The sequence below is a fragment of the Malaclemys terrapin genome, chromosome 16 (assembly GCF_027887155.1).
Source record: "Malaclemys terrapin pileata isolate rMalTer1 chromosome 16, rMalTer1.hap1, whole genome shotgun sequence".
NCBI lineage: Eukaryota > Metazoa > Chordata > Testudines > Emydidae > Malaclemys > Malaclemys terrapin.
The window spans coordinates 4,220,396-4,289,499 of NC_071520.1; the positions used below are offsets into that span (position 1 = coordinate 4,220,396).

The 69,104-nt window shown below is 58.6% G+C and overlaps 2 protein-coding genes across 2 annotated transcripts; both read left to right on the plus strand.

Moving 5' to 3' along the window:
- The first annotated feature begins 10,472 nt into the window (after positions 1-10,472).
- On the plus strand, positions 10,473-39,158 carry LOC128824799 (2'-5'-oligoadenylate synthase 3-like). The gene is made up of 12 exons (XM_054006711.1): positions 10,473-11,669; positions 15,715-15,997; positions 16,758-16,924; positions 17,264-17,514; positions 20,221-20,368; positions 21,142-21,279; positions 30,729-30,938; positions 32,534-32,822; positions 35,093-35,268; positions 35,532-35,782; positions 36,358-36,505; positions 37,545-39,158. Exons 1-12 carry the CDS (start codon positions 11,484-11,486, stop codon positions 37,713-37,715), a joined length of 2,418 nt encoding a protein of 805 aa, XP_053862686.1. The 5' UTR covers positions 10,473-11,483; the 3' UTR covers positions 37,716-39,158.
- Positions 39,159-58,131: 18,973 nt separating this feature from the next.
- ISG15 (ISG15 ubiquitin like modifier) lies at positions 58,132-60,425 on the plus strand. Its single transcript, XM_054006859.1, has 2 exons — positions 58,132-58,291; positions 59,052-60,425. The coding sequence occupies exons 1-2, from the start codon at positions 58,289-58,291 to the stop codon at positions 59,520-59,522; spliced, it is 474 nt and encodes a 157-aa protein (XP_053862834.1). The 5' UTR covers positions 58,132-58,288; the 3' UTR covers positions 59,523-60,425.
- The last annotated feature ends 8,679 nt before the right edge of the window (positions 60,426-69,104 follow it).

The window sequence follows — 69,104 nt, forward strand, 5'->3', positions numbered from 1 at the left end:
TGGGAAAAGGGTTCCCTAGTGTGTAGGGTTACCATATCTCATAAATAAAAAAAGAGGACCCTCCACGGGCCCTGGCCCAGCCCATTTTCCCACCCCTAGCCCCGCCCCAACTCCGCCCCTTCCCTGCCCTAACTCCGCCCCCTCCTCCCTCCCACTCCCAGCCAGGGGGAAAGGGCTGCCCCAGCGCTACCGGCTTCAGGATTTGCCGGGCAGCCCCCAGACCCTGTGCCCCCGGCCGGCGCTTCCCCAGCGCAGCAGGAGCCCGGGAGGGGAAGTGCCCAGCCTGGGGCGCAGGGTCTGGAGGCTGCCCGGCAAACCGTGAAGCTGGTAGCGCTCGGGCTTCGGGCTTCGGGCAGCCCCTATGCCTCCGGACCCTGCGCCCCCGGCCGGGCACTTCCCCTCCCGGTCTTCGGTGGCGCGGGGTCCGGAGGTATGGGGGCTGCCCAAAGCCCGTAGCGCTCGGCTCTTAAACAGAGCCGAAGAGTCGGGGAGGAGCAGAGCCGCCGCGGCCGGAGGCTCTGCTTCCCCCGACTCTTCGGCTCTGTTTAAGAGCCGAGCTGCCCCAGCGCTACCGGCTTCGGGTAGCCCCCATGCCTCCAGACCCTGCGCCGCCAGAGCCCGGGAGGGGAAGTGCCTGGCCGGCATTTTCCCGGACATGTTCGGCTTTTTGGCAATTCCCCCTGTACGGGGGTTTGATTGCCGAAAAGCCGGACATGTCCGGGAAAAAACGGACGTATGGTAACCCTATGCATGGCAGAGGCCTGTAACCAGAGCTCCCCACCAGCGTCCATGGAGCTGCACAAGCTCCGGGTCACTCGGGGATTCTGCACCAAGGGGCTGACTGTGAGCTGCACCCCAGCAAAGCCCTGGCTGGGCTGGGGAGGGGGTGTGCCCACCACCCCTGTGATAAGTGAGGGAGGGTCCCCAAAGCCCTGGTGAGCAGATCTTCCCTTCTCTCGCTCCGCTCTCGAGGAGCCGCCTGCCCAAAGCATTGCTCCAAAGCACTGGTTCTCAACCGATTTCCTATTGTGGGCAGCACACGCGGCTTTCTGGGGGTTCTATGGGCTGCAGCCACACAAGATACGCGCTCCCTGTATGGCCCTGAGGATGACACATGGGCTGCAGCCGGGTGCTGATTGGGCTGCAAGCCGCTGGTGGGCTGAGAATCACTGCTCTAAAAAGCCACAGCGTGCTCGCTCCACGTGGGGCTGAGTTAGCTGCCCCTACAGCACCCTGCCAGAAGAGGGCAGTCATGACCCGATTGCACCCTCCTGCCCCTTCTTCAACCACACAAACGTTGGGGTGGATTTGGAGTTGAACTGAGAGGCTAGGCAAGCTTCGCCCACAGCAATGCCATGCCCCTCGTGGCTGGCCTGCAGCACCCCTGCCACACCAGCCTGATCCCCAGCCCTGCCATGCAGCACGCCCTGCTCTGCCAGCCCCCCCAACGCACCACACACCTGCTCTGCAGCACCCCGTGCTCCACCAGCCCGATCGCCTCTGGCCTGCGCTACACGGCCCCTGCTCTGCCAGCCCAGGACCCCCACCCTAGTGCTGGCTCTCAGCTCCCACAGGATTTGAAGTGGCTGGTATGTGAAGCCCAGCACCTGACCTAGCCCATGGCATCCCTCAGTGGCACTAGCATGTTTGCATCAATCTCCTGTCTGCAGACAGACTCCCCCTCCCCCGTTACAGATTTCCCCCCCCCCCCACGTGCCCCAGGCCGGGCTGAGCCCCGGTGGGGTCCCTGTCCCTTTAAGAGCGGGGCTGGGCTGAGCCGAGCTGAGCCCGCGGGGGGTGGCTCTGCTCCCGGCTGCAGCCTGATGCCGGAGCCTGGGCTGAGAGCCAGGCTCGTGTCCTGCACCAGCTCCGGGAGGGGCTTTTCTGCGGCTCCCCCAGTCCCCCCCGGGCCGAGCCGCCACACGGTAGGGGCGGGTTGCATGCGGGCAGGACCCGGTGGGGCCGAGGGCTGAACAGCAGGGGCTGCTGGAGGGAAGCTGGGGAAGGGGTGGCACGGCCTCAACCCCCTGGGCTGCCTGCCCTGCGGAGGAGGCAGAGGGGCACAAGCCGCAGCAGGACCCCAGCCCCCGGGGGAGGGGATCTGGGGCCAGCCCAGGGAGGCAGGAGCAGTCCCAGGGGTGCTGGGCGTGTGCAGGGCAGAGCCCCGGGAGAGCCCCAGCCCCGCGGCGGGCAGCGCTGCAGAGGAGGAGCCCGCGCTCCCCGGAGGGCGAGGGGAGCCCCAGGCAGGGGGAGCCGGGCCGCCCGCACCCACCGCTCGGGGCTGCTCCCAGTACCGCTTTCAGCCGGCGCGGCTGCCTATCAGCGGCTTTTGGGTCTTTAAAGAGCCGTCCGGGGGGAATCCCGGACATTTTTAGCTTTTGTCAAATTCCCCCCGACGGCTATTTAAAGACCCAAAAGCCGGACATGTCCGGGGAAACCCGGACGGATGGTAACCCTACTAGTGTGTGCAGGTAACCGATTTGGTGGCAAACGCCTGGGCAGCCTAAGGGCTTTAGGACTGAACTGATAGAGTTTAACACCGTAAATAATAGCAGAGTGCCGGTGCCTTCTGTCGGAAAGGGTCGCTGTCTATCTGGCAGAATGACCACCCCAGAGTGTCACGGAGTGGGGGGACGTCAGGGCCCTGCACCCCTCTTCCTGCGAGTCACCGTGACTCTCAGCCAGCCAGTAAAACAGAAGGTTTATTAGATGACAGGAACACAGTCCCAAGCAGAGCGTGTAGGTACAGCCAGAACCCCTCAATCAAGTCCTTCTGGGGGGTTTAGGGAGCTTAGACCCCAGCTTGGGGTTCCCTGCATTGCACCACCCAGCCCCAACTGAAAACAAAAACTCCTCCAGCAGCTCTCTCCCCCCTCCCCCCTGCTCCTCCTCCCCTTTGTTCTCTCCCAACCCCCCTCCTGGCTCAGGTTACAGCTCAGGTAGTTTTTTTTCAAGGGAAGTGCCCCATCCCCAATGTAACTCCCCTGCAACATTCCCAGGTCAAATCTGCCCCGCTCCCTGCTCCCTCACATAGAGCAACAAGAGAGAAAGGGAATGAAGAAAAGGGACCAGGAGGGGTGGGGGCTAGTTCAGGAGACCCGCCCTTGCTAAATGGTTAGTGGCACAAAGCCTGTGCCCATGGGAAGGGGCGGTTCAGCGAGGAAAGCAGGATCGGGCCCAGACAAGCAGGCAGGCAACAGATAAAGGTTGGGTGCCCTGAGGGGCAGAGTGGCAGGGGTAAGGAAAGGACAGTCACATCCCTGGGACAATGGTGATATCTGAGCTGATGAAGGCGTCATTCTGGGAGATAAACAAGTGATTTAAGGAAAGAGAGTGAAAACTCTGCACAGGCAGGAGGGAATTAAGCAGTTTAACGTTGTGAAAATGTTAAAAAGGAAAAGTGTTCTAGGAAGGGAATTCTTGGTTTCTTTGCAGCCATTCTGAGGGGGAAAATGGGCCCTTTTCCAAAGAAATGTCTGTAAATAAGCCAGGCAAAGAGACAATTTGATTTAAATCATTTGACTATGAATAATTTAGTCAAATTCACTAAAAGAACATAAGGGGTTTCTATTGGAACGTAACCGCCCCCAAATGTAATCTATGTACAGCTGTGTAAAAATTAACGCAGTGTAAGGGATGTTAAGAAAGAGAGTGTGTGTGTGTGTGTGTGTGTGTGTGTGTGTGTGTGTGTGTGCACAGGGCCGGCTCCAGGCACCAGCCTAGCAAGCAGGTGCCTGGGGCGGCCAATGAAGAGGGGGGCGGCATGTCCGGCCGTTCGGCGGTGGGGCCGTCACTCCCTCTCGGAGCTTAGGACTTGCCGCCGATCGCAGCTTTGTGTGTGTGTGTGTGTGTGTGTGTGTGTGTGCGCGCGCGCTTGGGGCAGCAAAAACGCTAGAGCCGGCCCTGTGTGCGTATAAATATATTGTGTAAATAGGTGAAGTGTTTACTTACTGATTGATTCGGCTAATGTTATAGAAGCTAAACTAGGGAAGGAACGTGCATTTTCCCCAGGACATGTGCAGTCTATATTGTAGAAGGGGTAAAAGAAATGCAAACAAAACATGCTACTTAATTAAAATCCTATTAGGGCTCCAAAGGGAGCCACAGCGGGTGGTTTTTTGCTGTGTGTTTTGGAAGCAGGAGTTGAAAGTGGAAAGAAATCCAAACTCTGGTGGAAGTTAATTGTGTCCTTTTTAAGACAAAAACTCTGAGCTGCTGATGGCTTTGGATCCAAAAGCAAGTCAGAAAGCATCTATGTTGATGCAAATTACCTAGCTGATAAAGGAAGGAGAGAACTGCCCGTAAGGGGCAGCACAAAGGAGCTGCAGATAAGGAACATACCTGGTCAGCAAACAAACTACCTGAAACCAAAAGGCTCAAATTATGACCCTCCAGAGGAAGGTGGAAAAAAGGTCAACCCTAAGAATACGAGGGACAGGTTAATCCTAAATAAAAAAAGTGCGTGTGTGCGTGTGTGCGTGTGTGTGTGCGCGCGCCCAGTGCTAAAATCTGAAGACAGGTACAAAAGGGGTTTGCTTATATGCATGACACCCCACCTTTTAATTCACCCAACCCCCAAGGATAGAATTCACGGTATAACGAGGTACCTTTACTAGATTTGATGCTGATGTTATTGTTAATATTAAACACTGGGATACATTTAAGGTCAATAAGTACCCCTGTAACAATGTATAGTGTGTATGATTTTTGGAAAAAACCTTTAAGGTCATCTGGTAATGATGCTTCTCAGCTACTACGTGTAAATAAACGTCAAGCTTAGCACAGCAAAAAACCATTACAAACCTGGTCTGCTGTATGAGAAGGAAAACGGAGGCACATCACCTCATGAATGTAATAACTGCACAGTGCGATAATTCACCCTAAACCCTTAAAAGGTGGAAGCCATTGAAACCTGGCCTGCCTATAGAACAAAAACACAGGAGAGGATGGGGGTAATTCCTCTGTTTTGCCTGCAATCAGCAAGGGTATTTGTCCGCCGACCGGACTTTTAATGGCCTGGTCAGCGGTGCTGACCAGAGCTGCCAGGGTCCCTTTTTCGATAAGGTTGACAACTTTCTAATGGCAGAAAATCAAACACCCCTACCCCGCCCCTTCTCCGACACCCCGCTTCCATTCGCTCCATGCCCCCTCCCTCCGTTACTCACGCTCCCCCACCCTCACTCACTTTCACTGGGCTGGGGCAGGAGGAGGGTGAGGGCTCCAGCTGGGGGTGCAGGCTCTGGGGTGGGGCTGGGAATGAAGGGTTTGGGGTGTGGGAGAGGGCTCCAGGCTGGGGAATAGGGTTGGGGTGCAGGGGGGTATAGGTTCTGGTCTGGGGGTGCGGGCTTGGGGCATGGACTTGGGTGGGGCCAGGGATGAGGGTATTGGGGTGTATGAGGGCACTGGGACAGGGTATTGGGGTGTTGGTGGGGTGCGGGCTCCGGGACGGAGTTTGGGTATGGGAGGGGACTCTGGGCTGGGACAGGGGGTTGGGGTGTGTGGGGTTGTACTCCAGCTGGGGGTGTGGGCTCTGGGGTGGGTCCGGGGATGAGGGGATTGGGGTGTATGAGGGAACTGGGGCAGGGTGTTGGTGGGGTGCGGGCTCCAGGAGGGAGTTTGGGTACATGAGGGGCTGGAGCAGGGGGTTGTGGTGTGTGTGGGGGGGGATGAGGACTCCGGCTGGGGCTGCAGGCTCTGGGGTGGGGCAGGGGATTGGGAGGCAGGAGCGGGTTTGGGGGTCCTGGCGGTGCTTACCACGGCTCCCAGGAAGTGGCCACCAGGTCCCTGCAGCCCCTAAACACATGGGCGGCCAGGGAGTCCCCACGCGCTGCCCTCTCATGCACAGGCACTGCCCCCACAGCTCCCATTGGTTGCAGTTCCCAGCCAATGGGAGCTGCTGAGCCAGCCCTCAGTGTGGGGGCAGCGCATGGAGCCTCCCTGGCTGCCCAGGCATCTAGGGGCTGCAGGGACCTGGCAGCCGTTTAATGGCCCGTCAGCGGTGCCGCCTGGAGCCAGGGTCCCTTTTTGACTGGGCGTTCCGGTTGAAAACTGGACACCTGGCAACCGTAATCAGCCTGGGCACTCTGAGCTCTGCTACTGGCTTCGGGTGACCTTGTGCCCCCAGCCTGGGTGCTGATGCCCGCCTGGCAGGGCTGGCTTGAGGCTTCGCCTGCAATGGCAGCTGTTCGTCGCTGGTAACGTTTGAGAGGACAGCGAGAGGTGCCACAGGAAGGCCTGTGAGGGTAAAGCACATTGGGAGCCTCAGGTGGACATGGGCAGTGTAATGATTTGGGCAGAGGCAGCAGGTGTTGCAGGCAGTGGGGCTTGAACCTGTGACCTTGGAATCGAAATGCACAAGGCGCTACTGCCCAGCTGTTAGGCAAGGTGACTGCAGCTGCCTCAGCCTCAGGATGTGGACGTCCACTGGTCAGCTGCCTCCCTGCCATTAACTTAGCTCTCGCCCCCAGCCCCACGGGGGTTAGGAATCGGTGACCTGGTTTGAGAACTGCGGAAACTGAGGCACAGAGCAGTGGGGCTCGCACAGCAAGGCAGCGTCAGGGCGAGGGGCGGGAGCCGGGGCTCGCACAGCGAGGCGGCGTCGGGGCGGGAGCCGGGGCTCGCGCAGCGAGGCGGCGTCAGGGCGGGAGCCGGGGCTCGCGCAGCGAGGCGGCGTCGGGGCGGGAGCCGGGGCTCGCGCAGCGAGGCGGCGTCAGGGCGAGGGGCGGGAGCTGGGGCTCCCCCAGCCTGCGCCCGGCCTGCTGCATCTTGTGTCCTACAGCGCTGCCCAGCTGGGAGGTGGCAGCACAACTTGCAGCTTGTTCCTACTGAACCTGGGGTCGGGTTGCAGGGCCAGTGGGGGCTCAGATGGGGCTGTGCATGAACTGGGAGCTAGTCCCTGGCCACTGGGGCAGCAGCACCTGGCACAAGCCACGTTCGAAGGGCAGCCAGCGACTCGCTCTGCGGAGGCTGCTCTCCCTGCATCAAGAAAACAGAGCCAGCCGGGGAGCAACAGCAAAACAACTGCTGCCCGTTCCCTGGAGATGACGGCCCGGCGAGGAGCTGCCAGGGAGACTATTAGCCCCAGCGCGGCAGCTCAACCCCCGGGCGCTTGCAGATTGATCAGCCTGGGAGTCAGGGCATCAGCAGCCACAGGCTCCCTGGAGTTCAGCTCCCCAAGGCACTATGGGAGGGAGACCCCCCCTCCACCTGGGGCCCAGGTGCATCTTTTCCAGCTAATGCCGTCTGAGTGACTGGGGCTGGGGGTTCGCCCAGAGGAAGCTCTTCAGGCAGGCCCGAGAATGTAGGGCTCAAAGAGGGTCATTTAAACAGAAGCTGAGATGGTGCCAAGGCCTGGGTGAGCTGCATTTCCCCAAGAGGGTCCCTGTAATCTCAATGCCCCAGCACCAAGCCTTGTTCGAGAGGGGCTGGGGCTGCACGGCAGTGCCCCGCACTCTCCACAACACGGGGCTGGCAGCCCAAGCCTGGCACCCCTGGGAAGCAGGAAATACACGTGACAAACCAGGATGTAAAGGTTAGAAAGCCAGCACGTGCCTCCCCCGCCCCCATCCTTCACTCTGCCTCCTTTGAGCAAAACCTAAACCTCTGCAAAAGAGGAAAGGCAGGGCCAAGGGACTGGCTCCCCCAGCGCCCTGCCCCCCAAACATACAGGGGTATCTCTGGGGCTGGGGATCTCTCTGGGGCTGGGATGCAGGGACAATCAGTGTAGGGTTACCATATCTCATAAATAAAAAAAGAGGACCCTCCACGGGCCCTGGCCCAGCCCATTTTCCCACCCCTAGCCCCGCCCCAACTCCGCCCCTTCCCTGCCCTAACTCCGCCCCCTCCTCCCTCCCACTCCCAGCCAGGGGGAAAGGGCTGCCCCAGCGCTACCGGCTTCAGGATTTGCCGGGCAGCCCCCAGACCCTGTGCCCCCGGCCGGCGCTTCCCCAGCACAGCTGGAGCCCGGGAGGGGAAGCGCCCAGCCTGGGGCGCAGGGTCTGGAGGCTGCCCGGCAAACCGTGAAGCTGGTAGCGCTCGGGCTTCGGGCTTCGGGCAGCCCCTATGCCTCCGGACCCTGCGCCCCCGGCCGGGCACTTCCCCTCCCGGTCTTCGGTGGCGCGGGGTCCGGAGGTATGGGGGCTGCCCAAAGCCCGTAGCGCTCGGCTCTTAAACAGAGCTGAAGAGTCGGGGAGGAGCAGAGCCGCCGCGGCCGGAGGCTCTGCTTCCCCCGACTCTTCGGCTCTGTTTAAGAGCCGAGCTGCCCCAGCGCTACCGGCTTCGGGTAGCCCCCATGCCTCCAGACCCTGCGCCGCCAGAGCCCGGGAGGGGAAGTGCCCGGCCGGCATTTTCCCGGACATGTTCGGCTTTTTGGCAATTCCCCCTGTACGGGGGTTTGATTGCCGAAAAGCCGGACATGTCCGGGAAAAAACGGACGTATGGTAACCCTATGCATGGCAGAGGCCTGTAACCAGAGCTCCCCACCAGCGTCCATGGAGCTGCACAAGCTCCGGGTCACTCGGGGATTCTGCACCAAGGGGCTGACTGTGAGCTGCACCCCAGCAAAGCCCTGGCTGGGCTGGGGAGGGGGTGTGCCCACCACCCCTGTGATAAGTGAGGGAGGGTCCCCAAAGCCCTGGTGAGCAGATCTTCCCTTCTCTCGCTCCGCTCTCGAGGAGCCGCCTGCCCAAAGCATTGCTCCAAAGCACTGGTTCTCAACCGATTTCCTATTGTGGGCAGCACACGCGGCTTTCTGGGGGTTCTATGGGCTGCAGCCACACAAGATACGCGCTCCCTGTATGGCCCTGAGGATGACACATGGGCTGCAGCCGGGTGCTGATTGGGCTGCAAGCCGCTGGCGGGCTGAGAATCACTGCTCTAAAAAGCCACAGCGTGCTCGCTCCACGTGGGGCTGAGTTAGCTGCCCCTACAGCACCCTGCCAGAAGAGGGCAGTCATGACCCGATTGCACCCTCCTGCCCCTTCTTCAACCACACAAACGTTGGGGTGGATTTGGAGTTGAACTGAGAGGCTAGGCAAGCTTCGCCCACAGCAATGCCATGCCCCTCGTGGCTGGCCTGCAGCACCCCTGCCACACCAGCCTGATCCCCAGCCCTGCCATGCAGCACGCCCTGCTCTGCCAGCCCCCCCAACGCACCACACACCTGCTCTGCAGCACCCCGTGCTCCACCAGCCCGATCGCCTCTGGCCTGCGCTACACGGCCCCTGCTCTGCCAGCCCAGGACCCCCACCCTAGTGCTGGCTCTCAGCTCCCACAGGATTTGAAGTGGCTGGTATGTGAAGCCCAGCACCTGACCTAGCCCATGGCATCCCTCAGTGGCACTAGCATGTTTGCATCAATCTCCTGTCTGCAGACAGACTCCCCCTCCCCCGTTACAGATTTCCCCCCCCCCCCCACGTGCCCCAGGCCGGGCTGAGCCCCGGTGGGGTCCCTGTCCCTTTAAGAGCGGGGCTGGGCTGAGCCGAGCTGAGCCCGCGGGGGGGTGGCTCTGCTCCCGGCTGCAGCCTGATGCCGGAGCCTGGGCTGAGAGCCAGGCTCGTGTCCTGCACCAGCTGCGGGAGGGGCTTTTCTGCGGCTCCCCCAGTCCCCCCCGGGCCGAGCCGCCACACGGTAGGGGCGGGTTGCATGCGGGCAGGACCCGGTGGGGCCGAGGGCTGAACAGGCCCGGCAGGGCGGTGCGGGGGCTGCTGGAGGGAAGCTGGGGAAGGGGTGGCACGGCCTCAACCCCCTGGGCTGCCTGCCCTGCGGAGGAGGCAGAGGGGCACAAGCCGCAGCAGGACCCCAGCCCCCGGGGGAGGGGATCTGGGGCCAGCCCAGGGAGGCAGGAGCAGTCCCAGGGGTGCTGGGCGTGTGCAGGGCAGAGCCCCGGGAGAGCCCCAGCCCCGCGGCGGGCAGCGCTGCAGAGGAGGAGCCCGCGCTCCCCGGAGGGCGAGGGGAGCCCCAGGCAGGGGGAGCCGGGCCGCCCGCACCCACCGCTCGGGGCTGCTCCCAGTACCGCTTTCAGCCGGCGCGGCTGCCCTATCAGCGGCTTTTGGGTCTTTAAATAGCCGTCCGGGGGGAATCCCGGACATTTTTAGCTTTTGTCAAATTCCCCCCGGACGGCTCTTTAAAGACCCAAAAGCCGGACATGTCCGGGGAAACCCGGACGGATGGTAACCCTAGATAATCAGTGGGGCCGGGGGTCTCTCAGGCTAGGGTGCAGTGACAGTCAGTGGGGCCAGGGGTCTCTCTGGGGCTGGGGTGCAGTGACAGTCAGTGGGGCCAGGGGTCTCTCTGGGGCTGGGGTGCAGTGACAGTCAGTGGGGCCAGGGGTCTCTCTGGGGCTGGGGTGCAGTGACAGTCAGTGGGGCCAGGGGTCTCTCTGGGGCTGGGGTGCAGTGACAGTCAGTGGGGCCAGGGGTCTCTCTGGGGCTGGGGTGCAGTGACAGTCAGTGGGGCCAGGGGTCTCTCTGGGGGTGGGGTGCAGTGACAGTCAGTAGGGCCAGGGGTCTCTCTGGGGCTGGGGTGCAGTGACAGTCAGTGGGGCAGGAGGTCTCTCAGGCTAGGGTGCAGTGACAGTGGGGCCAGGGGTCTCTCTGGGGCTGGGGTGCAGTGACAGTCAGTGGGGCCAGGGGTCTCTCTGGGGCTGGCGGCGGTACGGAGTCAGCACCTGGGCCCAGCTGTTTCCCCGGGGCAGTGACACCTCCCCCTGGCTGCTTGGTGGGAACGTCGCTTTGAGCAGCCAGAACAGGAGGGTGTTTTCTTGCCCAGCTGAACATGCTGCGGGGCCCCAGCCACCGTGGCTCTGCCATGCTCCTCCCCGGGCTGCTCCTGCCCCCCACCGCCTCCCGCGCCCACTGCCCAGGACGCCAGCAGCTGCCTGCAGCTCACCGAACCGAGCCCCTGGAGATGACGCGAGTCCAGGCTCTTCGAACGCTCTGAGGCGGCAAAGGCCTCGGACTCCTGCCCTGGCCCTCGGGGTCGCACCCTGGCTCCACTGCTGTCAAACCCAGGCGCCCGTGGATGGAGATGGACCTGCTGGAGTTTTAGCTGAGTGAGGACAGGATCAGGCCCACCAAGGACGATCCAGACGGTGCCCTGTGTGATCAGGGCCCAGGCGCTGGGGGAAAGGGTCATTTACAGGGCTTGGCTTGGAGAGGTTCACTAAGCGATGGGGCTTCTCCCCCAGGCACGCTGAAGTCCACATTGCCTTGCGTCATCTGCCTCCGGAGAGCAGCTCTCAGCAGCCAGTCTGCACTGAGCCGCAGCGGGAAACGAAACCGACCGGGGAGCCAGGAATCACAAGCAGGGCGTGCCAGGGCAAAGAGCCAGCTGGAGCTGCCGTGCAGCGACGGGGCCCTGCAAACGCCTGCAGCCGGGGCCACGCTCACACTGCCCTCCCCACTGCTCCTGCTGTAGACGTTGGCTGCAGCCCAGGCTCCCGCAAGGGGCTCTAAAGCGGCGTGGGCCGGGCTAGGCCGGCTCCCATGGCTCCGGATCTCTACGAGACGCCTGCTCGGAAGTTGGATAAGTTCATTTTCGACGCTCTGCAGCCCGACAGCACGTTCCTGCGCCAGGCTGGCCAAGCCATCGACACGATCTGTGAGTTCCTGAAAAGAAACTGCTTCGCCGACCGGCCCCCGCCCCGCATCAAGGTGCTGAAGGTTGTGAAGGTGAGTGGTGGGGCCTGTTCCAACTGCTCCTGGCATGACGGCTGGGGGGGGGGGTGCATCAGGTGGTTGCTTCGCACAGGGTGCAGGCCAGTGCCAGGCAGGGGTGACGTGTCCCGAGTGGCGAGGCTCAAGGATCCCTGCTATTGTGTGTGCACGTCTGGGACGCAGGAGAGGGACAAGCCACCGAGCCACCAGATGGCTCGGCCCTTTCCTTCAGGACACCCCAGAGTGAGGCCAGGCCAGGATGTGGGGCTCGGGGACTGGCCTTTGGGGCCCCAGGGGCAGGGAACCATGCTCAAGTCAAGGTGGAGAATGGGCCAGGGTGTGTCTGGGCAGGGCGCTCCGGAGCCCCCGTGGGTGCTCTGCTGAGTGGCACTGACCCCACCGGGGATGCTGAGGATCTGGGTGCCTGCAGAGGGACTGCTGGGGCTCGCTGCCAGGGCATGTGCAGCAAGGAGCAGAGTGTTATGTGGTTACATGGCAAGGAGCGGGCAGCGTCCGGGCCAGGCTGAGCACCAGGACGGCCCCTCCAGCTGCTGAGAGCAGTATGGCCGTGCTGAAGGGAAGGGCAGGCCTTCACCTGGCAGCCCTCAACATGCCTGGGTTACCGGCTGGGGGCCACTTCCCCTGCCAAGAGCACAGGGTGGGGGGAGAGGGAGGCTTGCCCAGGTGGGAGAGAGCTGGTGGGGACCTCGCTGGGGACTGGAGCAAGGAGCAGTGAAGGTAGGTTCTGTGGCTAGAATCTCTGGGGAGAAGATGGGGAAGGGGGTGATGAGGAAGCACAGAAGGGGGTAGGGTGGCATCTGCATCATAGATACCATTACCTGCTTTATTGCTAGTGACAGTCCAGAGGATCAGGCCCTGGGATGCACCCGGATCTGTGTTCTAACTGACCAATCCCAAGGCAGGTAGTGTGCATTCTGCTACAGTCAAAATCAGATGAAGGCACAGGGTGAGCAGCTCCTTGAACAGCTATCTAGAATGTGTAGAAAGAGTTGCTTTATCATGGGGGGTTTTGATCCGGGAGGGGGGGGGCACATGCTGCAGGGCTCATGCTGCCATGGGAAAAACATCCTTGGAGTTTCTAATCATTATAGCTGAGAACTTTCTAATGCAAAAAGCATCACAGTCAGCTCAGGGGGATTCTATATTACACTTTGTTCTGAAGAATAAAGATGAATTATCACTGAACTAAAACCTGATGGTTACCTAGGTGTGACGAACTGGGACTGTTCTTACTGTGGTCTGTGAATGCTGACGGGGAGTGTGGCTAGGATAGCCTGCAATGGGGGATGGGAGACTGACCCACGGAGAATACCTGAGCATGTAACATGAGAACCCAGGAAGGGGTTAGAGGCCAGGTGACACCTTTCCCCGGGAAACTGAACAAAGGCTGGGGGAGGGGTCGGTGAGGGGAGAGTTTCAGAAGCTGGCTGAAAGAAGAACAGGAGTACTTGTGGCACCTTAGAGACTAACAAATTTATTAGAGCATAAGCTTTCGTGGACTACAGCCCACTTCTTCGGATGCATATAGAAGCTGGCTGGTGACATGGCTGGGAGGTAGACGGGGCTCTGACCTCCCAAGGGGGCTAGGGTGCCCTGAGACCCCAAGATGGACCTAACTGAGGGGGTCCTGTTCTCTGTGCCTGCAAGACCTGCCTTGGACTGTATTCCTGTCATCCAAATAAACCTTCTGCTTTACTGGCTGGCTGAGAGTCATGGTGAATCGCAGGAAGTCAGAGGTGCAGGGCCTTGTGTCCCCCCACACTCCGTGACACTAGGTGCAAGTGATCATGATCAAATTTAATTTGCTCTGTGTAAACAAAAGATAGTCCCAACTAGTATATAGACTTGGTGCTTTAAGAGGGCCAGTTTCCTAGAGCTGAAAACAGTACTGAGCAAACTTGAATAGGAGGAAAAACGTAAACATAAAAATATGAATGATAATTAGGAGCTGTTTAAGGATGCTTTATTACATGCCCAAGGGATCTGCAATTATGTTCAAAGCATTCTTTGGTTAAAAAACCATCATAGTTGAGAGGGAAGGTGAAAGGAGCAATTATATATATAATAGCAATCAGTACAAACTTGTAGTTAGGAATTGCAGACAATTGATAAGGGAAGCTAAAGGTACCAGTGAAAACTCTATGGCCAATAGGGTTAAGGACAATGAGAAGGAATTCTTTAAATATTTCAGAAACAAATCAAATCCTAGCATATGACATAGGTCCAATACTAGATAAGGACAGTAAAGCTGTCAGTCATGATGCCTGACATCAGTCCCAGACAAAATCAGGGAAAGATTGGTATGGAGCACAATCAGTAAGGAATTAAGGAATGGCAGAATATATAATGCCAGTCAACATGATTTTATGGCCAATGGATCTTGTGAAACAAATCATGGCTAGAGCCACAACGGGATTTAGGCATCTAGCTGCTGCGTTAGGCATCTAAATACCAAATTTAGATCCTCAAAACTGCTGCTGAGTTACTGCCTAACCCTGTAGGTACCTGCATTCCCAGGAGGGACTGTGAGAGTCTCACCGCAGAATACCCTAGAGCCAGTGATTTGGGCTCCCAGGGGGATCCCTAGGTGCAAGGCCCTGCCCTGAATTAAGCAGCGTGGGGATCTGAAACAGGCTCTCCCACTCTGGGGGAGTGCTCCTCCTCCTCCAGGGGTGTTTTGAGTGGGCCCCGTTCTCCGGTGCCTGGCTCTCCCCATGCATTGCATCGGGAGGCTGGGTGCCTGACTCCGGGCTGTGGATTCCACTGAGTGGCGAAGCACCTGAAGTGAGGCTTTGCAATGCTGGGCCTAGTTCCCCTGCCCAGCGGTTAGGGTGCTCACCTGGGAGAGGTGTGGACATAATGTACTTCGACTCCTGGCAGGCATTTGCCTTGGTCCCATGTGACACTGGGAGTAAAAAATCAGCACTGTGCAAAATCACTGTAACCCATATCGAATCAGTTCAGAGCTCTCCTACTGACAGGTGTGCAAAAGCAAGTGTAAACAGGGATTGTCATCCAATGGGGTGTTTTTAGTGGGCTCCCGCAGGGATCTGCTCTCGACTCAATGCTGCTCCATATCTTTATCAGTGATCTGGAAGTAAATCTAAAATCACTGCCAGTAAGATTTGCATATGGCGCATAGATTGGTGCCGTGGTAAATAGTGATGGGGACAGGTCAGTTACACAAAGCGATCTGGCTCCCTTAGTAAGTTGGGCTCATTGGAACAACATCACTACCGCGACATGCAAGGTCATACACCTAGGAACGAAGACAGCAGGTCATGTGTTCAGAGCGGGGAGCTGGATCCTGGCCATTAGTGACTGAACAGTACTTAGGAGTCCTGGGAAAGGCAGCTAAACATCAGCTCCCAGGGCAAGGCTTCTGTGATCCTTGGTCATCTGCAGAAACACAGCTGTGGATGCAGTCGGAACAGGGAGGTGGTACTTTCACTTTGGGTACAGCATGGGTGAGACCATTCCTGGATCTTACTCACACTTTAAGATGGATGCTGAAAAAACTGGAAAGGGTCCAGAGAAGAGCCAATGATCTGAGGTGCGGCAAACCTGCCTTTACCCTGTTTGGCCTAAGAAGCTCCCTTTCTGTAGCTTAGCTAAGAGATGGGTAGGCAGAGACATGACCATGGGCTACATGTTCCTCCCTGGGAAGAGATTTCTTATAGCAGACGGCTCTTGAATCTAGCAGAAAAAGGCAGAACCAGATCCAGTGTCTGGAAGCTGCAGCTGGATAAATTTGGACTAGAAAGAAGATACCATTTTTTTAACGGGGGGGGGCGGGAGGTGTCATTAACCAAAGGGACAGCTTAGCCTAGGACATGGTGGCTTCTCCGTCACTTGAAGTCTTTCAGTCAAGACTGGGTGTAGCTCAGCCAGACGTGCTGGGCTGGATGCAGGGGTCCCCGGGTGCAGGTCTGGGGCTGCGTTCTGCGGGGCTCAGACGAGCTGCGCAGTGGACACTGCAGGAGGGGCAGGGGAGGCAGGCCCAGCAGGTGAGGTGGGACTAACTCCCCTCTCCCGGCAGGGTGGCTCCTTGGGCAAAGGCACGTCCCTGAAAAGCAGTTCCGATGCCGACCTCGTGGTGTTCCTCAGCTGCTTCAAAGGGTACGACGACCAGGAGACGAACCGGGCCGGGATCATCAAGGAGATCGAGAGGATGCTGGAGAAGTGCCAGCAGCAGAGGCACTTTGAGGTGTTCATTGAGCAGTCCCGGTGGCCGAACCCCCGTGTGCTGAGCTTCATGATGAGTTCCAAGACGCTCAATGAATCCATCGAGTTTGACGTGCTGCCAGCCTACAACGCCCTGTGTACGTCCTGCTGCCCCTACTCCGCTAGCTGCCTGCTCTCTGAGCGTCTCCAAAGGCAGGGATTCTCCTTGGGGGGAGAGTCTGGGCCCTGAGCCCTGGAGAGCCGCGTTTGCTGGGTCACGAGTGTCACAGTCGCTCCACAGATCCCTAGATCTGTGCTACCCCGCTCCCTGCAATGTACAACGCCCGGAAACGGGTGTGCAGGGGAATAAAAATTTGGCCGCTTTTGGAGGGGCACTTTCTGTGCCTCCCACGGCCAGAGGAGCTGGCTCTCCACCCCCCACCCCTGCAGCTCCTTGGGCTGGTGGAGCTGGCTTCTCCCCACTGTGGCTGGTAGAGCTGGCACACACACCCCGGTGGCCCCAGGGCCGGTGGAGCTCGCTCTCCCTGCCCCGGAAGAGTTCTATACCCCCGCTGATTGGGGGGGGGGGGGGCGTGCCCCTGCTTGCCCCCCTGCACACACCCCCACCCTGAAATGAATGCAGATGCCCTCCCCCAGGCGCTGTGCCTGTTCCCAACAGCTCAGGTGTCACGCGAACTCCTGCAGGGGTTGGACGGGCACTCGTGCTGCACCGGGTGGCATGAGAGATAGTGGCAGACCAGGCCTCTGCCCCCTCACCCTGGTCCTTCTGCTAAATAGCCCCAGGAGTGGTTCCCCTGCATTACCAGGGTCCAGGTTTGCACTGCAGGTGCCTCGCTGAGGTTAAACAGAGATGGAGCCCAGCCTGGCATGCACCTGTGTGTTTATGTTCTCTGCCAGCCTCGGGTGCCAAGCCTCCCTCCCAGGTGTACAAGGAGCTGATCCAGAGCTGCTCCCGGGGGGGCGAGTTCTCCACCTGCTTCACCGAGCTGCAGCGGGATTTCGTGGTGGATCGCCGCACCAAAGTGAAAAGCCTGATCCGCCTGGTGAAATACTGGTACAAGCAGGTACAGCAGCCAGGCCAGGCTTCCCAGAGCTCCTGGGGCGGAGGGTGGGGGTCACGCTTTCCTCTCCCAGCACCCTCCACTTGCCCTAACTGGCACCGCAAAGCCCCTTCTCTAAATGCTTTTCCTTCTGAGTCTGAGACGGGTGAATGGTGCCCGGACGGAGCTGGCACTGACAGGGCACTGTGGTGAGGAAGCTCACTGTGCCTGAGCCCCGGCTGGCACTGACAGGGCCCAGCTGCGGGGAGCTCCCCCTGCCCCGGTGCCGTTTGCCGTGTGGATTTAGGGGCACGAACTGGGCACTGAATCAAGGCTCATCTTTGTTCCTCTTGTCCATGCCAGCACATCCGTCCATACAAAGAGTACCTGGGAAAGGGGGAATCCCTGCCCCCCCAGTATGCGCTGGAGCTCCTGTCTGTCTACGCATGGGAGCAGGGCAGCAGGGATCGAGCTTTCGACATGGCCGAGGGCTTCCGGACGGTGCTGGAGCTGATCCGGCAGTACAAGCAGCTCTGTGTCTATTGGACCATCAACTACAACTTTGCGGATGAGGTCCTGGGAGGGTTCCTGCACCACCAGCTCCAGAAAGCCAGGTCAGCTTCCCTCCCAGGCCGATGGTTTCCCTCCACATCCTGCCCCATGGCTATTCCCACCCATCTCTGTGCCCCCACCCACCCCACTCCTGCTCCGGGCCCCCGGGGCGGTCCTGTCCAGGTCTGCGCTGGGAGCGGCCGGTGGGACCATGAAACCCCCAGCACGGTGCGTGGATGTGACTAGCGTGCTCCCACGTCTAGGCTGCTGGCTCCAGCTCGGGGTATGTGCTGCAGGCGAGCCGTGCGGTCCCAGGCACAGGGAGGAGCTGACACTGGGACTGTTCCAGGGGCACCTGCATCTCGGCTCCCCACCCTGCCAAGAAAGGCTGCCTGGCTCAGGCTACAGGGGGAGGGGCGACTGCAGCACGGCTGAGCCCAGAAGGTCAAAAATCAGGGGACTGGCCCCCAGATCAGGAGACCACACCCACTTGTGACCAAATGACACAGATTTGTAGCCCGTGCTGCCCATGGTGCGGGGAGATCGCAGCTCCTCCCCAGAGCAAAACCTTCCAGGCAATTCATGCTGTAACCCCCCCAACCCCCATCCCTGCAGCTGCCTCCCCCCCCCCCCCCCCCCCAGCAATTCAGCCTGGCTTTTACCTGGGGCTCCTCCGATCCCAGCACGGCCAATCTCAAAACTCCTGAGTCAGATCCCCCAAAAAATCATGATTTTTTTTGTAAAAAAAAGATGCTACTGTGATTTTCGATCTGTCTTCTGAGTGTCGCCCTCGGCCCGCCCTCCCTCCCCGTGTGGGTCTGTAGAGAGGTTAGCTGGGCCTTGCCTCTCTCTGGGGCGGCGGGGACCCCCACCGCCTCACTACGTTCGGGAAGCGCTCTAGCAGGGTCTAGTCTTTCTCCGCAGCCTGCGTGAGGGCAGCAACGACCCAGCGAGTCGTCAGCCCAGGCCCTAGGCAGGGCAGGGCAAGGGTGAGTCGGGCGCTCAGGCAGGGGCTGAGCAAGAACAGGATAGACACAGTGGGCCCAGGCCCTGGCTCCGAAGGCCTGAGAGGGGCACCCGCGAGGTGGGTGGCAGGGGGGACGCAGGCCTTCCCACTCCACTGCGTCCCAGCCCAGGCCCTAGCACGGCAGAAGACCCGCTGCTGTGTCAGTGGGGATCCCGGCCGCAAGACACGGACATGGGCTCTGGGTGTGCTGCTGCCAGACTCGGGGTCGGCTGCCCCCGGGCTACTTCCTGACTCCCCCTCTAGAGCTATCTGGGTCGGGGCAGTGTCCTCATGGGGGTCCAGCACCAGGGGTTCCTCGGGATCGCTGGTGCAGGGCAGGCCCAGCCAACCCTTGGGTCCACCCCAGGTTACTGGGGCTTCCCAAGCAGGAGCTAGGCCAGAGGCGTCTGGTCTCCCCAGCACCTGCCCTTGCAGTGAGCTCTGGGGTCGGGCCTTTATACTTCCTGCGCCACGCCTGACCTCTGGGGGGCGGGCTCAGAGCTCCCTGGCTCCGCCCACTGTGGTCTGGAGGGGCTCGTCTCTCTCTGGGGCAGCGGGGACCCACACCGCCTCACTACAGGGTCCAGAATGGATTGGGTCAGGTGAGTCTGGCCCCTGCTGCAGCTCTCACCCCACATCTGCCCATCTCCTGCCCAGCAATTGAGCCCCCAACCTCCAAATCAATCCTGTCCCCCCACCCCCACATGCGTTCTGCCCTTGCCTGCCTCCCCTCTGCTCCTCCTGGAGCTCTTCACCAGCCTCTCTCAGGCCAGGTGGGGAGCTGCAGTGGGATCCCCTGCCCCCTTCCAGGCTGTGGGGGGCTTTAGGGGCTTTTCACCTCCTTCTACCCCTGCCCAGAGAAAGCAGTCTTGTCCCCACTGGGAGCAGAGAAACCGTCCTGTCCCCATTGCTCACAGGAGGGGGAGGAGGGGATGGAGCCTCCCTGAGCTGCTGGGCTCCCCCCTCCCCTCCTGTGAGAATCGTGTGGGATGCCCCCCCAGGAGGCGGGGCAGTGGGGAAGGCAGCCAATCAGAGCTGCTGGGTGGGGCTGAAGTGATGGGAGGGTGGCAGTGAGGTTGGCTGCAGTGGGGGCTGAAATCCCATCCCTGCAGAGTGGGCAGGGCTGGAGGAGCAGGGGGGTGAGGCCCCGATAGCCCCTGTGGGAGGGGAGAGGGCGGTGCAGAGGGCTTGCACTCGGGACCCCCGAATGGGACGGGTGGGGAGAACCTGGGGCGAGCGGAGGCCCAGCCCCTCCCTGCTGAGAGACGTGTGACCGACAGCCAACAGCGCCTAGCAGGACGGAGCCTGTGGGCCACTGGGCAGCGCGTGCCCAGCCCCGTGCAGCCCAGCCGGTCAGCACCGCCACCAGGGCCGGCTTTAGGCCAATTCCCCCGAATCGGGCCCCACGCTTAAGAGGGCCCCGTGCCCAGTGGCAGGGTCGCCCAGAGTGGGGGGCAAGTGGCAGAGAATCCCTTCCCTGGCTAGAGGCACCTTTTTAATTTTTACTCACCCGGCGGTGCTCCGGTCTTTGGCGGCACGTCCTTCAGTGCCGCCAAAGACCCGGAGCGAGTGAAGGACCCGCCACCAAAGACTAGGAGCGCGGCCCGGTGAGTACAAGCCCCACGTGTTTTTTTTAACGTGGTGTTTTTTTTTTTTTTTTTAAGTCATCCCTGTCGGGGCCCCGTCGAAACTGTTCGAATCGGGCCCCGCACTTCCTAAAGCCGGCCCTGACCTCCACTCTTTGTGTCTCGCTCCATTTCAGGCCCATCATCCTGGACCCGGCGGATCCGACGGGGATCGTGGGGGAGGGGAGCCGCTGGGACCTGGTGGCACAGGAGGCTGAGTGCTGCTGTCACCAGCAATGCTGCATGGACCTCTACGGCGTTCCTGTGCAGCCCTGGGACGTGTCGGTGAGCACAGCATCACCATGATGTCTCTGATTGTGTCCAAGGAGCTCACAGACCAGGCCCCCTCTGCACCTCTGTGCAGCACAGGCCCAGCCTGGGGATGCCCCCACCCCTGCAGAGTGGGGAGATCCATTCAGCCTGGCCCTGTGCTTCCCCGTCTCTGCCCAGCTGGTGCCCTCCCGAGGCCCTGTCCGCTCAGTGGCACTGGCTTAGCCAGGCAGTCACTCCCTGACCGCGTTCCCTGCAGACAGGCAGTCATCGGGCTGGGGAGCACCCGTCAGGGTGACAGCGCCATCTCGCCAGGAGAGGTTGGGTGTGAGCCTTTCCGCTCTGCCCCACACCCAGACCCAGGGCTCTGGGCACCCTGCAGGGAGGCTGCTGCAGATACAGCCTCTCTCCTGAGGTCAGCCAGGCCCTCTCCCTTCCCCGTCCCTGCCACCCCCCACCCCCAGCAGCTCCTCCGTCCCCAGAGACCTATCGCGGGGGAGGGAGGAGCAGTGACCTTTTAGGACCCAGGGCCCTGCCAAATCTGGGCCCAGAACTGCCAAGTCTGGACACCTTGATCCCAGCAGGGTCTGGCCAGGAGGTGCCAGCACCCTGAGATGGCTGCTCCCCTCGAAAATCAGCTCTTCTCCCTGGCTGGCCGGGCTGCCATCTGCCCTCCGTTATCCCCAGGATCTCCATTAGGGGCCCCTGCTGGCCCCTGAGACCTGGCGCAATGGGGGGCAGTCGCTGGCTCTTTACTGATCCCCAATATCTGTGTGCTCCTGTTCCAGCCTGAGCAAACCCCCAAAGGGAGCAGGGGCTTTGAGATCCACACCGGAGCGCAAGAACATCCAGTCTCAGCACCTCAGCCTGGGCCAGCCTCCACCAGTAACGAAGCCATGGCAGTCCAGCAGCCGTCCTTCTGCACCGTCCTCTGAGACACCTCTCCAGCCCTCCTTCCGGGGACGGCTCCGGCTGGGGGGCAGAAGGAATGTGGACAGGAAGGGGGGGAATTCTGGGGGCTCCCTCCATTCCTACTTGTCATGCTACCTTGAGCCATGGGAGCTGGGCTGGCCTGGTCTCATCTCCAGGAGGATGTGGCCAGTTCCCGTAGTCCCCATGTGGCATGGTCCCCCTGCCCGTGAGTGGATGGGAACACTGGAGCCTCCCTATCCCAACACCATCCTGCGCTCCTGGGCAGTCAGAGGAGAGACCTCCCCAGCTGTAGGCAGCTCTTGAGAGTGAGCCAGGCCTGGGACCATTCCACCGAGTACCCCGCCCCCATGAGCATTACGTCCTCATCCCACCCCCCCAGGACAGGTCTCCTGTGCAGCTCCAGCCCTGGCCTGGTCTATTCCCATATCTGTCTGCATTCACCCTGATCCTCCCCGTGAGCCTTATGCGACTCTCCCTCTGCCGAGCCCACCTGCCTGCCAGGCCCTTCCCACGACAGGATGGCGCGTCCTCCTCTAGCAATGGACAACAGTGCAGCCTCTCTCTGGGTTGGCAGCGAGGTGAATTATGGGATAGGTGAGGGAATCCTGGCATTAAATCCCAGACTCCCTACAATGCCAGGGGGTGTCAGTACACAGCAAAACTCCCCATAAGGCAGGGAGCCAGCTGGGGTGTGGAAGATGCTGGGATACCTACCCATAACGCACCATGCTTTAGCAATGTGGTGTGTGAGCCCCGTAAGGTGCCCGCTGTGAGTGCACTCCACCGGAATAGCTTTTCCGGTTGCACTATGTCGACGATCTCGCCCTGGTGCGATGTGTGTAGACAAGGCCCCGGAGCGCTTCGCTCCCTGCGTTGTCAATGACACCGCGGCAGGGAGGGCGGGAAATGCTACTGACTCAGAGCGGCAGCGTTCGGACTCGCTCCACGCTGGCATGATGCCAGGGCAGGGGGGACTGGGGCCCCAGGTGCTAGCGCTGCTTCACCGGGGCTGGGGAAACAGATAAACAGGTCCAAGAGCCCGGGGACGTTATGGGGGGGAGGGGGAAGAAGAATGTCAGGAAAACAAGATTCACTGGCTGCTTCTCTATTAACTTTGCACCCAGACTGGGAGTCAAATGGGAGCATCTCAAGGCCAATTGCCTCCTTTCAGAGAACAGCCCTGCCCTTCTCCCTCTGTCTCCCTGCGCCATCTCCCCGGCTGCCCAGCCTTCGTCCTCCGACTTCCACCTAAGGGCGGGGGCAATTCCACTGACTGGCTCTGTGCAGCTGGTGGGGAGGTGGCTGTGATCTCCAGGCATTTCCCTTGGCATTCAGAGAGCACTTGGGAGATTTTTCCTCCCCTCCGGTCCCTGGTGGCATCAGAATCTATGATGCATTTTCTCTCTGTCCAGGGGTACTTCCCCTCTCTGCTGATTGCTGAGTTATTTACCATGTTAATTGTTTACCATGTTAATTGCTTGGGGTGCGTGTGTGTGTTTGAGGGATGACTTGGGGGGGGGGGGGGATACCATGTCCCCAGTGGGGCATATCCTTGTTTGAGTGATGTCATAATGTTTGGGTCTACTACTGTACCCTCGGAGTGCCCTGAATGGTGAGAAGTGAGTGAAAGTTCATAACATGGCACGACCTGTTGTCATCAGTGCTGGTGTTCTGGGAGCAAAGGGAGCCGGACTGAATTAGTCTAAACCAAACAGCCCCCTGACATGACTCAACTCAAGGCCGGAGTTAAGATCTTGCCTGGTAAACAAGAGAAGTGTGAGGCCAAAAATCAATCAGCCAAAATGGGTGCATCAGAAATCAGGCCTAAATAATGAGGGGCTGGGCTGTTTCACCCACCACTCCATTTTGGGGGGGGGCTGAAAAGAAAAGACTTTCTCTTTCCTACCCCTCGCCGTTTGCCTTCTGTTTAACAAGAGTCTGGCTTAGCCGCCCAGGAGTGCACATTTTGCATCACTGCTGGGAGCCTTTGTCCAAAGAGGAGCTAAAAGCAATGCCCTAAATCATCCGATGCTGGTACAGGTTTGCCAGGAGCGGCTGATTGGACTGTGTGCTCGGTGGGTTTCTCCAGCAGTGAGGATGCAAATGAGTCAGCACCAGAGACAGAGGCTGCTATTTGTCTCTGTGCTGTGCTGTTCTCGCCCCTTGTGTGTGTTTGTCTTAAAGGAAGCAGGCTGGCACTTTAACCGCAACATCTCCAAACCAGCTCAACTCACTTTCTTCCCTCCCTCCCCAAACTGACAGTTGTTACCATCTTAGATATCATCCTAGATACATCAGACCGGGGTCTCCTAGCTACAGACTTTCTACAGCTAATGGAAAGGGAAGCAGGGACCTTGTTAAAATCAAACCGAACTTAATACTTTACATGTCAGATGCTTTAACGTTTTTCCTTCTTTTCTGGTATTCTTAATAAAAGGTGTTAACAAAACATGTACTGGTTTGGTTGCCATGGGGCTGAGCAGGCCGAGAGCCCCGAACCACACTGACCGTTTGATATTGTACAGTGACAGGCTCGTGTTCAGGGCCGGCTCCAGGTTTTCTGCCGCCCCAAACGGCGGGGGGAAAAAGCGGTACTTCAGCGGCAGCTCAATCGCGCCGCTCCGCTCTTCCTTCACTCCCTCTCTTCCTCTTCAGCGGCAATTCGGCGGCAGCTCAACGAGGAAGAGAGGGAATGATGGACCTATGTGACGAACTGGGACTGTTCTTGCTGGGGTGTGGGAATGCTGACAGGGGAGTGTGACTAGGATGGTCTGCATCGGGGGATGGGAATCTGCCCAAGGGAACATACCTGAACTTGTAACATGAGAACCCAGGAGGGGATTGGAGGTCAGGTGACTCCGGGGCCCGGGAAACTGAACAAAGGCTGTGGGAGGGGTCGCTAAAGCAGAGTGCTGGAAGCAGGCTAGAAGGAGGCTGGAGAGATGGCTGGGAGGCAGAGATGGCTCTGACCCCCCAAAGGGGGGTGGGCTGGCATGCCCTGGGACCCCAAGCTGGACCTAACTGAGGGGGGCCCTGTTGTCTGTGCCTGCAAGACCTGTCTTGGACTGTATTCCTGTCATCCAAATAAACCTTCTGCTTTACTGGCTGGCTGAGAGTCATGGTGAATCGCAGGAAGCCGGGGGTGCAGGGCCCTGAGTCCCCCAATACTCCGTGACAACTGGTGGCAGAGGTGGGATCTACTGCACCCCGTGGACGGCGCTTCCTGCAGTAAGTGACTGGGGAGCAGTAAAACGAAGGGGGATTGACGGGGACCAGGCGTGCTGAAGAGTGAGAGAGAGACGGTTATTACCCCTGGGAGTGTGTGACCAGCGAGAAGGACTTTTGCAGTAACAGGGTCCCCCGGGGGGATCGCAGCGAGTGGTCCCAGGGGCGGAGGAGTCTGCAGCTCGACCCTGGCAGAGAGGCGGTGACCTCGAGAAGGACTGGCACACTAGGGGTCCCCCTGGGAACTGTGGGGAGCTGTGAGCACACAGGCCGGTGAGTGGCCAGCAGGAAGATGTATGCCAAGCGGCTTAAGAGCGACCTGGTGGAGCTGTGCAAGCAGAGGGGGCTGTGCATTGGGAGGCTCACCAAAGCACAGCTCATTGCCCGGCTGGAGGAGGAAGATCGCGCGAATGAACTGATCCCTGTGTCTCAGGGAAGCAGCCTGGCAAATGCAGCGCAGGCACCAGTGTCTGTCCCAGCTGGGAGTGGTCAGCCGGCTGCTGAGGGCTTCCCGAGACCCCTCCTTCCTATGCCTAGGGGAAGGGTGGGGAGGAGCCCAGCAAATACCGAAGGCGCCGTGGCCCCCCCGGCCAGCAGGGGATCCCCCCGGCGAAGCTCGCCGGCCAGCAGAGGATCCTCCCGGCGACGTTCGGCATCCGTGGAGCGGAATTGGCTGGAATGGGAGAAAGAGCTAAAACTGAGGGAGCTGGAGGATCGTGAACAACAGAGACAGCATGAACGGGAGGAGAATGAGAGACAGCATCAGCGTGAACTGGAACTGGCGAGACTGAGGGGCAGTGAACCCCCGGCTGCGGTGAGTGAGGGGGGACCCAGGACTGCACGGAGCTTTGATAAGTGCATCCTGGCCCCACACAAGGAGGGGGAGGACATGGATGACTTCCTGGAGGCCTCTGAGACGGCCTGCGAGCTGCACCAGGTTGATCCCGCGGACAGACTCCGGGTCCTTACCCCCTTACTGGACCCCAAAGCCGTGGCATTGTACCGCCAACTGGGAGAGGCAGAGAAAGGGGACTACGAACTATTCAAAAAGGCCCTGCTACGTGAGTTTGGGCTGACTCCTGAGATGTACCGGGAAAGGTTCCGGAGTCAGGATAAAACCCCTGAGATCTCATATCTGCAACTAGCCGTCTGCATGGAAAGATACGCCAGCAAGTGGGCTGGTGGGGCCCAGACGAAGGAGGACCTGATTAAACTGCTGGTACTGGAGCAACTGTATGAGCGGTGCCCATCCGACCTGAGGCTGTGGTTGGTGGACCGAAAGCCAGAGAACCCGCGACACGCAGGGCAGCTGGCCGATGAGTTTGTAAAGAGCCGGTCAGGGGGTGGCAGGGAGGAGCCCCAAAGGAACAGGCCCGCCGCGATGCAGAGAGAGAGTCACCCTGGGACCTCCCAAAGGGGGAATATGGGGAATCCCCTCCCACGGGGAATGCCCAGCGTCAGGGACAACCGACCGGCTCGAGGGGACCCACAGGACATGAGCTGCTATTACTGCGGCCGAAGAGGCCACGTTCGGGCCCAGTGCCCCAAGCTCAAGGACAGACTGAGCAGACCGAACCCGCATAGGGTTAACTTGGTAGAGGCCCAGACGGACGAGGGGCAGGCTTCTCACGCAAGAGGGACTGGCAGCTTATCAACTTCTCAAGAGAGAGAAGGGCCCCAGGCCAGCTCCTCTAGGGGGCTGGATGCCCCCGACTCAGGGTTTTTGGTTTATACGGTGGGCGCGGGGCTGTCCCTCCGGAGAGAGTACCTTGTTCCCCTGGAGGTGGATGGGAGGAAGGTCAATGGATACTGGGATACGGGCGCAGAGGTGACGCTGGCCCGGCCCGAGGTGGTGGCCCCAGATCAGGTGGTGCCCAACTCCTACCTGACCCTGACGGGGGTGGGCGGAACACCAGTCAAAGTGCCCGTGGCAAGGGTACACCTGAAGTGGGGGGCCAAGGAGGGCCCCAAGGATGTGGGGGTACACCCGTATTTGCCCACTGAGGTATTGATGGGGGGGGACCTGGAGAACTGGCCAAGCAACCCCCAAAAGGCACTGGTTGTGACCCGCAGTCAGAGCCGGCGAGGGGCCCTGCGCCCTGGCCTTGGGGGGGGTGCCTTGCCTGAGGCGCAGGACCCTAACCTGGTGGGGAGGGAACGCCCAGGGACACGGCTCAGGGAGGCTGCAGCTTCAGACCCAGCGGGCGAGAAAGAGCAGGTGGCCATCCCTGTCCCAGCTGCTGAGTTCCAGGCCGAGTTGCAGAGAGATCCCTCCTTGCGGAAGATAAGGGACCTGGCCGACCTCAATGCGGTACAGACCATGGGACGAGGTGGCTGGAAAAGGTTCCTGTGGGAGAAGGGGTTCCTGTACCGAGAATGGGCTCCCCCAGGGAAAAGGGAGTCAGGGAGGATCAGGAGGCAGCTGGTGGTACCCCAGAAGTATCGCCGCCAGCTGCTGTGCCGGGCCCATGACATTCCCCTCTCAGGGCACCAGGGAACCTGGCGTACCCAGCAGAGGCTGCTACGGAGCTTTTACTGGCCTGGGGTCTTTGTTACTGTCCGACAGTACTGCGGATCCTGTGACCCCTGTCAGAGGGGGAGGAAGGCCTGGGACAAGGGGAAAACAGCTTTAGGACCCTTGCCCAGCATAAAGGATCCTTTCCGGAGGGTGGCCAAGGTTAAAAGGGCGGCTCTAAACCAAGAGAGCCCAAAGCACAGACCTCCAGACTGGAGTGCTGGGAGAAGACCACAGCCCAGTTGGAACCCCAGAGGTATGGGGGTGGGAAAAGGGCACAGGCCGCATAAACCTTCCCACATGCGAACTGCGAGTGCCATCAAGCACCCCCGACCTAAGGGGGGGTGTGGAACTGAAGGGGCCTGGTGTAACTCCCACCAAGGAACTGGAGGGATGCGGGGGCATCCATGGGAACGGGGGTAGGTTCGAACTTCCCCAGGTCACTGGCTAAAGTGACCCTGCTCAGTTCGGTCTCCAAGGGGGGAGAGATGTGACGAACTGGGACTGTTCTTGCTGGGGTGTGGGAATGCTGACAGGGGAGTGTGACTAGGATGGTCTGCATCGGGGGATGGGAATCTGCCCAAGGGAACATACCTGAGCTTGTAACATGAGAACCCAGGAGGGGGTTGGAGGTCAGGTGACTCCGGGGCCCGGGAAACTGAACAAAGGCTGTGGGAGGGGTCGCTGAAAGCAGAGTGCTGGAGGCAGGCTGGAGAGATGGCTGGGAGGCAGAGATGGCTCTGACCCCCCAAAGGGGGGTGGGCTGGCATGCCCTGGGACCCCAAGCTGGACCTAACTGAGGGGGGCCCTGTTGTCTGTGCCTGCAAGACCTGTCTTGGACTGTATTCCTGTCATCCAAATAAACCTTCTGCTGTACTGGCTGGCTGAGAGTCATGGTGAATCGCAGGAAGCCGGGGGTGCAGGGCCCTGAGTCCCCCAATACTCCGTGACAACCTGACACCGAATTCCCGGACGTGCCGCCCCAATAGCGGACCGGGTCCGGCCCTTTGTATTGGCCGCCCCAAGCACCTGCTTCCTAGGCTGGTGCCTGGAGCCGGCCCTGCTCGTGTTAACACCTTTGAGGCTCTGGGCACATTTATTCCATCAAAATGAATGTAACAGGGATGCCCATTTAACATGGGTCCTGCTGGGTTTCCACAGCAGAGCAGGAAAGATGAGAGGTACTTGGGGGGAGAGTGTATCTGTTTTCCTGGGGGACGCTATTAGGAAGGAGTGGGCGGGCGGGGGGGTGGCTGTATGGAGAATTTATTCCCCCTGCCAGTCTGGGGGCTTGCGGGGAGTAGGTCCTGCAGACAGCAGCACAGAGACTATGGTACTGAATGCAGCCAGCCTGTTCAGTCTGTGCTGGAGAGACGCAGGCAGCCTGTGGGGGCCAAGCCAGGAGCTCAGTGGACAAGCTGGGTGACCAGCTGGAGGCCCTGGAGAGCCTGCCCGTGCTGGGATCACCCTGACGGGCACCGAGTGGGGCAGGGACAGTGTTTGTGAGGAGAGCTGGCAGCCTCTGGCAGCCAGAGGGGACGTAGCCCTAGGGCTGGTCCCAGCAGAAGCCATCTGGACCAGAGTAGGGTTACCATTCGTCCGGATTTACCCGGACATGTCTTCCTTTTTGTGCTAAAAATAGCGTCCAGGGGGAATTTATAAAGCACTCACAATGTCCGGGATTTCCCCCCTCCCCCGGAGCGGCTGGGAGGGCTGCAGGAAAGTCCCGGGCTGGACTCCGGAGCAGCTGGAGAGGAGCTCCGCCCTGCATTCTGAGCAAGTGTCTCAGCACAAAGTGCAGCCCTCCCCTTTTGCAACTGGGAGCGGTTACTGCCATGCAGGGTAGCAAAACGGGAGCGAGAGCACTTTGTGCTGATACAAGGGCAGCTCTCCCCTGCAACCCGGTCCGGACCAGGGACCGGGTTTTGTTGTGCAGGGCCAGGGACCGGGTTTTGTTGTGCTGGGGAGCTCAGCCACGTGTCCGGCTCGCACAGAGCCCAACACCCTGTTCTGAGCAGCAGGGTAAGGGGGGGCAGGAGAAGGGGCAGGGAGGTTCTGGAGGGGGCAGTCAAGAAACGGGGGGGGCTTTTTGGGGGGAGTGGAGAAAGTTTTGGGCAGTCAGGGTACAGGTAGGGGGTAGGGTCCTGGTGGGCAGTTGGGGGGGGGTCTTAGGAGGGGGCAGTTAGGGGACAAGGAACAGGGAGTCTTAGGTAGGGGGTGGGGTTCTGGAGGGCAGTTAGGAGCAGGGGTCCCAGGAGGGGGCAGTCAGGGGACAAGGAGCGGGGGGGGTAGGGGGTTGGGAGTTCTGGGGGGGGCTGTCAGGGGGCAGGGGTGGGGAGAGGGATCGGAGCAGTCAGGGGACAGGGAGCAGAGGGGTTTAGATGGGTTGGGAGTTCTGGGGGGGAGCTGTCAGGGGGCAGGAGTGGGGAGAGGGATCGGAGCAGTCGGGACAGGGAGCAGAGGGGTTTAGATGGGTTGGGAGTTCTGGGGGGGGCTGTCAGGGGGTGGGGAGTGGTTGGAAGGGGCGTGGGAGTCCCAGGGGTCTGTCTGGGGGTGGGGGTGTGGATAAAGGTTGGGGCAGTCAGGGGACAAGAGGCAGGGAGGCTTAGATAGTCCTGGGGGGCAGTTAGGGGCAGGGGTCCCAGGAGGGGGTAGTCAGGGGACAAGGAACGGGGGGAGGGTTGGGAGGTCAGGGGGGGTGGGAAGTGGGAGGGGCAGGGGCGGGGCTAGGGCGGGGCTCCTCCCATCCTCTTTTTTGCTCGCTGAAATATGGTAACCCTAGACCAGAGGGCCCCAAGACTGCCCTGCGTCTGTGAGGGCTGACTGCCAGTGTGCCCAGTAGGGCTTCCTGAACCCGGAGCCACACTAGGGTTGCCAGGTGTCTGGTTTTCGACCGGAACACCCAGTTGAAAAGAGACCCTGGTGGCTCCGGTCAGCACTGCCGACCGGGCCGTTAAAAGCCCTGCCCTGTGTTCACCCCTGAGCCGGGCCGCCCAGCTTCCAGCATGGCGAGCTGAGGCTGCAAGGGAGGGGCCGGCCGGGAGCTATGGAGCTGGATGTGGCCCGCGGGCTGTAGTTTGCCCACCTCTGCTCTACTCCTGATGCACCAGCAACAGACAGATTGGGTAAATTCCCGTTCCAGGGCCCGTGAGTGAGTCCTGCGCAAGCCCTGGGAGGGGAATGCAGGAGGAGGGGAGGACAGTGTTTGGCCTGCGGACCCTGGATTACTGCTGATGATGCAGGAGGTGGAAAAACAGGGCAGGACTGTCAGAATCCAGCTGGCCTGGAACCATCTGGAACTTGCAGAGTGAAAACATGGGATCTGAAATCACTGAGACACAGTAACGGTAGAGCTGCGCGTTCACCCTGCCAGGGCCACGCGTGCCTAGCATCGAACAGGCCAGCTGAGCTCGGCACACGGGCAGCTCTGGAAGGCAGGGAGAGATTCCAGCTAACAGCCAGGAAGTGGGGCGCAGGGCAGTGGACTCCAAAGCATTCCTGAGGCAGGCAGGGAGCAGCGTGGCCCTGGGAGAAACGAAACTGATCAGAGAGCCGAGGAAATGAAAGGAGGCGAGGCCTCTGTGCAGCAACCAACCCTCTGCAGCTGCTCTTCCCCTCCCCACCCTGTGCCTGTTGCAGTCCAGAAGGAGCAAGGTACAGTCCCGCTCTGCCAGGGGCACACACAGGCTAGTCCCGGCCTAGGCAGCCCCTGTTGTCTCCTCACCAGCACCAGTCATGGGGCTCTACCAGACAGCAGCTGAGGAACTCGATACGTTCATCAGCAACGACCTGCAGCCCAACAGAGTTTTCAAGAACCAGGTCAGCACAGCCATTCACATCATCTTCCTATTTCTGACCCAAAACTGCTTCAGAAACTCCGGCTCTGCAATGCGGGTGCTGAAGGTGGTTAAGGTGAGCGATGGAGATGGGGTGCACACAGCAGCCCGACCCTGCCTCTCCAGGCATTGGGGGGAGTGGGAAGGGGAGGGGGAACAGTCCAGAGGTGAGTGTACTCAATGGTGAGTGTACAACAGCTAGGGTGATGCTGTTGTGAATCAGGGCGCAGCGCCGGGGACCCCTCTGCCTGTGTCTGAAGAAGGGGCGAGCGAGAGGGGAGGTGGGCCTGGTTCCCAGGTGCAGGACTCCAGTGTGGGGAAATGGGGGACAGATGGTCACTGTCAGTATTTGTGCAGGGCTGTGTCTGGGGAGAGCCAGAGGGCAGGCAAAATACCTGCAGAATTGCCCTTCCCTGAGGGAGACCCCCCCGAGCAATGGCCCCCTGGGACACGGGGCTCGGGGTCTGGCGTTTGAGGCTGCGCTGCATCAGGCAGGGGATGATGCCAGGGTCAAGGGTGGAGAATGGCCGTGGCGAAAACTGAAAAACCCAGATTTGCACTAAAATCACTGTTTAGTCACTCTGGCTATGGGCTAGGCAGTGACCTCGCAGGGGCCTGGGGGAGGGGAGCAGAGACGTAGTCACTTTTAGGGTGATGGTTAGCCTTGGATGGGCCCTTGCCCCCACTCCAGCCCCCCCAGGCTGTTTCTTTTGATCCCACAGGCCCCGTCCAGGCCCCTAGCCATCACTCTGACCAGCCCCCAGCCCGGCAATACGTCACATCCAGAGAATCTGTCACATTCTTTTGGAAAGTTTGCCGAGCTGCGTGCACTGAAGTTGGAAACACACAGCTCAGGCCACGTGAGCAACGCAGCGTGCGACCCGCTAGTGTAAGGAAAGTTAACAACACTAGTGACCTGGTATAAAGCTGGGAGCAGGGGGCTGTTTAGCTCACCCCTGAGTCCCCCTCCCAGCTGGGCGCACTGCTGCCCCTGCCACCCCCCTGCGGTGCTTGCACATGGTCTCCTCCAGGCTTTTAACAAGTGAGGTCGGACGAACCTTCCAGAGATATGTAGGGGTCCAAACAAAAATAACTCATTTTTGCCAGCCCCCTTCCGGGCTCAAATGGTTCTTACCCCACTGGGGACCCCTCCGCCCCTCCCCGGAAGCCCTTGCCTGGGCTCTTAAATAACAACTGGTACCAACATTGGGCCTCCGGCCCCACCCATGCTAGATCACCAGGCCCCGTCCTTTATCAGATTTCCCCTCCCAGACCACTCTGCCTCCACTGGGGAGCAGTTACTCACGTGAGTCGCCTGCTGATGTCAAATGAAGAATTGACCAAGGGCCTGACTCTGCGGGAGGGATGCGGCTGAGATCCACGGTGTAAAACCCCTGTGACTGGGACCAGAATCAGCCCTAACTCTTGGGGAAGCCCCTTTTCCCTGCTCCTCCGATGCTCAGTCCCAAGGCCAGGACTCACTTTGCCACAGCCACGGGCCAAAACCACATCCGCTCGGCCCTGATCCCACCCTGTACTCATCAGTGAGCGTGGGATGTCCCACAGGGGGTGTCTCCAGGGTGACACAGGAAGCCGCTCCTCCATGCGGGTGGGCCACAGCTGAGCGCTCTGCGGAAGGACTCAGTGGGACCTCTCTGTCTCTGTCTCCAGGCCGGCTCGTCGGGGAAGGGCACGGCCCTGAAAGACGTCTCCGATGTGGACCTCGTCGTGTTTGTCAGCTCGATTACGGATTTCCGGGCCCTGAAAGCAGAACGGAAAAAAATCATTGCTGAAATCCAGACAAGGCTGGAGGAATGCAGAGAGTCCCTGGGAAAAGACCTAGAGCTGAGCATTAAGAAAACAAAGTGGGAGAACCCCCGTGTGCTCACTTTTACCCTAAAATCGAATACCATGGATGAACATATTGATTTTGACGTGCTGCCGGCTTTCGACGCTCTAGGTAAGATGCACTGTTTCCCAGGGCAAGGGCCATGTTTCTCAATGACCGTCTAGTCTCTCTGGATTCCCATGGTGCGTTGCCAGAGCTGTTGCTACTTTCGAGATAGCAATGGCTCCATGTTCTCTGGGGTGTGCTGGGTTGTAAGCACGTGACACCAGGTTTCAGAGTAGCAGCCGTGTTAGTCTGTATCCGCAAAAAGAACAGGAGTACTTGTGGCACCTTAGAGACTAACAAATTTATTAGAGGAAGGAGGGGAATGGTTAATTTCTCCTTGTTTTAAGATCCAAGGGGTTTGGATCTGTATTCACCAATGAATTGGTGAAGGTCTCTCAAGGCTACCCAGGGAAGGAAATTAGCTTGGGATGGTGGCAGCGGACCAGAGCTAAGCTGGTAGTTGAGCTTAGAAGTTTTCATGCAGGCCCCTACATTTGTACCTAAGCTGGTAGTTGAGCTTAGAAGTTTTCATGCAGGCCCCTACATTTGTACCCTAAAGTGAACTTTAGGGTACAAATGTAGGGGCCTGCATGAAAACTTCTAAGCTCAACTACCAGCTTAGCTCTGGTCCGCTGCCACCATCCCAAGGCTAATTTCCTTCCCTGGGTAGCCTTGAGAGACCTTCACCAATTCATTGGTGAATACAGATCCAAACCCCTTGGATCTTAAAACAAGGAGAAATTAACCATTCCCCTCCTTCCTCCCACCAACTCCTGGTGAATACAGTTCCAACCCCCCTGGGATCTTAAAACAAGGAGAAATTAACCATCCCCCCTTCTTTCTCCCACCAACTCCTGGTGAATACAGATCCAACCCCCTTGGATCTAAAACAAGGGAAAAAAGCATAAGCTTTCGTGGACTACAGCCCACTTCTTCGGATGCATGAAGAAGTGGGCTGTAGTCCACAAAAGCTTATGCTCTAATAAATTTGTTAGTCTCTAAGGTGCCACAAGTACTCCTGTTCTTTTTGCAGGTGACACCAGGAGATTTTAAGGGGAATCCATGGCCAAACTCCCCCACTATGATTTGCCAATGTATCCGATGTGTGTAGCTTTGCAGGTGTAAATTCACGTGGATGTTTAAGCGCGTGGATGTGCCTCACCCACTGGTCAGTGTGGGTTATGGCTTCCCCTCTCTATCCACTCCACAGAGCAGAGGAGTCTGTTACCGTACATTTTAGCTTTAGCTCACATTGTACCATGCTTGTAGTTCTGCAGGATCCCAGTTCGATCCCAGGTCAAGAAGGAGGCCATCACACATGCACACCATATGCACACCTGATCTCCTCCTTGTGCACTAGCCCTCATCAAAAGAAAGCACCATCCAGGGACTGCGTTTCCTGTACCTCCCCTAAACTGCTTCTCTTCCTCTCGCTTGTCCTGCCCAGCTGTGATTCAGAACAGAGGCACCAGCCAATAGTGCCGGAGGGCGGGGGGGTTGCTAGTCACTGTTTAAATTTACCCATTCAGGAGCAAGCAGGCAGCATTTGGAGGACACCACATGGCGCTCAGGGACTTTCAGAGAGTGGAGCCTGGTACAACAGGCTACTCAAAGCTTCAAGCACTCGCTCAGCTCCGTGGGAAGGAGGGGCCAAGTGTGAGGGGCAATGCATGGCCGGGGGAGGACCCGGATTACAAGCTGGACCCAGCTAAGGACTAGCACTCCCAGCCCAGCTCCCCTCGGTCCCGCTCCAAATCCTGCTCCTTTCTGGTGACAGTGCCCTCCGGTCCCCCTGCCCATCTCGCCCCCCGCCCCACGAGAGCTGCTCATCACCTCAGAGCTGCTCTGATCTGCCAACAGGCCTGAGGGGCCTCCAGAAACAATCCTCACAAGCTGCATGAATTCTCTGGGCCGGCGCAGCTGTGCCAGCCACGGGCAATGTGCTGGGCCATGCCCCAGCCCGGCTGAGCGGGCAGGCCAAGGGTGCACCTGGCAGGAGCCCACTGTGAGGACCGGCCCCTGCCCAGGATGGAGTCTGGCCCCTTCACTTTCCCCTTCCTTTCAAAAAACCTTGGAAAAAACAATCTGAGGTGGGAGTGAGCAGGCCGAAGTGTGTCCTTCTGCCACGCAAAGTAGTTCCTATGGGAAGGGGAAGAGAAAATAGCAGGGAAAGGTCAGGAGCCAATGGGCACTGGGTCTGTGATTGTAACGCCAAGCCCCACTCGGAGTAGTGGGCACAGGGAGCGGGGTGGGGAGTGGTCATGCCACCCGCAGCACTTGGTACGTACAGTGTTTAGTTACCCTTGGCCTACACGCCTGTGTTCCTTCTCTGCTAGGCCAGCTGTACAGAGGCTATAAACCCGACCCCCAGGTGTACATCAGGCTGATGGAGAGCGATCCCGAAGGGAGCGAGTTCTCCCCCTGCTTCACCGAGCTGCAGAGGAATTTTGTCATGGCTCTCCCCACCAAACTGAAGAGTCTGATCCGCCTGGTGAAACGCTGGTACAAACAGGTACAGCAGCTGCACGGGCCCCCCACAGCCCCCTGCAGCTCTCGGGGGACAGAGTCATGCTGGGAATAGCCAGCTGGAGGCCCGGCAGGCACCAAGGTACCCTGGAGAGGGCCATGCTGCTGGGAGTTCCCACTGCCCCAGCCCTGGCTGCCCTGTCTCCCAGCCCTTCCCACCCTTTCAGAGTGGATTTCGGGGCACAGATTAGGTGTGAATGAGGGTTTGTTGCCTGTCGGTCTCACCTCTCTTCCTTTTGTCCGTCCCAGTACGTCCTTCCCCACAAAAGGAAGCTGAGGGGGAAAGAGTCCCTGCCCCCCCAGTACGCACTGGAGCTCCTGTCTGTCTACGCCTGGGAGAGAGGGGGCAGGGATCCAGCCTTCAACATGGCCGAGGGCTTCCGGACGGTGCTGGAGCTGATCCGGCAGCATGCCAAGCTCTGTGTCTTTTGGACCATCAACTACGGCTTTGCGAATGAAACCCTGGGATCGTACCTGAAGTCTCAGCTCCGCAAATCCAGGTGTCTGCAAACACCCACCCACCCTTGTGTGTGCATCCCGGCGCCCTGTCGCCGTGGCGATGGGGCCCTGCCCGTGATCCCCCCCTGCACAGTGAAGCTGTCACTGCAGATGACCCAGACACAGCATCCTGGGGGCAAGGAGAACGAGAGAAGCCCCAGCATGAAGTGGGGCAGGGCTTTGATGCTCTGAGCGGCCAAGACACCCCGGTGCTGGGTGAATACTGGCAGTGGCAATAATGATTAACACCCAGTGTGTGGGAGAGGCTGGGGAGTGGAGCTGGTGGAGGAGGGAATAGGCGGGTGGGATCCAAGAGACAGCCGGGGTCTGAGAGAGACCAGGCTTTAGAGCTCAGGGCTAGGCAAGGGCTGACAGCGAGCAGAGAGCAGCTAAAGCAAGCGAAGAACTTCTGGGCCGTCTGGCCACTAACTAGCCGCAGCGTGTCCTAGGAAGGACCAGACGGGAGCTTAGCAGGACAGAGCCGGAGGGGTCAGGCAGCAGGGTTATGCCCAGCTGGACTCTGCCTCTGCCCGGCTGGAGTCTGCACCGTGACTCTTCGTGTCTCCCTGAATTTCAGGCCCATCATCCTGGACCCGGCGGATCCGACGGGAATCGTGGGGCAGGGGAGCCGCTGGGACCTGGTTGCAGAGGAGGCCGAGCTCTGCTGTGCCCAGCAATGCTGCCGGAAGCGCAATGGAGCCGCGGTTCAGCCCTGGAATGTGCCGGTAAGGGCAGGATGCCCTGCAGTGGGTCATAGTGTGTCTAAGGCTAGGTCTACACTACCCGCCTGAATCGGTGGGTAGAAATCGACCTCTCGGGGATCGATTTATCGCGTCCCGTTGGGACGCGACAATCGATCCCCAAATCGGCGCTCTTACTCCACCAGCGGAGGTGGGAGTAAGCGCCACCAACGGAAAGCCGCAGAAGTCGATTTTGCCGCCGTCCTCACAACGGGGTAAGTCGGCTGCGATACGTCGAATTCAGCTACGCTATTCACGTAGCTGAATTTGCGTATCTTAAATCGACTCCCCCCTGTAGTGTAGATGTACCCTAAGGGTGGAACAGCCCAGCCCATTGGGTGTCCCCTCCCGTGCACTGGAGGGGCTAGGATAGCCCAGGGCCCTGTTCCACCTCCCCACGGCTGCAATGCCCCCTCCCTGCAAGAGAGGCAGCAATTGCATTTGATGCCTCTGTGGCCCTCGGTGGTCTCTCCTCCCTGCGCCAGCCGTCGCTGACCTGCCCGTCTGTCCGACTCTGGGGCTGTTGGTCTCTGTCATGGGGACTTTGCTCTGTCCTACTGAGTCACACAAAGCAGTGTGCACAGAAACTGCACCGGGCTCCTTCCCTTGACTTCTCCCAGACAACCCCCTTGGCTGGGGGAGGCCAGGGGCCCCTCACTTCAGACGCCCCCAGGTCTTCCCACCTATTCAACTGCACCGTGCACCGTGGTCACCTGGGTTCACTTGTGCCCCCATCTCCCTCCTTTGCCAGCTCACACAGTAGTGAGTGCTTGATGCGACCTGGACTGGTAGGGGTGGGGGCTCGGGCTTGGGCAGAGCAGCCTTGGGGTGTGGTCAGGAGGCACCTGAAATGTCAAGATTCATTCTTCCTTGAGAAAACAATAATGCAAATCCTTAATTGTGCCCGTATCCCACGGGCCCGTGGTGGTGGCGGCCGCGGGGACCTGGCTCTCCCGGAGCCCCCGGCTAAGGGCGATTTGTCTGGAAAGCAGTAACCCGCCAAGTCGGTTTTTCCCTATTTCAGCTGCAGCAGACACAGATTGCAGCTGAAAGTGATTTCGTGCTGCATTCTCGGACTGCGAATGAAGAATACCCCATCACTGAGAACCGGATGTTTGCACCTGGCGGCCACGCTGCCCCGGCCATGGGGCCAGCACACCCTGCAGAGCAGGAATCCGACTGCACGCTCCTCTGACAGCTGCCTCGCAGCCCCCCACCCTGTCAGGAGCCCTCCCTGGGGCAGGGTGGGCATTACTGGGAGGGTCTCTCCCTGCTCTGCAACTTCCTCCTTTCAGAAAATGGCCCCTGGGGGCCGGTTGAGGACCAGCCCTGGTGGGACGTGACCAATCGGCTCGTGCTGCGTGCTCCCACAGCTCCCTTCCCCCTCCCTGCTCTCTCTGGGCTTGGCTGACCCCTGCATCCCTCCTGCCCCAGTGACAGCAGGCAGCACCCCCTCCTGAGTGTGATGGAGAGCGCTCCCTGGCACAGAGGGAGCCGGGCCTATAATAACGATCCCCTGTTCTGAGCACCTGGCTCTGTCTCCGGCCAAGGGTAGATCCCCTGCCGGTGACCCTGGTTCTTGCCTCGGCTGCCTGCCTGGGGCTTGGCACCCGCTCCCTGTCCAGCACTGGGTGAGAGGAGCAAGGCCTGGGTGGCACTAGCGCTGCCCCAGCAGGGCCAGGCGTGGAGGGGACGTCGAGGGGTTCAGAGTCGGGGGATGGGGATGGTTCGGGAAGGGAACACGGCTCGCGTTTGCTCCTTGACACTCTGCCCCAAAGGGAGATTGGCAGCCGTAGCTGCCCCCTGCCTTCTGCTTCACTCCCAGCACGTGCCCTGGTGCCTCCCTTCTCCTTCCCCCAGCTCCGGTGCAGGGGACCCGGGAAGGGGGCGGAATTGCTCTCACTGGCTCTGCGTGATGGGCACTGTGATCTCCGAGTATTTCCCTTGCCAGCCTCAGGACACTGGTTCCTGGGGATGTCAATCTGTGACGTGGTTTCTCCGGCCTGGGGGTATTTGCCCTTCCTGCTGCTTGCTGAGATATGTGCCGTTTTGGGGCATGTTTGAAGGACGGCTGGTGGGGAGCCACACACCCAATGGGGCAAATCCCCCTTGAGTGAAACACGGGTCTCGCTGGGTTTCTATTGGCTGGGCAGGAATGGAGGTGGGAGGGGGTTAGTCTGACACTGCCCCACGGGGACATGTTTCCGAGTGTGCTGGGGAAGGTGTTTGCAGGGAGGGTTTATCCTGGAACGTCCCCTTGGACACAGCTGGGATTTAGTGTCAAACACATCATTTATTCCCATGAACCCAGCCGATCCGCCCCTCCCCCCCCCCCCCCCCGCAGGGAGGAGGAGCTGGGGCCTATTGCAGCTTGGGTATCGGCAACAGATTGCGAGCTACAGTCAATCCTCATTAGCGTCACTTTATTAGCGGTGACGGGGGTGAATACAGCTGTGCTATAGTTATTCCTTTCTGTGCTTGCACCTTTAATCTCCCGGGACTGTACAGTCTCAGAACCAGGCAGCCGTTCGGCTGAGTCGGGGAGACGCACACCGTGCTCCTCATGGAGACTTTGCCTAGGTCCTTTCTTGTATTTTTATTGTTCTCTTAACGGAAATAAAGGTCACTTGCTGTATGACGGGACAGCGGTGATGGTTTATGATCTGACAAGAGCTCAGCTTGTCTTCCCGATACCAGGCATCTCTGGGAACGAAGCCGAGCATCTTTTTACCTGTAATTCAGCACATTTACCCAGAATCCCCAAGAGTACTGAACATGGGAAGCCATAATGCCCTTCTTACTGGTCGCTTGCCCAGTGCTTAATTTGTGCCAGGGCTTGTCAGGGCTGACCCCCGGTACCTCTGGGCCTGGCAGTTCAGTGCCTCTGGCACCGCTGGGCCTGGCAGTTCAGAGCCCGGCACCTCTGGACCTGGCAGTTCAGCGCCTCGGGCACCGCTGGGCCTGGCAGTTCAGAGCCCGGCACCTCTGGGCCTGGCAGTTCAGTGCCTCTGGCACCTCTGGGCCTGGCAGTTCAGCGCCTCTGGCACCTCTGGGCCTGGCAGTTCAGCGCCTCGGGCACCTCTGGGCCTGGCAGTTCAGAGCCCGGCACCTCTGGGCCTGGCAGTTCAGCGCCTCGGGCACCTCTGGGCCTGGCAGTTCAGAGCCCGGCACCTCTGGGCCTGGCAGTTCGTAGCTTGATCCCCAGCACCTCTTTCCTTACAAATGAAGCACTGCACTGGGCAGAGCAGACCTGCCCCTCAAGGTCTGGGCTTGCCTAGCTGTCTGTCTAAGGGTGCAGTGAACATTTCCTGTCCCTGCAATGTCAGGCCTGCACAATCCCATCCTTTCCGTTGATGTGATTAATTTCAGTGTGACACCCAAACCTACATTAACTCTGTGTCCAGTGAACCTGTCTATGGGCCACCTTAGGGGAATTCTAGGCTGTGATGGGACCGTCCACCACTGAGGGCAGTAGTGCCTAGCGGTCAGCCCACCCACCACCTGGCATGGCCCCTGGAGGGTTCGGAAGAGTCCAGCAGAGATACATATTGAGCCCTAAGGGTCCTGGGAATGAATGGTGCTTGGGGAAGGAACCTGCCAGAGAAGCTAGGGCGAGGCTCCCCTCTCACCCAGCCAAGTGGGAAGGCGTTGGGAGCCAGGGAGCAGCATGAAGGCTGCCTCGTCCCACCCTCCCGGCAGGCAGGCGCTGGCAGGAGAAGGCTGCTCTGCGGAGCCCTACAGAAGGGAAGGCTACTTGGCAAGGGGGTTCAGCTGGAGGGAGCTGGCAAAAGCCTTGCAGCCAAGCCACAGGGAGGGACCTGCTGCTTTAAGGCGGGTCGGGCTGGCTGTCCAAAGCCAAAGAGGCCGGCTCCGCGGCAGGGCTGGGGGAAGCTCCTGCTCGGAGGAGGGAAGGACTGACTAGTCGCAGGCAGGAGCTAGGGGAGTTCTTCATCGCAGCCCAGGTGCTGCAAGCTAGGCTGGGAGCGGTGGATGGGGATGGGTCACTGCCAGACAAGTGGTGAGATCCCAGGCGGGAAGAGCAGCATCCAGAGGTCTGGAGACAGATGTCAACAAGCTGGGCAGAAGGTGGCAGTGGCCCAGGGAAAATGGTGACAGGATGCAAGGAACAGTCCTTGGCGCCTAAACGGGCCCTGGGCTGGAAGCCAGAGGAGAGGGCGGGCGGGCCCAGGTGCTCCACCATTCCCCACGGCAGGGGGAAGGTACGGGCATCAGAGGGAGAAGAGGCCAAGTAGGGTGGGCCCCAGATGGAGGTTGAGGACTGGGATCAAAAGCCACTAGATTTGGGGGTTTCCTATTGGGACTTTCCTGCTAACCTGGAAGGGAACTGGGCTGAGCAGTGACCTGGTGTTGCGGATTGTGGGGGAGTTAGGGCCCTGCACCCCTCTTCCCGAGATTCACTGCGACTCTCAGCCAGCCAGTAAAGCAGAAGGTTTATTTAAGGACAGGAACACAGTCTCAAGCAGAGCGTGTAGGTACGACCAGACCCCCTCAATTAGGTCCCTCTGGGAGGTTCAGGGAGCTTAGACCCCAGCTTGGGGTTCCCTGCGTTGCACCACCCAGCCCCAACTGAAACTAAACTCCAAGCCCCTCCCGCTGCTCCTCTCCTTTGTTCAGTCTCCCGGGCAGAAGGTGTTAATTCTCCCCACCCCCGTTCCTGGCTCAGGTTACAGCTCAGGTAGCTTCCTTCAAGGGAAGTCCCACATCCCCACTGCAACCCCCCTGCAACATTCCCAGGTCAAATCTGCCCTGCTCCCTGCTCCGTCACATCTCTCCCCCCTTCGAGACTGAACTGAGCGGGGTCACTCTGACCAGTGACCTGGGGAAGTTCAGGGCTCCCTCTCCGGGACAACGCGTCCGCTATCAGGTTGTCACGTCCCTTCACATGGACCACGTCCATGTCATAATCCTGCAGGAGCAGGCTCCATCTCAGGAGCTTGGCGTTGGCTCCTTTCATCTGGTGCAGCCAGGTCAGGGGAGAGTGGTCGGTGTGCACGGTGAAGTGACGCCCAAAGAGATATGGCTCTAGTTTCTTGAGGGCCCACACCATGGCCAGGCATTCCTTCTCGATGGCCGCGTAGTTCTGCTCCCGGGGTAGCAACTTCTTGCTCAGGTACACGATGGGGTGTCTCTCCCCCTTTTCATCCTCCTGCATTAACACCGCCCCCAGTCCTGTGTCTGAGGCGTCGGTGAACACCATAAAGGGCTTGTCAAAGTCTGGGTTTGCCAGAACTGGGCCACTGACCAGAGCCTCCTTCAGCGCCCGGAGAGCCTCCTGGCACTCCTCGGTCCAGACCACTTTGTCTGGCTTCCCCTTCTTGCACAGCTCAGTGATGGGGGCGGCTATGGCGCTAAAGTGGGGCACGAACCTCCGATAGTATCCTGCCATCCCAATAAAGGCTTGGACCTGCTTTTTGGTTTGAGGAGCGGGCCAGTCTCTGATCACCTCCACTTTGGCTGGTTCCGGCTTTAGGCAGCCGCTTCCCACCCGGTGGCCTAGGTAGGATACCTCAGCCATCCCCACCTTGCACTTCTCCGGTTTTACGGTCAGCCCAGCCTTCTGGAGTCGGTCCAGCACTTGTCTAACCTGGGATATGTGGTCCTCCCAGGTCTGGCTAAAGACACAGATGTCATCGATATACGCCACGGCAAAACTCTCCATCCCCCTCAGTAGCTGATCCACCAGGCGCTGGAAGGTGGCCGGCGCTCCCTTGAGGCCGAAGGGCAGGGTCAGGAACTCATAGAGCCCCAGAGGGGTGACAAAGGCCGATTTCAGCCTGGCATCTGCATCCAGCGGCACTTGCCAATAGCCCTTTGTAAGATCCATGGTGGTAAGGTACCGAGCACCTCCCAGCTTGTCTAGGAGCTCGTCCGGCCTGGGCATGGGGTAGGCATCGGCCACAGTGATGGCATTGAGCTTCCGATAGTCCACACAGAACCGGATCGACCCGTCCTTTTTGGGGACCAGCACCACCGGCGAGGCCCAAGGGCTGGAAGACGGCTGGATCACCCCCAAAGCCAGCATGTCATTGACCTCTCTTTCCAGGTCCTGAGCAGTTTTCCCTGTGGCTCGGAAGGGGGAGCATTTTATAGGCGGGTGCGATCCTGTCTGCACCCGGTGGACAGTCAGATTAGTGCGTCCAGGCTGGTTGGAAAACAGCTGCTGGTACAGATGCAGCACCCCTCCGATCTCAGCTCGCTGGGCAGGGGTTAGCCGATCAGAGAGGGGAATTGCTTCCAGGGGGAAGCCAACTCTTGTCCCAGGGAATAGATCTACTAAAGGGTCATCTCCCTGCCCCTCCCACTGTCCACACACGGCCAACACCATATTCCCCCTGTCATAATATGGCTTCATCATATTCACATGGTACACCCGGTGGTGGTGTGCCCGGTTCGACAGCTCCACCACATAGTTTACCTCGTTTAGTTGCTTGACAACCTTGAAGGGCCCTTCCCAGGCGGCCTGGAGTTTGTTTTTCCTCACGGGGATGAGGACCATCACCTGATCCCCAGTGGCGAAGGCGCGGGCCCGTGCTGTGCGGTCATACCAGACCTTCTGCTTCCTCTGGGCCCTGGCCAGATTCTCCCTGGCCAGGCCCATGAGCTCGGCAAGTCGTTCCCGGAAGGTCAGGACATACTCCACCACCGACTCTCCGTCAGGAGTGGCCTTCCCCTCCCATTCGTCTCTCATCAGGTCCAGGGGCCCCCTTACCCGCCTTCCATATAGCAGTTCGAAAGGCGAAAACCCGGTAGACTCCTGGGGTACCTCCCTGTACGCAAACAGCAGGTGAGGTAAGTACTTGTCCCAGTCCTGCGGGTGCTGATTCATAAATGTTTTCAGCATCATTTTTAGCGTCCCATTGAACCTCTCCACCAGCCCGTTGGATTGGGGGTGATATGCTGAGGCCCAGTTGTGCCGGACCCCACATCTCTCCCACAAGCACCGGAGTAGGGCCGACATGAAGTTGGACCCTTGGTCCGTCAAGACTTCCTTGGGGAACCCCACTCGGCTGAAAATGGTCAGCAGCGCATCCGCCACAGTGTCTGCTTCAATGGATGATAAGGGCACTGCCTCGGGGTAGCGGGTGGCGAAATCTACCACCACCAGGATGTATTTCTTCCCAGACCGGGTCGTCTTGCTGAGAGGTCCCACTATGTCCATGGCCACCTTCTGGAAAGGCTCCTCTATGATGGGCAAAGGTCTCAATGCTGCTTTCCCCTTGTCCCGGGCCTTCCCCACCCTCTGGCAGGGGTCACAGGATCGGCAGTACTGCCGGACGTTGGTGAAGACCCCGGGCCAGTAAAAGTTCTGTAGCAGCCTCTGCCTGGTGCGCCGGATCCCCTGGTGCCCTGCGAGAGGGATGTCATGGGCCAGGTACAGTAGCTTGTGGCGAAACTTCTGGGGAACCACCAGCTGCCTCCTGATCCCCACGACTCCACTTCCCCCGGGGGAGCCCACTCTCGGTACAGGAACCCCTTCTCCCACAGGAACCTCTCCTTGCATCCTCTCCTCATGGTCTGTACCACACTGAGGTCAGCCAGGCCCCTTAGCTTCCGCAGGGAGGGGTCCTTCTGCAACTCGGCCTGGAACTTGGCGGCTGGGGAAGGGATGGGGACCTGCTCCCTCTCGTCGGCTGGGTCGGAAGCCCCAGCCACCCCGCGGCCTGTCCTTGGGTGTTCCCTCCCCACCCGGGAAGGGTTCGGTGCCTCCGGTGGGACATCCTTCCCAGGGTCCGGGCGTAGTGCCCCTCGCCGGCTCTGGCTACGGGTCACGACTAAGGCGGTCTGGGGGCTGCTTGGCCAGTCCTCTAGGTCCCCCCCCATCAACACCTCAGTGGGCAAATGGTGGTGCACTCCCACGTCCTTGGGGCCCTCCTTGGCCCCCCATTTCAGGTGTACCCTCGCTACGGGAACCTTGAATGGGGTCCCGCCCACCCCGGTCAGGGTCAGGAAGGTGTTGGGCACCACCCGATCTGGGGCCACCACCTCGGGCCGGGCCAGTGTCACCTCTGCGCCCGTGTCCCAGTATCCATAAACTTTCTTTCCATCCACCTCCAGGGGAACAAGGCACTCGCTCCGCAGGGACAGCCCCGCGCCAACCCTGTAAACGGAGAACTTTGAATCCGGAGCATCTGGCCCCCCAGAGAAGCTGGCCGGGGGCCCTTCTCTCTCTTGAGCAGTTGATAAGCTGCCAGCCCCTCTTGCGTGGGAAGCCTGCCCCTCGTCCGTCTGGGCCTCTACCAAGTTAACCCGGTGCGGGTTCGGTCTGCTCAGTCTGTCCTTGAGCTTGGGGCACTGGGCCCGAACGTGGCCTCTTCGGCCGCAGTAATAGCAGCTCAGGTCCCGTGGGTCCCCTCGAGCCGGTCGGTTGTCCCTGATGCTGGGCCTTCCCCGTGGGAGGGGATTCCCCATATTCCCCCTTTGGGAGGTCCCAGGGTGACTCTCTCTCTGCATCGCGGCGGGCCTGTTCCTTTGGGGCTCCTCCCTGCCACCCCCTGACCGGCTCTTTACAAACTCATCAGCCAGCTGCCCGGCGTGTCGCGGGTTCTCTGGCTTTCTGTCCACCAACCACAGCCTCAGGTCGGATGGGCACCGCTCATACAGTTGCTCCAGTACCAGCAGTTTAATCAGGTCCTCCTTCGTCTGGGCCCCACCAGCCCACTTGCTGGCGTATCTTTCCATGCGGACGGCTAGTTGCAGATATGAGATCTCAGGGGTTTTATCTTGACTCCGGAACCTTTCCCGGTACATCTCAGGAGTCAGCCCAAACTCTCGTAGCAGGGCCCTTTTGAATAGTTCGTAGTCCCCTTTCTCTGCCTCTCCCAGTTGGCGGTACAATGCCACGGATTTGGGGTCCAGTAAGGGGGTAAGGACCCGGAGTCTGTCCGCGGGGTCCACACGGTGCAGCTCGCAGGCCGTCTCAAAGGCCTCCAGGAAGTCATCCATGTCCTCCCCCTCCTTGTATGGGGCCATGATGCACTTATCAAAGCTCCGTGCAGTCCTGGGTCCCCCCTCACTCACCGCAGCCGGGGGTTCGCTGCCCTTCAATCTCGCCAGTTCCAGGTCATGCTGACGCTGTCTCTCATTCTCCTGTCTCTGTCTCTCTTCATGCTGACGCTGTCTCTCATTCTCCTCCCGTTCACGCTGATGCTGTCTCTCTTTCTCCTCCCGTTCATGCTGACGCTGTCTCTCTTCACGCTGATGCTGTCTCTCTTTCTCCTCCCGTTCACGCTGATGCTGTCTCTCTTTCTCCTCCCGTTCATGCTGACGCTGTCTCTCTTCATGCTGTCTCTGTTGTTCACGATCCTCCAGCTCTCTCAGTTTTAGCTCTTTCTCCCATTCCAGCCAATTCCGCTCCCCGGATGCCGAACGTCGCCGGGAGGATCCTCTGCTGGCCGGTGGGCTTCGCCGGGGGGACCCCCTGCTGGCCGGGGGGTTCACGGCGCCTTCGGTATTTGCTGGGCTCCTCCCCACCCTTCCCCTAGGCATAGGAAGGAGGGGTCTCGGGAAGCCCTCAGCAGCCGGCTGACCACTCCCAGCTGGGACAGACACTGGTGCCTGCGCTGCATTTGCCAGGCTGCTTCCCTGAGACACAGGGATCAGTTCATTCGCGCGATCTTCCGCCTCCAGCTGGGCAATGAGCTGTTCTTTGGTGAGCCTCCCAATGCGCAGCCGCCTCTGCTTGCACAGCTCCACCAGGTCGCTCTTAAGCCGCTTGGCATACATCTTCCTGCTGGCCACTCACCGGCCTGTGTGCTCACAGCTCCCCACAGTTCCCAGGGGGCCCCCTAGTGTGCCAGCCCTTCTCGAGGTCACCACCTCTCTGCCAGGGTCGAGCTGCAGACTCCTCCGCCCCTGGGACCACTCGCTGCGATCCCCCCGGGGGACCCTGTTACTGCAAAAGTCCTTCTCGCTGGTCACACACTCCCAGGGGTAATAACCGTCTCTCTCTCACTCTTCAGCACGCCTGGTCCCCGTCAATCCCCCTTCGTTTTACTGCTCCCCAGTCACTTACTGCAGGAAGCGCCGTCCACGGGGTGCAGTAGATCCCGCCGCTGCCACCAGTTGTTGCGGATTGTGGGGGAGTTAGGGCCCTGCACCCCTCTTCCCGAGATTCACTGTGACTCTCAGCCAGCCAGTAAAGCAGAAGGTTTATTTAAGGACAGGAACACAGTCTCAAGCAGAGCGTGTAGGTACGACCAGACCCCCTCAATTAGGTCCCTCTGGGAGGTTCAGGGAGCTTAGACCCCAGCTTGGGGTTCCCTGCGTTGCACCACCCAGCCCCAACTGAAACTAAACTCCAAGCCCCTCCCGCTGCTCCTCTCCTTTGTTCAGTCTCCCGGGCAGAAGGTGTTAATTCTCCCCACCCCCGTTCCTGGCTCAGGTTACAGCTCAGGTAGCTTCCTTCAAGGGAAGTCCCACATCCCCACTGCAACCCCCCTGCAACATTCCCAGGTCAAATCTGCCCTGCTCCCTGCTCCGTCACACCTGGCTGGAGGGCTAGGCCAGACATGACAGAATGTTGTGGCACCAGAATGACCCCAGGGGGCACTAGACTGAAAAGAAGCCCTGTAACACCACACCCAGACCCCAGGGCAGTGCTGTGCGGGTGACAGGCGCGACGGCACAGCCTTGTAAACCAATAACCAATTCCCTTGCGCGTCTCATTTACCTTCCCTCCAAAAGGCAGCTTTGGGCATAACCTGTTATGAGTCCTTTGGCAAACCCCGTCTAACCCCCTTGACACTGGTCTGCGGGGCACCTAGCTTGTCCCTGCTCTGACGTGCTTTCTGTGTCCGGCACTTTGCAATAGAGACCAGTCACCCTCCCAAGAGACAGCCGGCTGCCGTGTGTGACTGCGTGCAGAGCCACCGCCCAGCTCAGAGGGGCGCGCAGGCATCACTCTGCCCTCCAGACCCTGCTTTGGCTCCCGTTTTGCCAGGGACTTCGATTTCAAGGCCCGTTCATTGCAAACGACACAAGTTCTCAAACACCTGGGAGGAGACAGCCTTGTTCCTGGGCACGGGGGCACCTTCCAAGGGCCAGAGGAGCCCTGTTCCTCCTGCCATCAAAGCAGGGTAACGGGGGGCAGAGACGTTCTCTCTGAGCAGCGGGCTGTGGGGGTGGCAAGGAGATAGCCAGCCAAATGGGTGCTCCTCTGGGACGCCTCCCTGTGCCCTTCTCTCCCCATGGTGACCGAGGGCTTTGGATTGTGGCAGCGAGTGCCATGGCTGGTGCCCTCGCTCCTAGTTACTGACTAAGGGAGGGAAATGATACTGCAATCGCCCTTAGGCCCAGCTTGCAGAAATGCCCCCGGGAGTGGCTGGACCCCGCCCTTTGGGCCGGAAGAAACAGTGAGGATTGGAGGAGGAAAGTCAGACACAATCCTGGCACAGCGAGCTACCAACTGTACCTCCCTGTGCCAGCCTGCTCCCTGTGCCTTGGCAGGAGCATTCACCCTAGGGAGGGCAGGCCATATTTCCATCTCTGTCTGCCTTTGGGAGCTGCTTTAAATTCCCCTGCGGCTGGGCAGCCCTGCCACAATCCTTCACTGCCAGCAGTGCCCCACCGTTGGGCAGCGCTACCCCCTGCGGAGGGCAGGATGGAGCCACCTCTGCTCGCCAAGCCCTTCCGGCAGGCTCTGTGCAGCCAGGGGGAGCCCCGTGCCCTGCACCCAGCCTGCAGGAATCCGCATGAAGCAGGGATGAATTTGGGCCCCAGAGCCCTTGGTGCCCGTGCCCCGGTGCAGCACCTCCAAGCCCCTAGTGGTGTCACTCACAGTTGTGTCACGGCCAGGCAATGCCACAGAGGGCCTCACTGCCTCGTGGGACAGTATTGCACCCGTGTGCTTTCAGTGTCACCTAAACGGGGTGGCATTAATCTCTAAGAGCCGCCTTGCTGCCCTTCTCTAACCCATCCAGGCTCTCGTCTTCTCCCAGCTCAGTGACTGCAGCCTCCCTGGCCTCCAAACGCCAGCTTGCCCTGCTTAGACCCTTCCCAATCCCAAGCTCCTCTTCCTGGCTCATCCCTGCCACCACCTCTGCTCTCTCTTTGCGTCCCCGCCCCCAGGGAGGCTGCTCCAGAACCGCACTCCTCTGATGGTTAGAAACCTACTTGGAATTTCCAGCCTCAGTTTACCCCCGGCCTGTTGATCCCCATTTGTTCTGTGCCAGCTTTGTCCTGTACCTTCTCCAGCTTGTTGCCAGCACAGAGGCCCGAGGACAGCAGCAGCGGGTTTGTTGCCCGGTGTGCTTCGCGCCAATAAACACACCAGGGGGAGAAGCAAACAAAGTTTATTTGGGATCCCAAAGCGGTGCTAGGAGACAGGCACGTCTCAGATCAAGCACACTAACAGAAACAGTTTTTCTTCTTTTATACATTTTGCAGTTAAGCCTCACCCCCCCCCCTTTCCCCTCTAGCCCTCCCTTTCTCCCCCCCATTCCTCCCTCTACCCCTCCCGTCCCTGGTAATAGTTACTAAGCAAATAACGATTACATTTAAGCAGTTAAGTCATTCTTGGCAGCTATAAGCCTAGCTTGTTAGTAACTTCTTTAAACCGTTATCTTGTCCTTTTTCCCTTCAGCCAGAAACATGCAGGCCTCATTATTACCGCTTGAGCAGGGGGTTGCACGCAGATAACTGGTTGCTTACATATTCCAATTGCACCTGGCTTTTGAGGTTGATTAGAGTTTAAACATGGAAGGATAGAGTTTGGTTCACTTAGGCCTAGTGCAGGAAGGCTTCATTGACATTAAGTGGCCTTCCACCCTCCCGAGTTACCTAGGGTGAGGCCTAGTGACGTCAACAACTCCCTCCTTTGAGAATACTCAACAAGCCTTTGGCTGAGTTTTCTCATAGTCTGTGGACAAGATATGATTAAGTGCTATGAAGCTGGGGTTTTCAATGAGAGGGTATGCCGGGATTTTTGGGGAACGGGGAGCACAAAGCTTACGGAGGAGCATCTTAAAACAAGCAATTAGGAGGAGGGTGACCAGGCACAGTACCACACCTGTGAGGAGGAGACGCACAAGGCCACCCCCCAGTCCTCCTAGATTGGGCAACCAACTTCAAAGGGAATCGAAAACCGTGGGTTTCCTTTCCTGGGCCTCCCACTGCTCGAAAGCCTGTTCGGCCGACAGGACATGCTTGTTAATGTCCTGTGAGTTTTCTGGGACATAAGTACAACATTCATTCCCAATAAGGGCACACACCCCGCCCTGGGAGGCTAAAACATAATCTAAGGCCTGTCTGTTTTGCAGGGACAGCAACCGGAGCTGGTATAGCTTTGAGTTAAGGCTCTTTTTTATGGCTAAGGTCTTATTGGCATACTTGGTGAGAAACACAGAGAGCCTACAATAAAATTGGGTTAGCCATCCCACCCCATGGGATGGGAGGAGGATCATACCCAACCTGTCTTCTTCCTTAATGGGCTCTGAGGTGGCATACAAAGATTTACGCTGCCTGGGGTGGCCAGGGGTTGTCCCTTAATGCATACTGGGATTCAATGGTACAGTTTTGTGACAAGGGGGTACCCGAGGTATTTCTTCCCCTACTGAACCATCCCCAGCAGATATTTGACCAATTTTGGGGGACCACCCTCCAGGGTAACCCTGCTGCGTGGTGCGGGATTTGGGAGCATACTCAGCAGTTAGAGAGGTTAAACTCTTGGGCAAAGCAAACCTTCAAGGACTCATATGTGTTTGTTTCCAAGTTAGTAGGGATCCCTTTCCATCCCACATGTGCCTGGGGGGAAACGGGAGGTAACGAGAGGAGTGTCCCTATGGCAAAGAGCACCACTGTGGCAGACCCTGGACCTGAACTCATGCTGGGCAGGTGACCCTAAGGCCTAACAATTACAATTCCCCAAATACCCACAAAATAACAATTACCAATAGCAGGCAGACTAAAGGCAAAAGGGACCAGGCCACCAGGTTAGGCTGGCCCTGTGAGAGTAAACACAACCAACGCTTAGAGTTTTCACGGGGAGTGCGCTGCGACTGTCCAAAGAGACCACAGGGCATTCCCAGCAGATCTTATTGTTTTTTTGAATAACAGTTTAAGTCCCAGGTCGTCGCTGGTAGTCCTTTTCCGTAGGCTGGACGGTCCACCGGAATCGCCTGGCTGCAAGGAGTGGACAGGGGCATCCAGCGGGAGAGGCTGCAAATCTCTGGTATACCTGTGGAGAGAACAAAGAACAGCAGACAGAGAGCACATATACTGAGATAAAAAGCCACACCCCATTTCCCACTCCCCTGCCAGAACCGGTGTACCGTTCATAGGCCATGCCCTTCCAAACATAATCTCGAAGGGACTGAGCCCTAACCTGCCCTTTGGGAGAGCGCGCATGCGGAGCAAAACAAGGGGTAAGGCATCAGGCCACTTAAGGGAAGCCTCTTGGCAGACCTTTGAGAGGTGCCGCTTAAGTGTCTGATTTGTGCATTCCACTACCCCACTGGCCTGCGGTCGCCATGGAGTGTGGAGCTTCCAGGGGATTTGCAGGGCATCCGATATCTTCTGAACAACTTGGGATGTGAAGTGTGTTCCGTTGTCAGATTCCATCCACTGGGGGAGTCCGAAGCGGGGAATGATCTCCTTGACAAATTTCAGAGCCACCGTTTTGGCAGTGTTGTTATGGCGTGGGAAGGCTTCAGGCCATCCGCTGAATCGATCCACCAAGACAAAAAGGTATTTGAATCCTTGGGTCCGGGGGAACTCAGTAAAGTCTATTTGCCAAACCAGTCCTGGGCCTGGGGTAGGTTCCAGAGTGGCTGGTGGCACTGACACTCCTGGTCGAGGGTTGTTCTTTTGGCAGACTAGACATTCAGCCTGTACCTGGGAGGCCAGGGGTGTAAGAGCCTCCCTGCCAGCGTATAATTCTTTGTTTCTTCACCAGCAGGGCCGGCTTTAGGAAGTGCGGGGCCCAATTCGAACAGTTTCAATGGGGCCCCGACAGGGATGACTAAAAAAAAAAAAAACCACGTAAAAAAAAACAAAAAAACCCACGTGGGGCTTGTACTCACCGGGCCGCGCTCCTAGTCTTTGGCGGCGGGTCCTTCACTCGCTCCGGGTCTTCGGCGGCACTGAAGGACCCACTGCCAAAGTATCGCCAAAGACCTGGAGCAAGTGAAGGACCCGCTGCCAAAGACCTGGAGCGCCGCTGGGTGAGTAAAAATTAAAAAGGAGCCTCTAGCCAGGGAAGGGATTCTCTGCCACTTGCCCCCCACTCTGGGCGGCCCTGCCACTGGATGCGGGGCCCTCTTAAGCGCGGGGCCTGATTCGGGGGAATTGGTGGAATTGGCCTAAAGCCGGCCCTGTTCACCAGGGTCAGTTCTTAATGTCTTTTGTAGTCAGGAATTCCTGGACTTTGTGGTTTCAATGAAGCAAGTGTTCCTTCTTCTCTTTTCCTGAAACAGTGTGGTTCAGCATCATACAGGGGAGAGGTTACTAGCACATCACCCTGTCTTTAAATAGGCTTATCATCAGTCGGAGAGTCCTCCCGAGGTGGAGGGATCTTTTTACAGTGAGAAGCCTGGGTCCAGGTGGGCAGTCCTTGGCACTTCACAGCGGTGTTGGTGGTTAACAGGACTTGGAAAGGGCCTTTCCAGTGTGGAGCCAAAGCAGTTTTTCATTGATGGACTTTACGTAGACTCAGTCTCCTTGTTTCAATGAATGGCAGGGCTGCTAGGGTCTTTGGGTAGCACTTCTTTTATCATTTCATTAATGCCTGGCAGTGTTTTGCAGATCTCATAGTTGCTTGGGCACATTTAGGCCCCCCTTTTCTTGGTTGTCAGCCAAGTCTTAGCTGTGAACAATGCCCTTGGATGGTGCCAGCATCTTATCTTTGGACTGAACTTGCTAGCTGTATTTTTTCCCTCAGTTAACTCGTTCTGTTCTTTTTCCTTCTCTCCTTCTTGGCTTCTTTTAACTTACAAAGGAAACTTCCACTCTTCACTCATACACCTTTTCCCAACAATGAACACATACACATTGCCATTATGCACCCTTCCAGCAAAATAACTTCTATACAGAGCTTTGGAGCAACAAACCAGGACGAGCACACCCACTTCTGAGGAGTCCAACAAAGTTCAGGAGGCTCACAGTGGCTTTAAGGCAAGGGGTGAGACCCACAGCAGCAATCAACAAGTCATCCACATATTGCAGGAGGAGGACCCTGTCCTCATTGTCCCGCTCCTCCAAGTCTCTGGCCAGGGCCTGGCTGAAAAGGGTGGGGGAATTTTTAAATCCCTGGGCCAACACTGTCCAGCAAAGCTGCTTTTTAACCCTCCTTTTGTCCTCCCACTGGCTCCACTCTGAGGCTTGCAAGGCTGAGGGCTCAATTGCAAGGGTCATTATCCAGGCATTCTCGGGGGGTAAGGTGAGGGTTATTTCATCTTGGGTGAAATGCAGGGTGGCTCCTAAGCGACAAAGCAGGTCCCGTCCTAGTAGAAGTGTTGAACAATCGGGGAGGTGAACCAGTCTGTGAGATAGAGTTCTGTTTCCCAAAGCACATTCCGCTGGGGCATATACTGGGCACTTGGTTCCTTTCCCTGTGGCACCCACCACAGTGAGGGAATCTGCCACAGGCAGCTGCAGGGGTTGGTTTACGGCGGTTCGTGCAGCTCCAGAGTCTATTAAAAAGTCTATGTCTGAATCTCCCACCCGCATTTTTACTCGGGGTTCCGGGGGCAGGATAGTCCGTCTCCCCTGACACCCCTATTCTTGATCCTCCGCTGCCATCATAGGGGTATCTTCCCTTTCGGGGCACTCATTTTTTCAATGTTCCTCCTTCTGGCATATGGCACACTGGTTGCGACCCAGATGCCTTTCCTGTGAGCCAGGGCGCCCACGTCCTCTCATTCCCCGGCCCCTTCCACCTTCCTGAAATCTTCCCCTGCCACCGGCCTGTACTGCTGCAACCATCATTTTCGCTTGCCTCTTTTCCTTTTCTTTAGACACAACCTGATTACGCTCCACCTCAGACAGCAGGGTCCGCATAAGGACATTACAATCATCCCAGTCAGGGTTACAGCTAGCCAGGCACCCTTCAAAGACTGAGATAAACTTGCTTGGGTTCGTCGAGAATTCCCCTGCCTGTGCCTTAAAGGCTGCTAGGTCTCCGGGTTAAAAGGCACATGGGTGTAAACCTGCATAGTAGTGGCCTGATTCCTATCTGAGCCATGTCTGGACACCATGGTCTCAGTGATCAACGGATAAAATTCCACCGAGGGGACAATCTCTGGGACCTGAGACACCTTGTCTTTATATGGTGGGGGGGTGATAGCCGAAGGGGACACCGGACCTGCCATTACAGCTGTGGGGGGGTTCTGGGGACTAACAATAGCTACTACCAAACCTGTCGGAGTCAAATTACACTTTTGCCAAAGATCTGACCTATCTCTTAGCAACATAAACAACTGTACATACATCTGTTCATTCCATTTACCCGTTTGCTGACAAAACAGAAGTAATTGAAGGATCGTGTTATAATTAAGTGATCCCTCCGGTGGCCACCTTTCCTGGTCCTCTAGCTGATATTGAGGCCAGTCTACTGTACAGAACCTTTTCAGTTTACTTTTAACCAACGGATCCGATACAAACACTTTCCAGTTCACAAGAATGCATTCCAAGGGTGTACACCTTGCCCTGCCTGCCATACTCTGTCCCTGCCCCATAGGGAGACACTGGGCGTCCCCAGGTCATAACAGGTAGACACTGGGCGTCCCCAGGTCAAGACAGATAAAGTCCCCACTGGACTGTTCCTACCTTATCCAAGGGTCCGGTTCTGCACCATCGCCCTATCCACGGGACCGGTTCCCCACCGTCGCCCGCAGCTGCTTCTCCACTACTCGAGCGCGTTGCACCGTTGTGCCCTCCGGGGTCGACCAAACCACGTCTCCGCCGAGGCCCCCGGTAAAGTCACCGGTGCGCGCTGGGCGTCGGTCGTCACCGCAATCTGTCAACCTCCGAGAGGGGTCCGGGCAAGGCAAAATTTCAGCCTCGAGCCCCACGTTGGGCGCCAAAACTGTTGCCAGCACAGAGTGCCCGAGGCAAAGCAACAGCGGGTTCGTTGCCCGGTGTGCTTCGCGCCAATAAACACACCAGGGGGAGAAGCAAACAAAGTTTATTTGGGATCCCAAAGCGGTGCTAGGAGACAGGCACGTCTCAGATCAAGCACATTAACAGGAACAGTTTTTCTTCTTTTATACATTTTGCAGTTAAGCCTCACCCCCCCTTCTCCTCTAGCCCTCCCTTTCTCCCCCCCATTCCTCCCTCTACCCCTCCCGTCCCTGGTAATAGTTACTAAGCAAATATATCTGTTAGTCTTTAAGGTGCCACCAGACTCCTTGTTGTGTTGTTGTTGTTGTTGTTTAAGCAAATAACGATTACATTTAAGCAGTTAAGTCATTCTTGGCAGCTATAAGCCTAGCTTGTTAGTAACTTCTTTAAACCGTTATCTTGTCCTTTTTCCTTCAGCCAGAAACATGCAGCCTCATTATTACCACTTGAGCAGGGGGTTGCACACAGATAACTGGTTGCTTACATATTCCAATTGCACCTGGCTTTTGAGGTTGATTAGAGTTTAAACATGGAAGGATAGAGTTTGGTTCACTTAGGCCTCGTGCAGGAAGGCTTCATTGACACTTAGTGGCCTTCCACCCTCCCGAGTTACCTAGGGTGATGCCTAGTGACGTCAACAAGCTCCTCTCCCTCCCTGGGGTGCACCCCCCCCCTCCAACGTGTCTATAGAAAGGAGTCAGAGCCCTGCTCAGCTTTCTTTTGTGACTAAACAAGCCAAGCATGTCCAGTCTTCTCTTGGAAGCTAGGCCCTGCGTTCCCTGCCCGTCCTAGTAACGCTTCTCAGCACCGGGGCCAGCTGGAATTCATCTTCCTTGAACTTGGGTGACCAGAACTGCACATGGTATTTCCAATGAGGCCTTACCAGGGCCTTGTGCAGGGGCATTAAGACCTCCCTGTCTCTGCTGGACACACCTTCCCTTGGTTGGGGTGAAAACAAGCAACGGGGCAGTGGACTGAGCGTGAAGATGGTAGCTGGGGGTGCTACAGTTCCTGGGAGAAATACAGGATTTGCTAGAAGGCAGTGTAGGATTGAGCTGCTATCTGGGGAAATAGGGTACAGAGACAACCAGTTCAAGGCAAAATGAGGGATTAGCTGGAGAATCTGGTGCTGAATCCGTTAGATTGAGATTAAAGGTGGCAGCAGAACCACCCTGCCCCGCACCGGCCCCCTCATGGCGGGGGTGAGATTTGCATCTGTGAAGAGTTAGAACAGGGTCCGAGTGCAGCAGCCATTAGGGGTGCCCACCCATCAGCACCCTGCACACGCCTGAGATGGGCAGAGCCCCAATCTGCTGAGAAAGGGACCTTCCGGCCAGGGACTTCCCATGCTCCCTCCCACACTGCCGGGAGCAGATCCAACCACTGGATTCCATGTGCTTTACGCCTCCAGAGTCTGACCAGAGTCCGGGCACTGCCCCTGCCTGGCCTCTCTAGGCACACTCTCGGGGCGCAGCACCCCTTCCTGAGAGCTGCACCCCTCGGCTCCAACTGCCCATCCCCTGGGCCCAGTGCTGACCCCCTTTTCCCCGACTCCCTGGTAGCTTCCGCACCCTCTCTCCCAGAACTCCAGCGGTGTGGGCGCCCTGGTGAACTCTTCAGAGCACAGGATACTTTGCACAGGATTCGGAACCACCACTGAGCTCACGAGAAACGCGCACATCTAATCAAAAACAACCAATAATGAACCCTCTGCACGTTTTCCTGCCTCACTTTCCTCACCACTCCGGAGCATTCTCTGGGCTGGGGTCAGACTCCTGCAGGACTGTCCGGTGTCTTTCTAGTGCTCCAGTTCTGAACCTTGCCGCCTGTCTGTCTGTCTGTCCGGCTCTCCCTCCAGGCCACCTTGCACTGACCAGGACCGGTTCTGCAGCTGAACAGCCGCTCTCTGCTCCAGACACTTCCTGCCCCTTCCCCGCTCTCCTGCCCAAAGCGGCTTGGGACTCCCCATGAGCGGCCTCCCGGGAGACCCTCTTCAACCTGCTTTAAGCACCTCTCCCTGTCGCTCCCAGCGCAGCCTGAGCCACCCCAGAACCTCAGGAGATCACCCCCCCAGGAGGTGTGTTTGTCAGCCTGTCTCTGGGATATAGCACTCCCACACACAGCCCCGGGGGTGGGTGACAGCCAGTGTTACCCAGACCCCAGGTTTCCTGGGGCAGGTGAGTCTGGCCTCTGCTGCAGGAGCCCTCACCCCACATTGCCCCCCCCCCCGCCCAGCAACTCAGCCCATCCCCCCTCAGCCCCAGACACTTCTTATCTGAGAGTCCAGACCCCCCACCACTGCCCCATCCAGGCCAGTGCTGCACCGCCACTCCCTGACACACACTGCTCCCCAAACCGCCCCCTGGCACATGCCTTCCCTGACCCACACTGCTCCCCACACCACCCCATGGCACGCGCCCTCCCTGACACACACTGCTCCCCAAACCGCCCCCTGGCACGCGCCCTCCCTGACCCACACTGCTCCCCAAACCGCCCCCTGGCATGCGCCCTCCCTGGCCCACACTGCTTCCCACACCGCCCCCTGGCACGTGCCCTCCCTGACCCACACTGCTCCCCACACCGCCCCCTGGCACGCGCCCTCCCTGACCCACACTGCTCCCCACACCGCCCCCTGGCATACGCCCTCCATGACCTACACTGCTTCCCACACCGCCCCCTGGCACGCGCCCTCCCTGACCCACACTGCTCCCCACACCGCCCCCTGGCACGCGCCCTCCCTGACCCACACTGCTCCCCACACCGCCCCCTGGCACGCGCCCTCCCTGACCCACACTGCTCCCCACACCGCCCCCTGGCATGCGCCCTCCCTGACCCACACTGCTCCCCACACCGCCCCCTGGCACACGCCGCTCCCTGACCCACACTGCTCCCCACACCACCCCCCTGCACGCGCCCTCCCTGACCCACACTACTCCCCACACCGCCCCCTGAAGCTGGAGGGATTATATCCCTTATTAAACAGCCATACTGTGCCCCCATTGAATGGAAGTGGGATGTTCTCATCATCTCTGGACTGACTGAGCCCCTCCCGACCCTGGCTGTGTTGCCAGCTCCCGTCTGTCTTGTGGCAGGGAATTCCCCGGGTTAACGCGGCACCGTGTTAAAACAAAACACCCTCAGGGCTTTTTCTCTGTTAGTATTTAGGACATGGTTATGGTTGATTAAACACTGAGCCACCTCCTCCTGTAGACACCCGGAGAGCCCCGGTGGCTGCGGGCCGGGGGCATGGGGGTCAGGGGAGCACACTTTCGCACCCCCATTTCTTTTCTATTCTAAAGTAGAGATGCAGCCAGACCCCTTTTGGATCACGCCCCAAAGGGCTCCGTTTATGGCCCTGGCCCAATGACGGGTGTGGGTCCCTGGCCCCCCTGTGACAGCCCGGGGCTGGGTTCGCTTCCCCGGGGTGACGTGTGGGGCTGGGTCCGGGTCCCTTCCCCCATCGCTTCCCAGTTTCGTTTCCCGGCGGCGGCGGCTGAGGGGGGGGGCGGGAGAAGGAAACCGAAACTCAGCGGCCGAGGCTGGTTTTGATTCTCGGTGCGGGGCGGCCCCGGGTGACGCGCTGGCGGCCGGGCTATAAATGAGGAGCGGGCGGCGGAGCCGGGCAGAGCGGGTCGGGCTCGAACTCGGGACGCGGCGGATTCGGAACCAGGGAGACCCCGGCAGGCTGCAGACATGGTGAGGCGCGTCCCGGGGCCGGGGATCGCTCTGCAGGTTCCGGGCTCCGCGGGAGGGCAGCGCGGCAGCTCGGGACCGGAGCCCCCCGGGGTCTCCTGTCCGCTGGAGCCCCACCCCCTCCCGGATTTTGGGGGGACCCCGAGCGCGGGGCCGGGTACAGCCCCCCGCTGCCGGCCGGCTGCATGCCCCGCGCCGAGTCGGTAGCAGGGGAAGGGACCGATCGGCACTTCCCGGGGTCCCTTGGCACAGGAAAGGCGGCTGCCGCCTGTATTTACCGCCCCCTCCCAGCCCCGTCTCCGCTAAGCTGCCCCTTGGTCAGTGACCCCACAGCCCTTGGGGAGTCCCCTGAGCTGAGCGCCCCTCGCCCCTGGGGTGGCCCCTGAGCGCTGGCTACTGCACCCCAGCCAGGACTGGGCTCCGAGGGGTCAGCGCAGCCTCATCCCGCCACTGCCCTTTGGGGGGGCTGGGTTTGGGTCCCCTTTCAGCCCATGGAAAGGGATCTGGTGAGCGTTCACAGACCCCCCGTGCGCTGGCATGGATGCTGGTGCGGTGGGTGTGAACATTGCTGTGCTGACTGGGACGCATTTCCCTGCATGTTGCACTGGGGTAACGACTGCACCCCGTGCCAGGCGCTGGAGGGTGTACAGGGGTGTGACAGGGTATGGGGACTGTAACAAGCCCAACCTGCTTCCCTCCTGGGGGTCTGAGTCCCTGTGGGCTCCCCCTGGGTTCTGACCGCTCTGGGCCCTCTCCTCCCCAGGCCCTGTGGCTCAGCGTGAAGCTGCTGAATGGCGAGACGCACCGCTTGGAGGTCACCAGCACGACGACCGTCTCGGCGTTCAAGGCCCAGATTGCCAAGAAAACGGGGGTGTCCCCGTACCAGCAGAAGCTGGCCTGCCAGAACGGGGCCTACGTGGAGCTGCGCGATGGCTCCCGGCTCTCCGACTACCAGCTCAAGCCCGGCGACATCGTCCTGCTGGTGGTAAAGAGCGAGGAGCCCATCACCATCTTCGTGAAGAACGACAAGGGCAGGACCGGCACCTACACCGTCCTCCCCTCCGACGGGGTCACCCAGTTCAAGGGGCGGGTCCAGCAGCAGGAGAGCATCCAGGCGGAGCAGTTCTGGCTCAGCTTTGAGGGGAAACCGCTCGAGGACGGTCACAAGCTGGGAGATTACAACATCGCCCCCCACTGCACCATCTTCCTGCACCTGCGTCTGCGGGGGGGCTGAGCCCTGGGGCCCGGCCTTCCTGACTGTCCTGCTCCCTTCCTCTTTTCCTAGCTAGACCGTAGTGTCCCAGACATCCTACGCCGGCTTTGGACTCTCGGATGTGAAGCTGTGTCCGGCTCCAGCACTGGCTGGGGTGGGGGGTGATGCAGAGGACTGGGAGAGGGTCTCAGGGAGCATCATGTTGACGCTGGGCTGCCCACAGCACTCGCACCCCGTTGTGCATGCGCTCACCAGCTCCTCATCCATCCGTGCATCACCTTCCAGTGCAGCATGGTCCCGCTATGCCAGGCCGTGTGGCTGACCTGGGCCCTGCAGAGTGACTCTGTTCCTTCCAGGGGGCACAGTGGGGCCGGGCTCCCTGCCCTGGTGGAAATCTCTCCCGTAGGAGGTTTGCTCAGTTAGCTCCTCCATGTGAATGAAACCCCCTCCCCCAACGTGTCTGTCATGCCATGTGTGTAGCGAGTTGTTTCCTTGCTAGAGGTGTTGGTGTGGTTCCCCGGCAGCGCTAACCCTAGCGGAAGAGCGCGCTGGCCACTCCCTTTGTCACCGATTGAATTCAGGGGTGACGCTTGGATGCCAACGTCACAAGAAGATGCAGCACAAACACATCTGCCTCTTTACGGGCGGTGCCGCTGCGTCCTGTGATGTCCCATTGGGGTGGGGCTAAGGCTGTAATGACCACGGGGGGTAGTGGCCTGTGAAGAACCAAAGGAACCGGTCTGATTAGACTCTGGCATTGGCTGTAAGGATTTCGGTCTTTTTGTCACAAGACAGTATTTGCGTTTTCGGAACTGTGATTGATGGACTCAGTCTGTGATTGTATTGCACACTAGGGCACTTTGCTTTGTAAATGCAGGAGAATGATGATCTAAGAGGATCAATAAACAGGTTTCCTCAAATCCTGCCCTGCTCCCAAGTCCCTTCTTTTCTCTGCTGACTCTGATCCATGCTGGTAAATCTTTCCAGGTGATCCACCCCTGTGCACCGAGCCAAGCTCTTACCCTACGGCCCCAAACACTGGCCTCACCCCAAGAGGAGGATACCCCCAGACCAGCCAGCTGTGCTGCCCTTTGGATGAGAAAGCTGTAATTCTTTTCTGAGGTGTATATAAGGTTGTGACGAAGTGGGACTGTTCTTAATGTTTTCTTTGAATACTGAGTGGGGAGTATTGGGAGTACTGGGAAGGCTGCAGGGGACTGTCTGCATTGGGGGATGGGAGACTTTCCTTGAGGGAAGATACCTGAGCACGTAACATTAGGGTTACCATCTTTTAGTTTTTAAAAAGGAGGACACTCTATGGGGACCCGGCCCCGCCCTTCCCCACCCTCAGCCCCGCCCCAACTCTGCCCCCTCCCCTGAACGCTCCGCCCCCTGCTCCTCTCCCGGCCCCGCGACCCCGGACCAGCACTGCAACCCCGGCCCGGCACCGCGCTCCCAGCCCCGCGACCCTGGCTCCCAGCCCAGTACTGCGACCCCGGCTCCCGGCCCGGCCCAGCTCGGCACCGCGCCCCCGGCCCGGCTCCCGGCCCGACACCACGGGCCCGGCCCCGTGACCCCGGCTCCCAGCCCGGCCCTGCGACCCCGGCCCCGCGACCCTGGACCCCGGCCCGGCACTGTGCTCCCGGCCCCGCGACCCCCGCTCCCGGCCCGGTACTGTGACCGTGGCTCCCGGCCCGGCCCAGCTTGGCACCGCGCCCCTGGCCCCGCGGGCCCGAGTCCCGGCCCGACACCGCGCCCCTGGCCCCGCGGGCCCGGCCCCCGGCCCGGTACACGACCCCGGCTCCCGGCCCGACCCCCGGCCCGGTACGCAACCCCGGCTCCTGGCCCAGCCGCGCGCCCAGCTCCCGGCGCGGCACCGCGACCCCGGCGCAGCACCGCACCGGCTCCTGCCGAGCACCGCCGGCCCCGGCCCAGCCCCAGAGGCTCCGGCCAAGCACCGCCGAGCCCTCCGTCCCTCCCGATTTTCCCGGACATGTCCGGCTTTTGGGGATTTCCCCCCGGACAGGGATTTGAGCCCCCAAAAGCCGGACATGTCCGGGAAAATCTGGACGTATGGTAACCCTATGTAACATGAGAACCAGGAGTGGGGTTGGCGGCCAGATGACACGTCTGCCCGGGAAATGGACAAAGGCTGGGGGAGGAGCCGGGGGGAAGCTGAGTGAGATGGCTGGAGGGAGAGACTCTGTTTGGAGCTGGCTGGGAAAATGGAGGAGAGCCCAGATGGGGCTCTGGCCTCCCAACGGGGCTCTGGCCTCCCTGCCCCCCCAAGAGGGACCTAACTGAGGGGGTCCTGTTGCCTGTACCTGCAAGACCTGCCTTGGGCTGTGGTCCTGTCGTCTAAATAAACCTTCTGCTTTACTGGCTGGCTGAGGGTCCTGGTGAATCGCAGGAAGCTGGGGGTGCAGGGCCTTGTCTCCCCAACACTCCATGACAAAGGTTTCCAGCTTGGGTTGGACATATTCCTGGAGGTTTCATCACATGACAGAATTTTAATTCCTGGAGACTCCAGGACAATCCTGGAGGGCTGGCAACACTACTGAAGTAGCTCTCACGGGAGGTGACTCAGAGTTTGAACCCCAGCCCCACGCTCCTAAAGCAAGAGCTAGTGCTTAGGTCATTGGCGTCAAGCATATAACTTGGGGCCCGGATCCACCCCAGGCCTTCCCTCTGGCTCACAGCTCCCTCCATCAAAGCTGCTGGCCTGCGGCTAGTTCAAGGGAGCCGGCAGGAGCCATGGAGGAGATGACCCATGCCACAAGCCAGACCTCCTCCTTGCCCCTATGCTGCCAAGCTGTGGCTGCCATGACATGCCAGCTGGGGTTGGGGGTGTAGCTGCTTTCCCCTGACTCTGCCACTGAGCCCACTACTCAAGGACACCGAGAACAGGAGCCGGAGTCCCCATGGGATGGAGTGACGTTGCACTTCATATGTTTTATGAAAATAAGTGTGAATATCATGTAACTGGAATATGCTTTATGAAAAGGGTCTGTTTGGTCACAGAGACCCCCTTGGGGCTGTCACCTGACGTGCTGAGACTACCTCTGAGCCCATTTTCTCTGCCAGTTTGAGCCTCCAGAACCCTGCCTTGTTGAGCCAGACATTCCAGCCTGCTGCAACACAGACCCAGGTCTGGTCCATGCCCCCAAACCTGCAGACTTTAACCAAAACCTGCTCAGCAGGCTATCTTCTCCAACACCCAGCTCCCAGGGGGATCCAAACCCCAAATAAATCCGTTTTACTCTGAATAAAGCTTATACAGGGTAAATTCATAAATTGTCCACCCTCTATAACACCAATAGAGAGAAATGCACAGCTGTTTGCTCCCCCGGGTATTAATCACTTACTCTGGGTTAATTAATAAATAAAAGTGATTTTATTAAGTATAAAAGGTAGGATTTAAGTCGTTTTGAGTAATAACAGACAGAACAAAGTTACCAAGCAAAATAAAACAAAACTCGCAAGTCTAAGCCTAATCCATTAAGAAACTGATTACAGATAAAATCTCACCCTCAGAGATGTTCCAATAAGCTTCCTTCATAGACTGGACTCCTTCCAGTCTGGGCCCAATCCTTTCCCCGGTACAGCCCTTGTTAGTTCCAGCTCGGGTGATAGCTAGGGGATTTCTCATGACTGGCAGCCTCCTTTGTTCTGTTCCACCCCCTTTTATAGCTTTGGCACAAGGCCAGAATCTTTTGCTTCTCTGGGTCCACACCCTTCCTTCTAAATGGAAAAGCACCAGGTTTAAGATGGATTCCAGTACCAGGTGACATGGTCACATGTCCTGTGAGACCCCAGCCTCCATTCTTCCCGGCCTGACTCACAGGAAGACCTGCAAGTAAACAGAGCCATTTACAACCATTGTCCTGGTCAGTGGGAGCCATCAAGATTCCAAGCCACATGGCCCACATGGCCCACACTTTGCATAATTACAATAGGACTTCAGAGTTATATTTCATATTTCTAGTTACAGATCCAAGAATGATCCATTCGTACAAATAGGATGACCACACTCAGTAGTATTAGCTTTGCAAGGATGCCATACAAGAGACCTTTTGCATAAAGCATATTCCAGTTACATTATATTCACACTCATAAGCATATTTTCATAAAACATATGGAGTGCAATGTCACAGGTGGGAAATCCCGAGGTGGGGAGTGTTAGCAAAGAGAGTGGGAAATCTCCCGGGAGGAACTGAAGGGGGGTTCCCATGGGAGAGGATAGAGGGGTGGAACTTCCCACGGGGGAGAGACTGGGGGAATCCCTGTGGGGCTGAGATGCTGGGGGAAGAATCCCAGGTGGGAGCGAAGAGTGGCGGAAAGGGGGATTTTGCCCCTGCCAGAGGACGACTGGATTGGCTGCTCAGTGTCTGGCACCGTCTCTCCCCTGGGCAGGCAGGTGCACAGAGGCGTGAGCAATTCCCTGAGAAGTGGGAGTGTGAGACCCTCTGTGAGCCCTGCGGGACTCCCTCCCCGCCCTATGGCCAGCAGGGGGGCAGCTTATGTTTCCCCTTTAAAGGACTTTGTCAATCGTGAATGAGGTGTCCCCCTGCTGCCACCACCACCCACAGCCCCATTGATCCCCACGCCGCCTGGCTTCACCAAAGTGCGTCCCCTCCCTGCTCATCCTGGAATGCACCCTCAGAGCTCACCGCTTGGAGGTAGAGACCTGTGTCCCAAACCCTGGAAGTCCGAGGATCTGGGCTCAATTCTTGTTTTTGTCCAAGACTTTCTACGTATCCCCTTTGGAATAATGCCACCACCATGCTCTTCTATAGCCCCTTTCAACCCTGGAGCTCAAAAGGGTCTACAAAGGGTGGTCAGTAGCATTACCTCCATTTTACAGATGGGGAAACTGAGGCACAGGGTGGGGAAGTGACATGCCCAAGTTCACCAGCAAATCAGTGGCAGACCTGGGCAATAGAACCCACATCTCCTGTGTCTCAGGCCAGTACCCTACTCACTAGACAGCACTGTCTCCCTGAAAGGCACTTAAACTCCCCGTGGGTGTAGCTGTCAGATGGGGATGCTGCTGCTTTCCCCAGGGACGCATGTGTGTCGTGTTCCCCTCTGTGCCCGGACCACAGGGGATGGGAGTCTGATGCCAGAGCCTGGCTCTGAGACTTTCAGCTCACGAGATCACTGGTTCAACCGTGGCTGTTGGCCAAGATAGCAGCCTTTACGCTGCCCTGCCTCCCAGTGGGGTGGTGAAGCTAAGAGGCTCAGCGACCATGGTGGTGATGCCCCCACTAGTAGATGAGGACGGCTTTTGATACTGTCTCCCATGACCTTCTCATAAGCAAAATAGGGAACTAGAGCCAAATGAACTGACTATAAGGTTGGTGCACAATTGGTTGGAAAACCGTACTCGGAGAATAGTTATCAATGGTTCACAATGCAGCTGGAAGGGCCTGTTGAGTGGGGCCTTCTTGAGCCTGGCTCTATTCAATAGCTTCGTCAGTGATTTGGACAATGGCGTAGAGAAGTACACGGATGAAGTTTGAGGGGCTGCCAAGCCGGGCGGGGTTGCAAGCACTTTGGAGGACAGGATTAGAACCCAAAATGATCTGGACAAACTGGAGAAATGGTCTGAAATAAATAGGATGACATTCAATACAGACAAATGCAAAGTGCTCCACTTAGGAAGGCACAATCAAGTGTACAAATACAGAATGGGACCTGACGGCCTAGGAAGGAGTCCTGCAGAAAAGGATCGGGGGGTCGTAGTGGATCACAAGCTAAATATGAGTCAACAATGTAATGTTGCAAAACAAGCGAACATCATTCTGGAATATATTAGCAGGAGTGTTGTAGGCAAGACACAAGTAATTCTACTATTCTACTCAGCACAGACAAGGCCTCAACTGGCATATGGTGTCAAGTTCTGGGCACTGCACTTTGGGAGAAGAGCAACAAAAACGATGAAAGGTCTAGGAAACACGACCTACACTGACAGATTGAAAAAACTGTCATTGTTTAGTCCGGAGCAGAGAAGACTGAGGGGGGACGTGAGAACAGTCTTCAAATACATAAAAGGTTGTTATCAAGAGGAGGGTAATCAATTGTTCTCATCCACTGAGGGTAGGACAAGAAGCAATGGGGTTAAATTGCAGCAAGGGCAGTTGAGTTGGACCTTAGGAAAATCTGCCTGTCAGGGTGGTTAAGCACTGTCAGGGATGGTCTAGATAATTCTTAGTCCTGCCTCAGTGCAGGGGACTGGGCTAGACGACCTCGCGCGGTCCCTTCCAGCCCGACATTGCTATGACTGGCAGGAGTGTGCGTGAGGTCACAGCCTGATGACATGTTCCCAGCTAGTCACACGGTCAAAAAAAGAGCGAAACAAACAAAACCGCTGCAGTTGCTAATCAGATCTGCCAATGGCGCTTTCAGGGATATGGGGCCGACGACAGAAAAGTCCTGGGGCTCCATGTCTAGACCAGGCAGACGCACTTAGCCAGACCCCAGTCTGTTCCATTCATCATACATCGTCCACGCCCAGCCAAACAGGGCCGGCTCCAGGCACCGGCGGAGGAAGCACGTGCCTGGGGCGGCACATGCTAAGGGGCGGCATTCCGTCCGTCCTTGGGGCGGCACCGTCCGAGTGGCTTCTTTTGGCTTTTTTTTTCTTCAGCAGTTCGGGCAGCTTTGTTTTTTTGCTTGGGGCGGCAAAAATGGTAGAGCCAGCCCTGCAGCCAAATCACACCCGGCCACCCTCGCTGTCCCTCAGCACCTCTCCCTAACCCTCACCCAGCCAGACCTGAGATCTCCTTTCCCGCTTGTTCCTAAGCAGGTGTGTGAAGAGAGAGGGCAGGAGGCCAGTTACTGCTGTCCCGCATGCCCCAGAGCTCCACTGAGATGGCAGAATTCTTTCCATGCCCAGATTAAAGCTTCCGGTTTCTTCCTTGGTGGCTTCCACTTAGGAATCAACATGGGGGAAATGCCCATTAATGCCTAATATCATCGTGTCAAGAACTCCCTGCTGCACCAGATCTAGCCACGCTCCGCGAAGGCCGGTGTTGAGAGCCAGGGCTGAACTGAGCTCTCTGGGGCCCAGGCGGTTCTGAGGCTGGGCCCTTCGACACATGAATTGTAATGCGACTGGCGAGGATTTACTTGTCCGTGCTTGGCAGGTTCCTTCAGTTCCCAAGCATCAGTGCTGTTCTTCCGGGGAGGCTGCTGGGGATTCTTTGGCCACTGAGGTCCTTCTTTAAGTGAAAACTGAACTAAACCCTAAATCCAGGGGTCAGGGTGCCAGCATGGGACTCCAAAGACCTGGTTTCAATTCCCAGCTCTGCTACAGACTCACTCTGTGACCTTGGGTGTGTCTCCCTGTCCCAGACCCTTGGCGGATTTAGGCTCCGAACTTCCAATGAAATCAAAGGATGTTGGTGCCTAAATGCCTTTGTGAATTTGGGCCTTTGTGCCTCAGCTTCCATCTGTACCAAGGGGCTAACAGCCCTGCCCTGCCGCACAGGGGGCATGTGAAGATAACTACAGTAAATACCGTGGTGCTGATAAGGTTGCCAACTGTCTAATTACACAGATCCTGCCCAGCCCCTGTCCCGCCCCTTCCCTGAGGCCCCACCTCTTCTCCGAGCCCCCGCCTCACTCCATCCCCCCTCCCTGCGTCGCTTGCTCTCCCCCACCCTCACTCACTTTCACCAGGCTGGGCAGGGGGTTGGGGTATGGGAAGGGATGTGGGCTCTGGACTGGGGCTGAGGGGTTCAGAGTGTGGGAAGGGGCTCTGAGCTAAGCCTGCGGCAGGGGTTGGGGTACAGGAGGGGGTGTGGGGTGCAAGCTATGGGAGGGAGTTTGGATGCTGGAGGGGGCTCAGGGCTGGGGCAGGGGATTGGGGTGCGGGAGGGGGTTCAGGGTGCGGGCTCCAGCCGGGTGGTGCTTAAATCAGGCAGCTCCCAGTCAGCCATGCAGCGGGGCTAAGGCAGGCTCCCTGCCTGCCCCAGCCCCGCACTGCTCCCAGAAGCAGCTGGCATGTCCCTGTGGCCCGTGGGGGTGGGCTCTGCATGCTGCCCCTGTCTGCAGGCACCGCCCCCGCAGCTCCCATTGGCTGGGAACTGCGGCAAAGTGCTGCGGAGTTGGTGCTCAGGACGGGGAAGCGTGTGGAGACCCCCTAGGTGCTGGGGCCATAGAAGTTGCTGAGATGTGATGCTGTGCTCGGTACCTCCACAGTACCACAGACATATGTGCAACTATCAATAAGATGCGGGAGGAGCAGGTGTGCGCATGAGACCGAGAGCCAGGCCAAGGGCCCTGTAATCCTCTAGGCCAGAGGTCCCCAAACTGTGGGGCGCGCCCCTAGGGGGGGCACAGAGGAATGTTCAGGGGGCTGTGGCTAGGGGCTCTGTTGCTGGTCCTGCACCCAGGTCCTAGCTGCTGTCCCATGCTTGGAACCCCGGCTGCCAACCTTGGCCCCTGGCCTCCGCTGTGCTCCTGGCCCAGCCCCCACCCCCTGCTCCCAGCTGTGGCCTCAGGCCCCTTACCTCTGTCTGTGTCCCCCCTCCCAGAGCCGCAGCCCCGCTCCTGACTCCGGGGGGGGGGGGGCATGAAGTAAAAAGTTTGGGGCCCACTGCTCTGGGCCATGAGCTGTTACCGCTGGGACATTAACCCTTTACATGGCAGCCTCTGCATCGCACTAGCATTCCATTTATTATCCCACTCGGGGAAGGTTTTGTGGGGCAGGTTGTGTGAAAGCCCCAACACAAACTAAAGCTTTGTAGAGACGTGTAACCCCCTCGCCAGGCCTGTTAAGACCTGGAGCCCTGAAAACTCCCAGGGCAAATGCTACTCGCGGCGCCCCTGGCCTGGAGTGCTGCCAAGTGCCCCCTGCAATCCCCCTAGAGAGCAAGGGCTGAAGGGGAAACACTCCTGACCCCAAGGGCCGGATAGAGTCCAAGGCAACAGGGACTATTGTGGCCACCTGGTCTGAGCGGTTGCATCGCACAGGCCAGAGCCCTGCCCTCAATCAATTCCTGCGTCAAGCCCAGCTTGCGCTAGAGCAGATGTTTAAAAAAAGCCGATTTCATTTCAAACTGGCCAGTGATGGAGACTCCACCCTGATTTAGGTTAATTACCCTCCTCGCCGTTACAAAACCCGGCCTTATTTCTAGCCTGAATTTCTCTAGCTGCAACTTCCAGCCATTGGAGCTTGTTCTATCTTTGCCTGCAAGAGTGAAGGGCCCTCTGGTGTCGAATTCTGCCCCCCATGTAGGTACTGCTGGACGGTGATCAAATCACCCCTTAAACTTCTCTTTGACAAGCCAATAGATTGAGCTCCTCGAGTCTGTCACTAGAAGGCAGGTTTTCCAAGCCCTTGATCATTCTTCTGGCTCTGCTCTGACCCCTCTCCCCTTGATCAACTCTTGGCATGAATTGTGGCCTCCAGCACTGGACACGGGATTCCAGTTCGCACCAGTGTCAAATACAGAGATCACAGAACCTTTCTGCTCCTACCCCAGATCCCATTTATACACCCCAGGATCACACTGGCCCTTTTGCCCACAGGGGAGCACTGTGCAGCTGATTATCCCCTAAGTTAAAGTCCCCTGTCTGGAAGTATGCTCTGCTTGC

Coding starts and splice junctions, on each gene's coding strand:
- LOC128824799 (XM_054006711.1), top strand. CDS start 11,484: ATGGCTCCGGATCTCTACGAGACGCCTGCTCGGAAGTTGGATAAGTTC. Junction 11,670..15,714: donor AGGTGCTGAAGGTTGTGAAG/GTGAGTGGTGGG, acceptor CTCTCCCGGCAG/GGTGGCTCCTTGGGCAAAGG. Junction 35,783..36,357: donor TCTCAGCTCCGCAAATCCAG/GTGTCTGCAAAC, acceptor CCTGAATTTCAG/GCCCATCATCCTGGACCCGG.